Source organism: Gobius niger, assembly GCF_951799975.1.
Source record: "Gobius niger genome assembly, chromosome: 2".
NCBI lineage: Eukaryota > Metazoa > Chordata > Actinopteri > Gobiiformes > Gobiidae > Gobius > Gobius niger.
In genome coordinates, this window is record NC_136853.1 from 47652035 (window position 1) to 47724123 (window position 72089).

The window sequence follows — 72089 nt, forward strand, 5'->3', positions numbered from 1 at the left end:
AAGACACACCTCATCACACAGGTGGCCCCTCAGTGACAAAGACACCTCATCAGACAGGTGGCCCCTCAGTGACAAAGACACACCTCATCACACAGGTGGCCCCTCAGTGACAAAGACACCTCATCAGACAGGTGGCCCCTCAGTGACAAAGACACACCTCATCACACAGGTGGCCCCTCAGTGACAAAGACACCTCATCAGACAGGTGGCCCCTCAGTGACAAAGACACACCTCATCAGACAGGTGGCCCCTCAGTGACAAAGACACACCTCATCAGACAGGTGGCCCCTCAGTGACAAAGACACACCTCATCACACAGGTGGCCCCTCAGTGACAAAGACACACCTCATCACACAGGTGGCCCCTCAGTGACAAAGACACCTCATCAGACAGGTGGCCCCTCAGTGACAAAGACACACCTCATCAGACAGGTGGCCACTCAGTGACAAAGACACACCTCATCAGACATGTGGCCCCTCAGTGACAAAGACACCTCATCAGACATGTGGCCCCTCAGTGACAAAGACACACCTCATCAGACATGTGGCCCCTCAGTGACAAAGACACACCTCATCAGACATGTGGCCCCTCAGTGACAAAGACACACCTCATCACACAGGTGGCCCCTCAGTGACAAAGACACACCTCATCAGACAGGTGGCCCCTCAGTGACAAAGACACACCTCATCAGACATGTGGCCCCTCAGTGACAAAGACACACCTCATCAGACATGTGGCCCCTCAGTGACAAAGACACCTCATCAGACAGGTGGCCCCTCAGTGACAAAGACACACCTCATCAGACATGTGGCCCCTCAGTGACAAAGACACACCTCATCAGACAGGTGGCCCCTCAGTGACAAAGACACCTCATCAGACAGGTGGCCCCTCAGTGACAAAGACACCTCATCAGACATGTGCCCCCTCAGTGACAAAGACACACCTCATCACACAGGTGGCCCCTCAGTGACAAAGACACACCTCATCAGACAGGTGGCCCCTCAGTGACAAAGACACCTCATCACACAGGTGGCCCCTCAGTGACAGAGACACACCTCATCAGACATGTGGCCCCTCAGTGACAAAGACACACCTCATCAGACATGTGGCCCCTCAGTGACAAAGACACACCTCATCAGACATGTGGCCCCTCAGTGACAAAGACACACCTCATCAGACAGGTGGCCCCTCAGTGACAAAGACACACCTCATCACACAGGTGGCCCCTCAGTGACAGAGACACACCTCATCAGACATGTGGCCCCTCAGTGACAAAGACACACCTCATCAGACAGGTGGCCCCTCAGTGACAAAGACACACCTCATCAGACATGTGGCCCCTCAGTGACAAAGACACACCTCATCAGACAGGTGGCCCCTCAGTGACAAAGACACCTCATCAGACAGGTGGCCCCTCAGTGACAAAGACACACCTCATCAGACATGTGGCCCCTCAGTGACAAAGACACACCTCATCAGACATGTGGCCCCTCAGTGACAAAGACACACCTCATCAGACAGGTGGCCCCTCAGTGACAAAGACACCTCATCAGACATGTGGCCCCTCAGTGACAAAGACACCTCATCAGACATGTGGCCCCTCAGTGACAAACACACCTCATCAGACAGGTGGCCCCTCAGTGACAAAGACACACCTCATCACACATGTGGCCCCTCAGTGACAAAGACACACCTCATCACACAGGTGGCCCCTCAGTGACAAAGACACACCTCATCACACAGGTGGCCCCTCAGTGACAAAGACACCTCATCAGACAGGTGGCCCCTCAGTGACAAAGACAAACCTCATCAGACACGTGGCCCCTCAGTGACAAAGACACCTCATCAGACAGGTGGCCCCTCAGTGACAAAGACAAACCTCATCAGACACGTGGCCCCTCAGTGACAAAGACACCTCATCAGACACGTGGCCCCTCAGTGACAAAGACACCTCATCAGACACGTGGCCCCTCAGTGACAAAGACACCTCATCAGACAGGTGGCCCCTCAGTGACAAAGACACACCTCATCAGACATGTGGCCCCTCAGAGACAAAGACACCTCATCAGACAGGTGGCCCCTCAGAGACAAAGACACCTCATCAGACAGGTGGCCCCTCAGAGACAAAGACACGCCTCATCAGACACATGGCCCCTCAGTGACAAAGACACCTCATCAGACACGTGGCCCCTCAGAGACAAAGACACCTCATCAGACACGTGGCCCCTCAGAGACAAAGACACCTCATCAGACAGGTGGCCCCTCAGAGACAAAGACACACCTCATCACACAGGTGGCCCCTCAGAGACAAAGACACACCTCATCACACAGGTGGCCCCTCAGTGACAAAGACACACCTCATCACACAGGTGGCCCCTCAGTGACAAAGACACCTCATCAGACACGTGGCCCCTCAGTGACAAAGACACCTCATCAGACATGTGGCCCCTCAGAGACAAAGACACACCTCATCACACAGGTGGCCCCTCAGAGACAAAGACACACCTCATCAGACACGTGGCCCCTCAGTGACAAAGACACCTCATCAGACACGTGGCCCCTCAGAGACAAAGACACACCTCATCACACAGGTGGCCCCTCAGAGACAAAGACACACCTCATCAGACAGGTGGCCCCTCAGTGACAAAGACACACCTCATCACACAGGTGGCCCCTCAGTGACAAAGACACCTCATCAGACACGTGGCCCCTCAGTGACAAAGACACCTCATCAGACATGTGGCCCCTCAGAGACAAAGACACACCTCATCAGACACGTGGCCCCTCAGTGACAAAGACACCTCATCAGACATGTGGCCCCTCAGAGACAAAGACACACCTCATCACACAGGTGGCCCCTCAGAGACAAAGACACCTCATCAGACATGTGGCCCCTCAGTGACAAAGACACCTCATCAGACAGGTGGCCCCTCAGTGACAAAGACACACCTCATCAGACATGTGGCCCCTCAGTGACAAAGACACACCTCATCACACAGGTGGCCCCTCAGTGACAAACACACACCTCATCACACAGGTGGCCCCTCAGTGACAAAGACACACCTCATCACACAGGTGGCCCCTCAGTGACAAAGACAAACGGGGCCCCTCTTTTGCACTTTGTTTTTGTCAGGTAAGATCGCTGAATTTTAAATGTGGAACGTAAACGACCACTGGCCGGAAGCCTCAATTCTTTTTCCAATATTCTGTACAACATTCTGACGCCCTGTACACATTTGTATCCATATTTTAACACAGCAGCTTGTAATACAGCTTCATTCTGGCCCGTTCACTCTGTCCACAAATCCAACGGGAAGTTCCAATAAAGTTAAACAAAGCGAGCGACCGCACGTTTCAGATTGCCGGCCCTGTGCATCCTCTCATTGTGTCCGGTTCTTTGCGTGTCTAGACGTTTACTCCCCTCGTGCTGTTTCCCTTCTGTCGACCGCCCGGGGCAGCCAGTATTATTTTGATAAGGCCAGGCTGCGCGCTCTATTATAAATAGCCGTGCCTTCAAGTTAAGGCTCCAAAATGCCAAGGAGTCAAGCTGAGGAGAACAAATACACAGGAGTCTTTGAAGCCTATCGTGTAGTTTAGACATGGGTTAGACCTGGATTCATTTGTTTAGTCCAGGTTTGTGTAGGTTAGTCCTGCTTTAGACCTGGTTTAGCCTCTTAACCCCACGCCTTAAAGGAACAGGCCATTCTGAGATATGTTCTTACCCGAGCTTAGACGAGTTGATGTGTCTGGTCTTTGTGCGTGCCCTCAGTCATGATAAATGACCAAAGATGTTGTTCGCATTCGGCCTCTCCCAGTATATTCCTATAGCTCCACGTGACGTTAGAACCCACCAGAGGTCACATTAACCGAAAACTCTCCGTCATTTACAGAGTATTTCTTACTTTGACGGAAAATTTCAAAGGCCGTCCGTCATTTTGAAGGATTGAAAATCAAGCAGTAATGAAAATAAAAACGCAGCTCTGCTGTTTTTCAGAGCGCGGGGCTCTCACATTTTTACTAACAGAAATAATATGCAGCCTATATATATATATACATTTATTAAAAAAATAAAATAAATTAAAAACGCTTATGAGAGATTAATTCATGAAGGATAAAAATTGCTCATGACGTATTTTTTTCAACCCTGTCCTTCAAAATGAAGGAGAGAAATTATCCCGAGCGAAACCACTGGAACCCACCAAGCTCTTCCAGGGCCACGCACACAGACAGGTACACATCAACTCATCTAAGCTCAGGTAAGAGCTAGTGGTGGGACTCGATTAAATTTTTTTTTTAATGTATTTAATTAATTGCAATTAATCATTTTTATCGAAAACCAAAAACATTTTTTTGCACCAAAATTTTTCAATAATTAGATACAAACATGAGTTCAACTACAAATGTATTTATTATTGTTAATCTGTAGTTATTCAAGTAACAGAGGCAAAGTGTATCTATAGCATTGAGCTTTCAGGTGTTTTACTCTGATCACTCGTGTAACTTGTAGACTTCATTAAACAGTAATAACGATGCCACATTTATATAAAAGTGAAGAATAAATAAAGCAAAAGGGCCATAAAACTGCGCCTTCAAGTGTTTAACAATTGCTGTAAACAGAAATCAAAGTGCCGTTTCTTATCCTGACAAGGGTGAGGGTTATTTAGGCTCAGAGTGGGCGGGGCTGGAGTGGTTCAGCTGTTAGCTTAACGCTAACATTAGCATCAAGGACGTCTCTGTGTTTGTCCATGTTTTACATTGAGATGGTGTTTTAGACTTGAGTAACTGTGGTGGAAGGAGAACTCATCCTGCACAGGCTGTACAGCGTCTGTCGTCCCATCAGGATGACTTTTAAAAGTAAACTGAGTCCCCGACGGGCCGAGTGAAGCGTCTCCGTCCACTGTCGTGGGCGGGTGTGCGTCAGATATATGGGCGCACCAGAATAGGAATAAAAAGGTTCCGGCTGGGGGGTTCCGGCTTGAGGGGAAATCGGGGGAAATACGATTAATTGCGTTAAAAAAAATGAACGTGTTAAAATCTTTGTAATTAATGAATCGAAATTAACACGTTCAAGTCCCACCCCTAGTAAGAACGTATCACAGCATGGAAAAAACGGTGGCCTGTACCTTTAAGGCAGAGGTAAACAAAACATCTAAACCTGGCTCTATCCACTGTTCCGTTTTTAGTAGGCGATTTTAGACATTCTTTTGCATAAACGGCCTTTTTTTTTTTACATGAAAGCATGAATTGACAGAAAACTTGCAACACATTTTCCCTCATATCTATGTCAGCACCGATGCCCTACATTTAATCACTGACTCCGTATTGTGGCTCAGCACTGCTGTGTTTGCCGAGTTCTGGCATAGTTTTATCTGCACCTTGTTGGCATAAGCGTCGGAAAGATTGGAAACCACGTCTGGCTCATTTAGTCCCGGTTTAGATCTGCCTGGTGTGAAAAGTCTCCATTGTTTTCAAATGCCTTTCCGTACTCGCTATCTCTCCCCCCCCCCAGAGGCCCCCCCCCGAGGCCGCATTGCACAAGCCTCAGTCACATGTTGCGTCCCTCTGTCCAAAAATGTGTCGATGCTACGGTGTCCAAGGGTTAACCCCGCCTCCCCCGCATCCTTCCCCTCCTCTGATTGGTCCGTAACCGCCTTATCTCGTCTCTCATTGGCTCACAGCGTTCTCCGGGATCCCGCCCACTTCCCCCGCTACATGTGACAGTGTTTATGTTCAGCCTGAAGTGCAAGTTCAGGGTTTCTGCAGGGCATAGCAAAGCCTTGGGCGTTACAATGATTTTCTTCTGTGCAGAACCCGGGTTTCTTTCACAGAAACGCTGAGGTCTTGCTCCCTGATGTGCGTCTCTTCTGCTTTGACTAAATCTATCGCCAATTCGCCGACTTTGAAGCACGGAAAGGCTAATTACAAATGAATAAAGACGCACAGATGCTGATAAATGCCGTGCGAGTGGGGGAGTCATTAGTCAGGCCTACAGACTAAATCAGTAATGGGTCTATGGGGGAAAGCGGGTGTGTTTTTCAGCAGACTGGCCTCGTGGGACTATTCAAGGAAATGGTAGCTCATTTAAAACCTTGTGCAAACTTGGGCCCCAGCAGGATTTTCTGTCAGCCAAGATAGTCGTAGTAGAAGATAGTAGTAGTAGAAGATAGTAGTAGTAGTAGTAATTGTGTAGCTATGATCTTGAAAGCTGTTGTTTTGAGTGTTAGTAAAAGCCGTCACTAAGCAGCGTTTATGCTCATTATGTTGAACAACTTTGTAACCTGGTCAAATTGTAACATAGTGAATTTCTCCATTGTGAGATCAATAAAGGATTTTCTTATCTTATCTTATAAAGCTCAAAAAAGCCGGTTTTGCATAATTTCCGATATGTCGTCGCAGCCTTGGAGCCTTGTTGAGGGATGTCTTCACACTATGGTTTCACACTAGATCATTACACTTAGAGGTCCAATATCATGTTCCCTTCAGACGTCAGAACGGAAAGGAAGTGCTCAACGTCTGTAATGTTAAGCTTTTTCATTATTTCTGTTATACATATATATTATATCTGTTATGTATATGGTTGTAATGAAGAAATAAGAAGGAAGAGCAGGACGTGTCCGTGCACAAACACACCCCTGAGTGTCTGAACAGATGTGAAGAAGGAGCTCTTTCTAACCTGCTCTTTTTTCTTTCCAACGATAATGCGGCAAAAATGCACGTTTGGCTACGAGAGGTACAGGACTTTATTCAATGCACTCGCCAGAAGATGGAATTTCTCTTCAGCGACTCTCTTTGACTCAGCCAGAATAGTGTTTGTTCGTGACAGTCACTTCACTGATGGATGTTTGGTGAACCTTCACCAGAACTAAAGTGGATTAAACTGTTATAACCAGCGATCATGGAGCTGCCACAGGGGCGGAGTCAAAACGTGTGTTAGCCCTTTATGAAGCTGTGTTGAAATAAATACTCCTTATTCACCTTATTCCGCCCACTTTTGACTTTCTGCGTTGTCTCGGCGCCTCGTTGTCCAGACACGTCCGGTCGAGCGCGAAGCCCGTTCATTTAAACGGAGAACGAGGGGAAATATTCTCTGCTCAAATCTGATGTTTAGTCGATTGATTTGTGTAAAATGTCCGATGTTCATTTGCTCCGACATGTCGACACTGCAGCGTTCCCGTCTCACCGCTTTAGGTCATCATTCCGTTTGCGTCCCCCGTGGCCTCTCCTAGAGACGGAGATGATGTCACTGTTGATCACGTGACACAGACGGCGTCAGCCTCTGGTCGCTCACATTGAACCTGCTCCGACTGTGGCCTCTGTAACACGAGGACATCACATCCATCACCGTCTGTGCTCACTCCACACACTGAAACCTGAGTCCAGACTCTGCTTTAAAGACTGGGCCAGCTGAGGTTCAGTCACATGCACCAGACACCGGACACGCAGGACACGCAGGACACGCAGGACACGCAGGACACGCTCCATGTGGGTCATCAACAGTGTTAGGGAGAATAAATGCTTGTTTAGATAGTATATATTATATTGTATATATTAGTCGTAATAATGGCAAGAAAGGGCAATGAACTGTTGGTGTCTCAGCTTGTAGCTCTTCAAGCTCTTCATGAATCTGTCAATCGACAGATCGATTGACAGATTCATGTATTTTTTGCCTCACAAACAGCCGATAGTTAAACATTAAGGCTTTAATTATAGAAATAAAACTTGAAGAGCTGCAAGCTGAGACACCAACAACAGGTTAGTACTGTATATGAGTAGATGCCACACAGCATCATCTTGTATTCTATTTCTACAACTCAAACAAACTTCCTGTCCGAATGTAGCCCCGGACACCATTTTGAATCCCAGCCCATCTTTCCAGGAACAGCGTCCACTTCTCTCCCCTCCTGTTATAGATCAGAATGTTCAGTGCTCACGAATGGCAAGGAATGGTGCCAGAATAGATTAAAAACAGCACTAGATTAGATTTAAACAGGCGTTAACTCTAAATTTCTTGGAAAATAAAGACATTGCTCGACTACTTTACGGCATAAATTTGTGGAAAGCACAAAAATCACGCTTCGAAACACGTTCAGCTGTTTCTGATGAAAACGTGCACATTTCTCTCATTCCTCTGTTTGATGGAATGTTTGCAAATCGTGCACAGATTTGGTCTGTTTGTGGCACTGAAGATACAGTGTTTGGTCTTAACAAAGCACTGAATTTGACTTTCTGCTTCCTGTATGAATCCAGCTGTCAGATGATAATGGCTGTAGATATAAAGATAGATACTTTATAATAACATGTAGTGGAATAACAAGGAACCACATTCCACTTTGTTGTATGCAATAAAGCAGGGTCGGCAAGTTTGTGTCATGGAGGGACGGTTTTCATCATTGCCAAAACATCAAGGGCCGAACCTCCCCATAGTAAAAGCAAATGCCAGTGTTTTACATCTGTGGCTCATGTGGTGCGGCTTCAGGACCCACTATTAACCCAGGAGGACGAGCCACGACCCAAATGAACCTGTCATTTCCCATATATCGTATACAATATTGTTTTTATTGAATAAGTAGTAGATATGCTTTTGAGAGATCAAAACAACCCAATATCATTCATTTTAAAGGGACACTGCGTAACATTTTGGACTATAGTGTTGCCATTAGTGCAAAACACGCTCCTATTGACCAGCTCGACACAGAAAAATACTATTACTGCAGGGAATAATCAAAGAATGGATCTGGATAAGAACCTAGCCTGGTTTAATGTCAAATTCTACTGCCTTTAGTCACATCTCCATGACAACGAGCTGGAGACGGACCCACAAAGTTACAGAAGAGCTGAGCCGCTCACAGCAAAAACACATATGTGTTTGTGTATTTATGAGGTATTTTTCAATGATGAAATGATCTATCATAAAATAAATGCTGTTTCCATTTTATTTATGAGTAAAATTCTACGCGGTGTGACTTTAACAGACTCCCGTGTGTTTCCATGCAGTTTCAGAAGGAAAATTGAAAAATTGAAGAGTTCCTTATAGGCTTGCGACCCACTTTTGGGTTTTCTAAGGGTTGTAAGAGTACTTTATCATGTATTTTATCTCTTATTTACATAATAATATTTCTCAAAATCATCCTGAGGGCCAGAGGTTCTGTGCTGGAGGGCCGGATTTGGCCCCCGGGCCTGACGTTGCCTCCCCCCTGCAATAACGTATCAACAACAGAACGCTAAGAACCCAGTTTCCATGGGGACTTGTTATGTATGGAACCTGCTGCTGTGGTTTAGGCCTGTACAAACATTCTGAAACGCGCATCGCGGCTGAAGCGTCTGGCAACTGAATCAAGAGTCTGTGTGAACTGCCAGTTTCCCACACGGTCGTACCGCGCTGTCAAGACACAACGTGCAGCATCTGAGATACAAACTGTTCTGTGTGATCGAGCGGCATGAAGCTGAAACGCAGCCTCGTGTTTAATCCGAGCTCTGCACATCATTTAAAAGTCTCTGCTCTTAGCGACAGGAAGCCGGTCTCTTTCACACACATCACACTGTAGTGAGTATAGAGTATTGTTAACACACATCTCTGACGTTAGCCGTGTCTGTTGTTGTTTTTCTGACTCAATCCAACCATATTACGCAACACAAGGCTCTAACATTATTGAGTTAAGCGTCTTTCCCTGATTCCTGATAGTCTCCAGGCCTTACACATATTAACCTTCAGCGGCTCAAGGTTAGAGGAGTAGCAGAGCGTTCAGTCACAGAGAAACGAGCTTCATAAATCACCGTGGAGGCGGATAGCGGGCTAATGCTAATGCTAATGCTCGCTATTTATCTCCATGTCCATCGCCCATTCACCTTAATGGAACTAGGCAGGACACGTGCGGCTTGGCTGATGATCTGCTGCCGTGGCTCTTCTTGGGTGCTGTAATAATTCCTACCTTTTTTTCTTCTTCTTTTTTTTTTCTTTTCTGCCTCGTAAGCAGTTTAGGTTTTGTGAATGAGATCACGTCTGTGGCCCGTTCTCTGCCACTCGGGGTGATATGTTTTTCGAAGGAGGCTAATCTGGTGACAGCGCATTGCGTCGTTAAGGACAACCTTGTTGGATACACCCCCCCCTCACGTGCACACCCTCACGTGCACACCCTCACATGCACGCCCTCACATGCACGCTCTGACACTGCGCTCGCTCCGGTGCACTGTTATCCACAGTCTTCAGGAATGACCCCAGTGTTTAAGTCCACGGCGAGACTGTGGTGGTGCAGAGGCAGCGGCACACGTTACATGCATGTGCAGAGGCAGCGGCACACGTTACATGCATGTGTAGACTGTGGTGGTGACACACGTTACATGCATGTGTAGACTGTGGTGGTGACACACGTTACATGCATGTGTAGGCGCAGCAGCAGGTTATTACTCACTGCAGTGCATATGATCCTTTGGCAGGCGTCCAGGTTCACTCTATAGTCTCTGTCGGGCTGAGCGTCCTGGGACAGGGAGCATTGAGAGAAGACTGGAGGAAATGCTAAACATACCAGAGTCACGTTAGGGCAGTTTGCAAACACTGCCATCGTTTAGGTCAACATTTCATTTAGTCTTTGTCCGTCTTTTGACCAAACTATTGTCATATAATATGGCCCAATGAAGACTGAAATTAAGAATGGACTGAGGAGGGAGGCGCCCATCGGGGTCACCTGACGCTCATTCATCTTAGCATTTGGCCATTAATTAGAATAGGGTGAAAAATAAAAATGGTAAAAGAATGAAATTGTGCGGAACGGTAGAGCAATGGTTAGCGCTTGTGTTTCACAGTTCGATTTCCATTTGGATGGGCCTTTCCATGTTCTCCCAGTGTCTGCGTAGGTTTCCTCCGGTTTCCCCTACCACTAAAACATGCACAATAGGTGAATCCTCCAGTCAGGTGATTCTGACCATCAGCCTGGCTGTACATCAGGCCCCACGGTCGCCCACTGCTCCTACAGGTTGCCTCAGCGACGTTGAAGATGGGTCAGATTTCTCTACGGGGAACATTAAAGTATACCTTACCTTACCCTACACTCCCCTACACTACCCAACACTACCCTATCCTACCTTACACTACCCTACACTACGTCACCCAACACTACCCTACCCTACACTCCCCTATCTTACCCTACACTCCCCTATCTTACCCTACACTCCCCTATCTTACCCTACACTCCCCTATCTTACCTTACACTCCACTATCTTACCCTACACTCCCCTATCTTACCTTACACTATCCTACCCAACACTACCCTAACCCAACACTATCTTATCTTACACTACACTACCCTACACTACGTCACCCTACACTACCCTACACTACCCTACTACGCTAATGACTTAAAGGGGGGCAAAAAAGTTGAATGGAAAGTCCATTGGAGGCAGGAACGTCCGGAGCCTCCATCTCCAAAAGTAAACCAATCACCCAGTTATTATTTTGTGTTGATTGGATCATTATTGAGTTGGTGGAAAAAGATAAAAAGATAATCAAACACATGCGCGGGGCACATGTTACAGACTCAGATATTTCAGTCATAAAACGATTCATGAAGAGAGATTTTCTTCCAAAATGCTCGTTTCTAAGAGAAGCAGAAGAGAGATTCGGGTCGCTGCTGCCACGAGAAAAATATGGCGGGTTTGTGAATCCAATCACTTCCAAGTAAGAGTGAAGTTCAACTATTCATTTTCTTCTTGGAGATTCCTTTGATGAACCGTCTCTCCCATAGAGTTGTGTTCGTCCCTGCCCTCCATCTGTGATTCATCATCACATTCTAGAAAGTGAAACCTGTTTGAAACTGCGACGCTACTTTCGTCAGCGCGACTTTCTCATCGCTCAGCAGAGGGCGCTGTGACGGTTTGTGTTTAACAACAGCAGCTTCGCAGCGCCTTGTTTCCGTGTGTCTGCTGGTTGTGTGAAGCAGATGGCGTTTGTACCTCGTGCATGATTAAACGACAGTATAGAGTTTACACATCGGACAGATCGCAGTGACAGATTCAGAGCGGATGGAGGTTCAAAGTGTCGCCTTTGAGCAGAACCTGAAGCTGTGCAGCGTGAAATGTCTCTGTCTTCGTAACTGTATTAACTGATGCGATCTGTTCATATTTGACAATCCCAGTGTGTCCTTGGTCCACTGGCCTTAGATTCATGTCGGCTTCCTCATATTCTGTTCAATATTTATCAGGGAGCTCCACAGTTTATGATCTAATAGAACAAATGTAATAGGTCTGTGCTCTGCATAAAACTAGAGGAGCCCACATCAGTTCAAAGGCTGTTTATAAAATCCCAGCAGAAGTCAGTTCAGTGACTGGTGTGAAACGGTTTCATCTAAAACACAACTTTTACATTTAGCTTAGCTGGATCGCGTTGGATAGTTGGAGACCTTTCCCTTCACATTTCTCGTGCCGTGGCTCAGGCTTTTGCCCGACATAAAAACAAACGGCGCTGTGTGATGATGTCATCAGGCCGCGCTGCTCAGTTTGCTTGCGCAGGTGTGAGGGCTGGTCAGCAGGGGGCAGGTGTGAGGGCTGGTCAGCAGGGGGCAGGTGTGAGGGCAGTTTTGATATGGTGATTAGCGCTGCACAATAAACGGCTATAATAATGGCAGGGAAACACATTTGGAATGACCAGTTATGGAGTTGTTTCGAGCAGTGAGCACATCTTCGAGTAATCTGTGAATCTTCTCTGGTGTCTGTGCTTCCTCATCGCTCCATCTCTTACTAAGCTTAATCCTCTCATGGCAAAGTAAGCTGGAGGCAGTTTGTTCCATAAAGTCACAGCTCTGAATATGACCGACCTACGCACTGGTTCTGTTCTGGGTTTGGGGCTGGTCAAATGACCCTGAGCCGCTTGTCTGGCTGGATAGTTGTGCAGATCTCTCACGTAATGTAAAAGGTTGTGCAAAGGTTTTTGATATATTTATTGAAGCAGCTGCTCAGCGAAGGGGATTGTGTAGGAGGGGCTTATGGACACTCACGTGGAGGATTAGGAAGTGTTTGTTTCAGCTGTTTCAGATTAAAAAAGGTTAGTGCTAGATGTTCTGCTCCGGAGGGACAGTCTGCTGCGAAAACGTGAGATATCATGACACAAATTAAGGTTAGGTATGGTTAACCACTTAACTCCCGCCTGAACCGAGAGGATCTTTTTCCTCACGTCATCAGATTTTTTTTCCAACATTTTTTGGTTGGGTGTTCAACACATTTTTGTAAAAAAAATTGTCACATTTTTATCACTTTTTTTTTATCACATTTTTGTCATTTTTTTAATCAATTTTTTGTAATTTTTTTGTCACATTTTGACATTTTTGTCAATTTTTCGTCAATTTTTCGTCACTTTTTTTCTCACATTTCCACCATTGTTTTCGTCTCAGTTTTGTCGCTATTTTCACACCTTTTTTCCAGAAGCTTTTGGATTGGGGTAAAGCCAAACTGGAGAAAATGTGCTCGGTTCAGGTGGGAGTTAAGGGGTTAACTTTACGAATTAGGGTAAGGATTAGGATTATTTGTATTTTTAGACAAACCAACTCATAGATCTATACAAACTCACAGCAGACCGTCCCTCCGGAGCAGACGATCTAGCACTAACCATTAAAAAAAGCATAATCCTCCATCTTCAAGTGCTGACAATTATTTCCGATTTACAAAGAAGTTCAAGCTGATCACAAATGGAACATTATTCTCAAAGCAAGGCAGTGTTTCATTATAGTTTGCTATAAAATGTATGTGTTTGACAGTATTTTAGCCTTGTCTGCTTCTAAATGCAGCGATCTCGACAAAGGGGATTCATGAAGTGCAATAGAAGCATCTAAGGAGCATAAACAACGGACTCACTTAGAGCGGCAATGATTTATACACTTCTGTATAACGTTTCCCTGGCAATTAGAAACACAACATGGCACCTCACGCACTGCAGAAAGAGAAACGACCTGGAGGAGAGAGCGATCAGGAGGGAGGAGGCAGTGAGACAATGAGAGACAAGTGCAGACACAAGGAGGCGACGGAGATCTCGTGCTGGATGTATAATGCATGACTAACCCATTTTTAAGAGCCACCGGCAAACGATGCACTGGAGGAAGCTTGACCGAGATGGCCTCTTCGGTCACGCCGCACAATAACAGCCGTTTACTGCGGATAAAGAGTTTGGGATTGAATAATAAACTAAAGCATTTTCCTGGCACAAAGCAACGACGTCAATAGATTAGCCTGAACCAGTGCTTCTCCAGTGGCTTCGGGACCCACTGTTACTCGAGGATGACGAGCTGCGGATCAAATGAAATGGCTTCTTATTAGGGCTGTGCAATTAATCGAAATTCGATTACGATTTCGATTACAACAGTAAACGATGACAAAATTAGCATAATCGGAAAAAATCGATTATAATTTTTTTTCTTTTCAATTTTTTGGTATTTTTTTTCTAATTTTTTTTTTCCAATTTTTTTTCTTCTAATTTTTTTTTTTTTTTGTCACTTTTTGCTGGATTTTTGTCATTTTTTTATGGATTTTTGTCATTTTTTTATGGATTTTTGTCATTTTTTTGCTGGATTTTCGTCTTTTTTCTGCTAGATTTTTGTCTTTTTTTGCTGGATTTTTGTCATTTTTTTGCTAGATTTTTGTCACTTTTTGCTGGATTTTTGTCTTTTTTTTTATGGATTTTTGTCACTTTTCTGATGGATTTTTTTAAAGGTAACAAATAATCGTTTGAATAATCGTGATTTCAATTATGACAAAAATAATCGTGATTATTATTTTTTCAATAATCGAGCAGCCCTACTTCTTATCATATTTATCAGGCTGTACAGTCGTGCTATCTCGCCCTCATCCACTGAATGTTCTTGCTCATCAGTATGACGCTCAGCAGAGGGCTGAAAGGTTAGTCCTAACTTTGTGGCGTGTTTGTGTGTGTGGTTGCAGAGTTTGCCGGATGACGAGCAGAGGAGAGCGGGCGAGCTGGACGACAGAGGAGGCGGGGCTGAGGAGGAAGAGCGCGAGAGGACCAGCAGCAGCGACGAGGGCTTCATGGGGATGACGCCGCTGCTTCAGGCCCATCACGCCATGGAGAGGATGGAGGAGTTCGTACACAAGGTGAACAATCGCAGACCACGCTAAACTATGCCTTAGAGCGGGGGACATGTCTTTTATAGGTGCATGAGACCTATTGTGACCCTCACAGCGGCCTCTACAACGCTTCAGGATCAGTCGTTTTGTAGGTTTTCTGGTGAGCAGGTCCCTCAGCAATGAAAACCTTCCAGAAACTCTAAAAACAATTGATCCTGGAACTTCCTGGAGACCTCTGTGATGAAAATAAAGCATGCTAGCCCTTCACACAGCTCCTGTGTTACTGACAAGTCCGATACGCTTTTCTCACACTACTCCATCTTTAATGGCTCGTTCACATTAGTTGGTTCACTGGTTTATCCACATACGATATTGTACAAGATACAAGCCCGATCTCTATTTAATTTGTGACCATGACATTTAAACATATTCAAATAAATACAAAAAATATGATTATTATTGACATCAACATTATAATCTCGATTAGAGGTCGACTGATATATTGGGCCGATATTTGGGGATTGTAAAATATCGGCCGATCTTGCGCCGATAAAAGCCGATATCTCCGGGACTGAAAGTCATAGAGACTTCCCGTTTTTGCGATGGAAAGAGTCAGGGCTTTAAAACAACTTCTTAGGCCTCGGGGAAACAGAGAAACATTGCAATGAAAATTGGTTTGACTAAAGTTATATCATTTTAACCTCTGTAATTGTGTTTTTGTGTTTCGCTGCACAAAATGCCGCAGTTAGCAACAGTGTGCTAATGCTAACTGCAGTATATACTTTATTCATTTATTGACTTATTTAACCAGGATAGTCCCAGGGCAGAAGGGAACCTATATTGTTAGTGGTTGGGGAAACTGGAGTACCCGGAGGAAGCCACCCATAATGCTAACTGCAGCTCGCTAATGCTAACGGCAACTAATCAAAGCTGAGACATAAACTATGATTAAAGTAATACAATTAAAATGTAAAAAAATATATATGTTTTTATTGGATTATAGACCAGAAATGTGGTCAGTCAATAATATCAGCCGAGCCTTAGAAAAACCTCTAGTCTCGATCTTGACCCCATTGACAACCTCCGGGATGTGCTGGACGAAGCTTTGTGGTCACACTCTCCCATCATCAACAAAATGTTAGAGCGCGGGACATCATCTTTTCAAAGGAAACGGCACCAAACTGTCCTCCTCTATCTACAACACAGGCTAATAACTCTGGTCTTTTAGTGCATCACAGTAAATACTAAACCTGCCTCAAAGTGGTGAGTCCATGAAGCCGTTCTGAAAGGCCAACGCTCTGTAAACTAAACTGTTTATCGCCCTTTACTCCACTTTTCCAAAGCAGCTCGGAAACACTGGGCACTTTCCTTATTGCCTTTATCTCGACTGCTTTTTCACACACTTTCACTGCTTTGCCGTATTTAGAGTCACCTAATAATACACGTTTGTGGGAGGGAGCCTTAGACAGCGCAGCCAGGCCCGTTCGAACACGCAGAGTCTGCCGCTAAGAAAAACACGGAGCTACCCACAATCCTTCACTGCCGGTGGGAAGAGAGCCATACAGAGTCAACATGATGGGAACAAAACGACTCTGTGTTGTGACGACTATTGAGAATATTTACACGATGCATTTGCAGAGATGGGACATTTGCATTTCTTTCAACTTTTGAAACATACTTAGCACAGTTCTGCTTTATGCACTAATAACCTCCGAGCAAAAGCTGAGGAACTCATTAAAACCACATCTGAGTGGAAAATGAACCAGGACTGAACCGATAAATAGCAGAGTGTGAATTAATGTTTCGTGCTGTTTATAAGGTGCGTTCTTCCCGTCTTTAACCAGAAAGCTCTTCTTCATTTGCAAGATGAGGAGAGCAGGAACAGGACTAAGGACTAAGCTCCTCCCCCTCCCTCCTGATTGGACACGACAGGCTGGTTCACAGGAAAATCTCGCCTCATTGGTCAATGCAGGAGGATGTTAGACTCTGGCTGTTTCTCAATTGCGAGGATCCGTCCTCCGTTTGGCCACTTCGTTGACGTCCTCGGTGGCGGCTCCTCCAGAGCGTCTCCGCCGCCTTTGAGCTCAGATGGAACGGCCTCCGGAGCGGCTGCGTCAGGTCACGTCTCAATCTATGCTCATTAAAACAACTGTTTTATGAATAACAGAGGCCAGGAAACTGTTTATGTGGAACAAAACTTTTTTAAAGTGAGTTCAAACTAATAAAGTTTTGCGAGAAAAGAAAAAAGAAACTATGTTGCAGTGCATCATGGGTAATTTCAGCTCTCCGAGGCAGCGGAGGATCCACTTCCTTCGTAAATGAGCCAAACGGAGGAGTCGAGCTGCGAGGGGGCGAGTGGTCCAGGTGAAATGGAACCACTTGGCGGCGCCGTGATGACGTGAATGACGTCCGAAGTGGTCGAGACGCCGAGGATCCTGGACATTGGGAAACAGCCACTGTTTAGTTGCTGAGAAGGAGGGACTTATATTAATAATTATATAGGGCTGAAACGACTAATGGATTAATTGTTTTCTGGTTCACACAGACTAAAATGGAGCAAAAATGACATGATGATGAAATCCTACTTTGTTTATATAGTTCGGGCCTGTGTACATTTTGTGTAATGTAAATTTCATGAATAGAGCCTCCAACAAACATTTCCCTTTAGTTTCCTCCATTAACACATCTTCAAGCAGCGCCACTTAAGCTATATGTGATTAAAACAATAGAAAAAATATAATTTTCTTACACCATTCACAGCCAAGCGATTACTCGATTAATCGTAAACATAATCGATGGATTAATCGGTTACAAAATAATCGTTAGTTGCAGTTACTTACTTTACCTCAAAATGCAAGTAATTGATTTTCCACATTTTATAACATTTGTAATACATTTAGACTTCCAGACTAGCACTTTAAGTCCTATTTATTGTGATCTAATTAATGTTTAGTTTTAGCCCCAGAGCTAAAAGCCTGTATTAGCAATGCTTCTCTGAAATTAATAATAACATTATTTTATTCCATACAAAATGAAGGGTTATTTTAATTGTAGATGTGTATCCATTTTGACTGGAGAAATGATTTTATTTCCTCCAGTCAGTCATAATGTAAGTGCAATGAGTCTTTTATTTGTTAATTCACAAAGCCCTTAATGGTAACACTTTACATTACGGGCTGGTAAGTCCGTGGTACTTACAGTGGTCATAACAGTGGTACTTCTTGATACTTATTGTGGTACTAAAAGTGGTAAGTACTAGTCATTAGGTTAGGGAGACACAGAGTTACTACTGTATCTCTCATTACTAACAGACACAGTGGTAATGCTCTAAGTAATGAAGGTTGTATTTCTATTTACTACTTTAAGTGATAGTTTCTAGTAGTTACAGTGATACATCTATGGTACTTATTGGTAATTCAAGGATACTACAGCAGCAATTCATAGGTAGTAAATGTGGTACTTCTACAAACAGACGTAATTTCTAGGATTTTGTGACTATAAAACAACATAAATCAGCAATAGAGAAAACAAGACGTACAACCTTCATTACTAAGACTTACTGCTGTATCTAGTGCAGCTTTGAGAGGCAAGTCTTGTTATTATTACAGTGAGAGATGTATCTGTGTAATGTATCCCATCAAGCTAAGTAATGAAACATTGGAACGTTTCATTTGGGCTTTAACCTCTTAACTCCCACCTGAACGGATCCCATTTTCTCCAGTTTGGCTTTACCCTAATCAAAAAGCTTCTGGGGGAAAAAGCACAAAGAGCTACAAAAAATGAGAAAACAAGGATGTAAACGCAACAAAGTGTGACAAAAATGTGACAAAAACTCAACCCAAGAGTGACAAAAATTCAACAAAAATGTGACAAAAATTCAACAAAAATGTGACAAAAATTCAACAAAAACGCAACAAAAAAATGACAAAAATTCAACAAAAATTCAACAAAAATGTGACAAAAATGGAAAAAAAGAAAAGAAAAAAAAAAACATAAAAAAGGTGAGGAAAAGATCAGTTTTGTGGGTCTTAGCTTTCAAATGAGGCGTTACACAGGCCTATATAACAGCCAAAGAGGACAGAATGCAAGTGTTTTAGACGGGTGGTAAGAGGTTCACTTTAGAGCAGCTCTACTGTGTATCCTGCTCCTGTGTTTAGTGTAGAGTTCCTCAGGAGCAGGTTGTAAATGACTGAAATAAATCACTGGACCCCCTCTCCTCCTCCTCCTCCTCCTCCTCATCCCTCCGTCTGAGCCAGCATCACTCTACACTTTATTTATTTACATCACTTGACCTCCTTCAGAGCACATTTGACACCGGCGCTCCGCTCCGGCTCTGCTGCCCGTGTCCTGTTGCAAAAGGCCGGCACATGATGATAAACAGCCCCCCTGCACATCGCACACTCCGCCGTCCACACAGTCTGTTCTCAGGTCTTTACTATGGTGTTGTTGACGCTGTCGGCCGCTGTTCCCCTGTTAAACCACCAGGTGTGGGAGGGGCGCTGGCGAGTCATACCCCACGACGTGCTGCCCGATTGGCTGAAGGACAACGACTTCCTGCTTCACGGACACCGGCCGCCCATGCCGTCGTTCCGCGCCTGCTTCAAAAGCATCTTCAGAATCCACACAGAGACGGGCAACATCTGGACACATCTGCTCGGTAGGACGTCACACAGTAACCCGTGCACCCCGTCCAATGAACAAAGGCTTTGCACAATAACCTGCCACGATGAGCCGCATGTGACACTTGCAGAGACGTCCAGGGACCTGTGGGGGCGGGGCTTGTTGGCTGTTGTATAGACATAATAATAGAAATAGACTCCTCCTACCGAGCTCCAACCAGGCATGTTCTTGGTTGGGCTTCCCGCCTTTTTGCCCCTTTTAAGGAGCAAGCTTCGTTTCCCAGACGTCTCGGGACCATTACAATACCTGGGGCTGAGTGGAACACACACATCTCGAGTTTGGTCATAACCGCGGCCGCGCTGTTAGCTCTGATGCTAACGGGCTGTCAATCAAAGACAGGCCCTCATTAAAATACAAGAATTGGAAAATGTTCCTTATGAAAACCCGCCTGGTCCCTTTAATTGTACCTAACCTAACCCAGCGTTATCACAGGAGATATATATTTGTAGAAAGTTTAGCATTATTGGAAACCAGGCAAAGTAGTTGCTTAAACGTGTGTAAAGAGCAATGCGTTCTTGTGCAAAACTAGCTTTTTCTGCAGCAATGGCGGCTAATGGCGGCGCCCTGCATGGTGGTCAGAAAACTGCCACCCTTTGGTTTCATGTGATAAGAAACAAGCAACCGATGTTTTTAAAGATTTAAAACTAATTTATCCCTAAAATAAATGCTTTGTATAAGTGTAAATAGAGAGCAGTGCTTTGACAAAAAAAACCTCAGCACTTTGAAATGTTAGTTTTCGGTCCAAAGGTTTCAGTCCAGCTCCATTTTAGCCGTTTATAAAACGTCTCAAATGGAGAGTTTACAACCTATATGTTTGTTAAGTGGTGACGTCACAGCTCGACTTCCGGGTCGCAGATGTGCGAGAAACGACAAAAAACTCTTCAATACAGCAATCAATATTTCTGAAACTCAACAGAGAGTTACTGAACAGACTTATTTATCAGGACCATCAGCCAAACCTGCAGAACCTACTGCTGTAAAAGTCATATTTACCAAAATAGCAGAGATAAATGCTAACGGCGCAGCAGCTACGCTAACCCCGGAAGTAGAGACTTAAGTAAATATGACTTTTTTAGCAGTAGGTTCAGCATTTTTGGCTAATGAGTCTGAGAAATAAGTCGGTTCAGTTGAGTTTCAGAAATATTAATTGTTGTATTAAAGAGTTTTTAATGTTTTTTTTCTCGCACATTTGCCCGTCTGCTTGTAACAAACGTTTAATGCCTCCTGTCAACGCCAAGACCTGCAAAACTCATCTCAGTTTTGTCCGATGTTATCACGTTATAGTTGTTTTTTAATCATGTTTTTATTGCTTTTTAGTCACATTTTTGTTTTGTTTTTTTCTCACGTTTTTTTGGCCGGTGTAATGTAACTGGTTAAGCCTTAAAAATGTGACCCAAACATGTCAAAAAAGAAACAAAAAGGACAAAAACTTCATAACAAGGAAGAAGCTTAGATGAGTTTTGTAGGTCTTAGCTTTCAAATGAGGCCTTGCACCACCATTTGGAAAATACTGTCTATATATCTTTACAATACTTGGCAAAACACGCATTAGATCAGATATAAATAAAACTGACATTTGTAGAAAAAGGTGCTTTACGTTGAGCTACGTTTGTAAGGGTCCTTGATGGAAACCTGCCCCGGCAGTATATATGATATATATATATATATATATAATCCCAAACCGTCCAAAACCTGCTGTGTTGGTGCGAGTGCACACTTAAACATTACAACGCTCCAATGGCACGGGCTCTTCTGAGGACTTCAGTTCTCTGTGCGTCTATAAAAAGTCTCCTCACACTTTCCACGGGGCTATTTTCATCCCAGTCAAATCCGTGAACAAAAAGACTGTTGTGTGAGTGTTATGCAGTTTCTGAGAGATTGTGCAATTCATGAAGCAAGACGGCCTGATGTTCAGTTACAGACGAAGGCGTGTGCTGCCATCTAGTGGTCAAGGAGAACTTTGTCATGAATCAGAGCCACAAACACATAAACTATATTATAAAGAAGTTTTAATTTTAGTACTATCAGCACCTTTATAGTTTCACTAGTGTGTGTATATATATATAACCCTAACCCTTTTTATATATATATATATATATATATATATATATATATATATATATATATATATATATATATTACAGTATATATATATATATATATATATTACAGTATATATATATATATATATATATTACAGTATATATATATATATATATATATATATATATATATATATATATATATATATATATATTACAGTATATATATATATATATATATATATATTACAGTATATATATATATATATATATATTACAGTATATATATATATATATTACAGTCCCAATCAAAAATCACATCCTGCATGGTTGGATCTTATTAAGGTTCCAAGAAGAGCTTCAAGAAGAAAAGTGAGTGAGACAAACATGTTTAGAGTAAAGCATTTAATAGCAAATAAACTAAAATGGCCTTTTTTTTCCTGATCAAAGGTTTAGGGCCAAATCTGTCCAAAAATGTGGATTCAGTGTAATTTTCCGTCAGGTATTGTGGACGACCCAGCACCGAGCTGGAGACGGGACACACGCAAATCTGATTAAAATATAAACTTTACGTTAACCAGGGCTGGGCGATATGGACTGAGTCATATCCCGATATATTTAGGTTGAATTTCGACGTACGATATATTTCCCCATATTTTTTCCACAAAGCGAGAGCTGTGAAATGAAATGTTAAGTCAAAGCTAAACACGAGTCATTTTATTGAAAACTCTCCATAAATGTAAACATAAACACCGTGTAACAAAACTCTGTAAAAATAGCCCAGGAAATAAGTTACAGCGTAAATGTTAACAATATCGATATATGTGATATGGTCTGATCCTATATCTCATTAAAAATATATCTGCCCTAAACTTAACATACTTTTAAGTAAATGTACTTAAGTACATGTACATGTGGACCACTGTTCTCTTTGAGGATGTGACCGCAGTGTGGCCTATATGTGTTAAAAATATATTTAATAATAATAATAATAATAATGATAATAATAATAATGGCTTACACTTGTATTACGCTTTACAAGCCTGTGTTGCCAAGTTTCTCAAAGCGCTGCACTGTCGTCATTATTCATCCACGCCACAGCTGCCCTGGGGTAGACTGACTCTCTAACTCCGCCCCTCTCCTGTTCTCTAACTCCGCCCTCTCCTGTTCTCTAACTCCGCCCTCTCCTGTTCTCTAACTCCGCCCTCTCCTGTTCTCTAACTCCGCCCTCTCCTGTTCTCTAACTCCGCCCTCTCCACAGGCTGTTCTCTAACTCCGCCCTCTCCACAGGCTGTTCTCTAACTCCGCCCTCTCCTGTTCTCTAACTCCGCCCTCTCCTGTTCTCTAACTCCGCCCTCTCCTGTTCTCTAACTCCGCCCTCTCCTGTTCTCTAACTCCGCCCTGTCCTGTTCTCTAACTCCGCCCTCTCCTGTTCTCTAGCTCCGCCCTCTCCTGTTCTCTAACTCCGCCCTCTCCTGTTCTCTAACTCCGCCCTCTCCTGTTCTCTAACTCCGCCCTCTCCTGTTCTCTAACTCCGCCCTGTCCTGTTCTCTAACTCCGCCCTCTCCTGTTCTCTAACTCCGCCCTGTCCTGTTCTCTAACTCCGCCCTCTCCTGTTCTCTAACTCCGCCCTGTCCTGTTCTCTAACTCCGCCCTCTCCTGTTCTCTAACTCCGCCCTGTCCTGTTCTCTAACTCCGCCCTCTCCTGTTCTCTAACTCCGCCCTCTCCACAGGCTGTTCTCTAACTCCGCCCTCTCCACAGGCTGTTCTCTAACTCCGCCCTGTCCTGTTCTCTAACTCCGCCCTCTCCTGTTCTCTAACTCCGCCCTCTCCACAGGCTGTTCTCTAACTCCGCCCTCTCCTGCTCTCTAACTCCGCCCTCTCCTGTTCTCTAACTCCGCCCTCTCCGCAGGCTGTTCTCTAACTCCGCCCTCTCCTGTTCTCTAACTCCGCCCTCTCCTGTTCTCTAACTCCGCCCTCTCCTGTTCTCTAACTCCGCCCTCTCCTGTTCTCTAACTCCGCCCTCTCCACAGGCTGTTCTCTAACTCCGCCCTCTCCACAGGATGGTCTCTAACTCCGCCCTCTCCTGTTCTCTAACTCCGCCCTCTCCTGTTCTCTAACTCCGCCCTCTCCTGTTCTCTAACTCCGCCCTCTCCTGGTCTCTAACTCCGCCCTCTCCTGTTCTCTAACTCCGCCCTCTCCACAGGCTGTTCTCTAACTCCGCCCCTCTCCACAGGCTGCTCTCTAACTCCGCCCTCTCCACAGGCTGTTCTCTAACTCCGCCCTCTCCACAGGCTGTTCTCTAACTCCGCCCTCTCCTGTTCTCTAACTCCGCCCTCTCCTGTTCTCTAACTCCGCCCTCTCCACAGGCTGTTCTCTAACTCCGCCCTCTCCGCAGGCTGTTCTCTAACTCCGCCCTCTCCGCAGGCTGCCTGTTCTTCCTGTGCCTCGGCCTCATGTACATGTTCAGGCCCAACATGTCGTTCGTGGCGCCGCTGCAGGAGAAGGTGGTGATCGGGATGTTCTTCCTCGGGGCCATCTTGTGCCTCTCCTTCTCCTGGCTCTTCCACACCGTGTACTGCCACTCCGAGGGCGTCTCCAGGGTCTTCTCCAAGTGGGTGAACCTCCTGCTGTGGCTCTGGTGCCTCGTCTCTGTGTCTGACCTTGTGTTTGTGCAGGTTGGACTACAGCGGCATCGCCTTCCTGATCATGGGCTCCTTCGTGCCCTGGCTGTATTACTCCTTCTACTGCTCGCCTCAGCCCTGCATCATTTACCTGTTCGTGGTGTGCGTGCTGGGACTGGCCGCCATCTTGGTCTCTCAGTGTGACTTCTTCGCCACGCCGCAGTACAGAGGCGTCCGGGCAGGTAACGCAGGATCATGTGGGAATACTGTGTGGGATTTGTAGAGTCCATGTGAATCAAGCGCGGTGTATTTGAGTTATTTGTCAGTTCATTTGTTAATTAATTCATTGGCTGGTACATTAATTGTCCGATTAAATTTAAATGTAAATTTAAAGGGATATTTCAGGATTTTTGACACAGGGCCTTATTTCCTAGTTGTCCAGAGTGTTGTTGATTTCTGGATATATATATATATATATATATATATATATATATATATATCGTTTTAATTCATGCAGTCCTTATATTTGAAGAGTTTAGTGGTGCTAGGCTAATGCTAGGCTAATGCTAGGCTAGTGTATGTCTATGGTAACTAGTAGCCTGCATTAAAAACAGTCTGAGCCAAATCACTTATAACACCAGACTAACCCATATCAATGTCTGTGTTACTGAATCAGTTTTGAAATATAACCATTTTGCGTTTAAAATAACTTATATTTAACAGGCGACTCGTTACCATAGACACGGCTAAAATAATCGTGATCATTATTTTTCCAATAACAGCCCTTTATTATTACACACTGATCAAACTGGAAAAACGTTTTGCTGCCCGCCTGGACAGCTTTGTGAACAAACATAATTTACTCAGTGATTGTCAGTATGGGTTCAGAAACAACAGGTCAACTACACATTACTTATGGTTGTTATAAGTAATGTAACAACCGAAGAAGAAGAAGTCACCAATAATATTGACAATAATCTGTATTTGTTGGGTATATTCATAGACCTCCAGAAAGCTTTTGACACTATAGATCACGAAATACTATTAAATAAACTACATAACAATGGGATCAGAGGGATCACCAACAATTGGTTGAAGTCATATTTGACTGCAAGAAAGCAGTATGTACAAATTGATGAACATGTATCAGGATGGAGGAACTTAACATGTGGAGTCCCACAGGGGTCAATATTAGGACCCAAACTGTTTTTGCTATACATAAATGATTTGTGTGAAGTTTCAACTAAGTTAAAATTTATATTATTTGCTGATGACACTACTATACTAGGCTCCGGCAAGGATCTGCTCATATCAAAGGTCACAACGGAACGATACAATCTCAAAGAATGGTTTAATAGGAATAAACTATCGCTGAACATATCGAAAACAAAAATGATTTTATTTGGTAAACGGAATAGTGACGTTCAGATTCAAATCAATATCGACAATGTTCGAATAGAACAAGTAAAGGAATATACATTTTTGGGTGTGATCCTCAATCACAAAGTTAGCTGGAGACCACAAATAGATAATATTCGTGGGAAAGTGGTAAAAAATGTGGCCATAATGGGTAAGTGCAGATTTTTCCTGGATCAAAAGGCTCTCTTCACCCTGTACTGTTCATTAATCCTACCGTACATTAACTATTGCTCAGAGGTCTGGGGAAATACCTATAGTAGTCATTTACAGGCCTTATTTAGACTCCAAAAGAAGGCCATTAGAATTGTGCATAATGTTGGGTATAGGAACCATACAAATATATTGTTCTTAAAATCTAACACCATGAAACTTGATGACATCATACAACTAAACTCTTGGTTACAAATATATAAAGCTGTAAATAACCAACTCCCTAACAATATACAACACATGTTTGGTAAAAGAGAGGGAAGTTATGATCTAAGAGGAACCCACAATTTGAAAGTACAATGTATTCATTCTACCTTAAAAAGTCACTGTATCACTCGGAGAGGTGTACATCTGTGGAACAACTTAGATGAACACTTAAAAGGCGCTGACAGTCTACAGCATTTTAAAAAACTGTATAAGAGAAGTGTGTTTGAGAAATATGTTAAAGACCTGTGACCTTGTCTTCCTATCATACTCAGTAAGTAATTGCGTATTATTGTGAATTTGTGAAGTGCCACAGCATTGCTGATATAACTAATGTCACCAACCCTCTAGTCCTTTTGTCTGTATTGCAGGAACTTGAGAACATTTACTTGCCAAAGAAAACCTAATGCTGTTATTGCTCATTGCCACGGACCATCATTTAACAACATATTATTAGGGCAGGCGAGAGATGGACCAGCTGGAGGCCCCCCCCCTTTTCAACAGGTCCATTAACCGTGTCTTTTAAAGCACTAGTACAGGTTACTTATGTTACTAAACCGCTCACATCAACAACCTGGTTAGGGCAGCTGGGTGGGGGCACACTGAGGGGGGGCTACTGCCCTCAACCAACATCACACCCTGGCTTTTTAATGCACCTCACAAAATAAGGCAAACACTCAAAAACCACTAAAACAAGTTAAAATAATAATGATAATAATTATAAAAACAAATAAATAAGTCGATAAACCACTATTGCAATGGCAACGTGGTAATGGGAATGACAGCAAGAAGAAACATGATATTTTTATCATCATCATTGTTGTTAAGGTGATGGTGAAAATAGTAAAATACAAGGCACCAGTGATATATGTATATGTGTGTGTGTATATATGTCTATGTATGTATGCACATATATATGTATATTATAAAAAATATAAGAAATGCAATACTTGAAAGAATGATGTAAATCAATAGAATGGTGACGGGGTTTTATAAGTAATGACTGGTTATGGTATTTCGTGAATGGGAAAGAAACGTGAAAACAATAATAACAATAACAACCATAAGTAATAATGTGTTGTAATGTGTGTTGTAACACTATTATTATCACCCCATTGGGGACTGCAGCTGGAAAGTAAAACTAATCTTGAATTCGGGGTCGGCACCTATAAGCTTTCTTGCTTCGGCCGACTCCCTTTGAGTTTTTCTGTTCTGTGACTAAGTAATGTAAATAATCTCTCTCTGTCTCTCTCCCTCGGTCTCTCTCTCTCTGTCTCTGTCTCTCTCTGTCTCTCTCTCTCTGTCTCTGTCTCTCTCTGTCTCTCTCTCTCTGTCTCTGTCTCTCTCTGTCTCTCTCTCTCTGTCTCTCTCTCGGTCTCTCCCTCGGTCTCTCTCTCCCTGCTCCCTCTGTCTCTCTGTCTCTCCCTCTGTCTCCCTCTCCCTGCTCTCTGTCTCTCTCTCGGTCTCTCCCTCGGTCTCTCTCTCCCTGCTCCCTCTGTCTCTCTGTCTCTCCCTCTGTCTCCCTCTCCCTGCTCTCTGTCTCTCTCTCGGTCTCTCAGGAGTCTTCGTGGGCCTGGGTCTGTCCGGGGTCGTCCCGTCTCTGCACTTTGTGATCAGTGAAGGCCTGATCAAAGCCACCACGATCGGGCAGATGGGCTGGCTCTTCCTCATGGCCACGCTCTACATCACAGGGGCGTGTCTGTACGCGGCTCGCATCCCCGAGAGGTTCTTCCCCGGGAAGTGCGACATCTGGGTACGAGTTACACACACACACACACACACACACACACACACACACACACACACACACACACACACACACACACACACACACACACACACACACACACACACACACACACGTCTGTACGCGGCTCGCATCCCCGAGAGGTTCTTCCCCGGGAAGTGCGACATCTGGGTACGAGTTACACACACACACACACACACACACACACACACACACACACACACACACACACACACACACACACACACACACGTCTGTACGCGGCTCGCATCCCCGAGAGGTTCTTCCCCGGGAAGTGCGACATCTGGGTACGACACACACACACACACACACACACACACACACACACACACACACACACACACACACACACACACACACACACACACACACACACACACACACACACACACACACACACACACACACACACACACACACACACACACACACACACACACACACACACACACACACACACACACACACGTCTGTACGCGGCTCGCATCCCCGAGAGGTTCTTCCCCGGGAAGTGCGACATCTGGGTACGACACACACACACACACACACACACACACACACACACACACACACACACACACACACACACACACACACACACACACACACACACACACACACACACACACACACACACACACACACACACACACACACACACACACACACACACACACACACACATACGACTCGAGTCACGGGGGCGTGTCTGTACGCGGCTCGCATCCCCGAGAGGTTCTTCCCCGGGAAGTGCGACATCTGGGTACGAGTTACACACACACTCACACTCACACACACAAATATACGACTTGAGTTACACACACACACACACATGTACGACTCGAGTAACACACACACGCACACGCACACACACATATACGACTCGAGTTACACACACACACACACACACACACACACACACATATACGACTCGAGTTACACACACACAAACACAGCAAATATATGACTGATGGTGAGTAAGGGTTTGAACAGAGAAAGTTAGTTTTTTTTCTATAATACAACTTAAAATGTGAAACTAATATATGATATAGACTCATGACACGCAAAGTGACTCATGTTAGGCCTTTGTTATAATGTTGATGATGATGATGATGATGATGATGATGATGATGATGATGATGATGATGATGATGATGATGATGATGATGATGATGATGATGATGATGATGATGATGATGATGATGATGATTATGGCTCACAGTCGAGGTTGAGGTCGAGTTGAGGTTTTTACAAGCTGTGAGCCATAATAATAAAAACATATATAACAAATAAAGGCTTGATATATCTCACTTTGCATGATGATTTAGGCTCACAGCTTGTAAAAACTTTAGTAGATTAGAATATTGTGAAAAGGGACTATATTGTAGCTCAGTGTCTCCCTTTCATCAGACAATGAATCCAAAACACCTGCAAAGGATCCCTGAGACTTTCAATGGTCTCAGTGGTTCAGTAGAATCAGCATCATGGTTCAGATGCTGACCTGACAGCTGTGCAGAAAAACATCACAGTGCAGGATTTCAGAGGCTCATTCACACATTGGGACATTGTTAGCAGTGTTCATTTCGTCGACTAAAATATTTAGTCTTAATTTTAGTAAGTGATATTTTTGTGACTAAAATTGGACTAAAACTAAATGAAAAGTTTCTCATGAGACTAAAACTGTGACTAAAATGTCCAGATATTTGAGTCGACTAAAATCAGACTAAATAAAAATGAAAAGGAGAGACTAAAATCATCCAAACTTGTATTGAGCGTCTGAAAGAGCCTCAGATCATGTAAATTCACTAAATGAACAGGTTTGTGCTTTGTTCATGTGGAAGCAGCTCCATGAAGTCGAGAACCTTGATTAAATATGATTATAGTGAATATTATAAATGCAAAGTCGACTAAAATTGACTTGCAATTTTAGTCGACTAAATCTCGACTAAAATTAAATTAAATTTTAGTCAAAAGACTGAGACTAAAACTAAAATGAAACATGTTGTCGAAATTAGCACTGATTGTTGGAACATGTTGGGAGAAGAAAATACAGAATTGTAACATTTTTACACTCTTCATAGTCCCTTTTAATGATTTATTTATTTATTTTTATTTATTTGAGGGATGATTAAAGAGGGGGTGTTCTGCTTTAAAGTGGGGGTGTTCTGCTTTAAAGTGGGGGTGTTCTGCTTTAAAGTGGGGGTGTTCTGCTTTAAAGAGGGGGTGTTCTGCTTTAAAGAGGGGGTGTTCTGCTTTAAAGAGGGGGTGTTCTGCTTTAAAGAGGGGGTGTCCTGCTTTAAAGAGGGGGTGTTCTGCTTTAAAGAGGGGGTGTTCTGCTTTAAAGAGGGGGTGTTCTGCTTTAAAGAGGGGGTGTTCTGCTTTAAAGAGGGCGTGTTCTGCTTTAAAGAGGGGGTGTTCTGCTTTAAAGAGGGGGTGTTCTGCTTTAAAGAGGGGGTGTTCTGCTTTTGTCAGTCCCATAGCACCAGTCTATATCTCACTACAATGATGACAAACCTTCTGTTGGTCTGTAAATGCAGTAAATTAGAATAACTGCCTTGTATAAAATGTCTCTCTCAAAATGGCTGTAGTGAATGTCTTGAAATAGGCCTCTGTCTCTTTAAGAACCTCTGAGCCTTTAGACACGCCCCCTCCACACGCTGTCTGTGGCATCAGTGGGGAGGGGGTTCTGCTGAGGAGCAGTGGTTGGTTACTCGGATGGTTACAAAGCTCGGAGGCGTCTCCAGGAGGTGGGGGCGTTCCTAGGAGGACTCAGGCAAACCTATCCCTAAAATGGCCGCCATCAGAGTTTTTACAGATTACTCAGAAATACGTGAATGTGCCAAGGCAACACTTCAGCCATGTTTTTAATGAGGGAATTGAATTACGCGGTGGCGCAGCGGTTAGCGCTCACGCCTCACAGCTGGAAGGTCCCGGGTTCGATTCCCACCTGGACGAGGCCTTTCTGTGTGGAGTTTGCATGTTCTCCCCGTGTCTGCGTAGGTTTCCTCCGGGTACTCCGGTTTCCCCTACCACTAAAAACATGTACAATAGATTCCCCTCTGGGGCCAGGACTCCCCTGAAAAAGAGATTCTTAATCTCAGTGGGACAATCCTGGTTAAATAAAGGTCAATAATAATAATTAGGGGTGTAACGGTACGCTAAAATTGTATTCGGTTCGGTTCACGGTTTTGGAGGGCTCGGTTCGGTTATTTTTCGGTACAAATAAATAAGAACTAACAAAATTTTTCTTTTGAAAAGCTGCCAATACACAATAGAATTCTTGCATAAAATAAATAAAAGTGACCCATTTGGGTGATATTTTAAATAAATTGCACTCTTATAATGAGAGTTACTGTAACTCATGAGAACCATGTGGATTCAACTCAACAAAAAGGGCACGGACACGGCTTTTTACTCTCGTCTACTCGCCAAACTACTGTCCTGATGCTCCAGACTCACCAGACACAGTAAGAAGAGGGTTTAAATGAGAGTGAGGCCCAGAGTCTGCGCAGAGAAAACCTGAGAGCTGCGCCCAGGACACGGGGACGTGATGCCGCCGCGGAGGAGCCGCCAATGAGGCGAAGCATGAGGCGAAGCATGAGGCGAAGCATGAGGCGAAGCATGAGGCGAAGCATGAGGAGAAGCTCCGGGAGACAGACGCCGAGCGGGACACGAGCGGAGAAGCACTCGCGCTTTGGAAGAGACAGGGGGAAGGCGGTCGGTCTCTCCTGCTCATTCACTTCACCAGACTACTCTGTTTTGGTGTTATATGTGGCGAAGTAGGCGGAGAGTGAGTGCGCGCTGGAAGAGCCTGTAACAACAACGCGTTGATTAATCAGTGAAACAACACTACGTAGTTTGCGTATAGGAAGAACCGGCTCTGAGCGCTGGTGTAACTTTTTGGCTGAAGTGCGGACGTGACGGGATATTGTAGCGAGGCTCAAGACTTTTAATCAAATACTTAAAGCCAGCGCCTGTAGTTTCTCTCGGCTACTCATGCAGCTTCAATGTACGTCACTCAATAGCGTCCGTGCGGAAACTCGCGTAGGAACTTTGTTCCGCGGCGCTTAATATGACGCTAATAATAAATTTACATTATTTAATGAAAATAATACACCGAAACGGTACGCAAGTGGACCGAACCGAACAGGCCGAACCGAACGGTTCAATACATCCCCGTGAACCGTTACACCCCTAATAATAATGAATGACATAATAACATGATGTAAAGCTTGAAAAAGTCCATTTTGCAGAATACCCCCTTTAAAGGATTAATGATTTCCAAAGTAGTTTTTTAAAAAAGCGACAAAAAAGGCCCATAAAAAAGCAATGAACACATGACATAAATATCGGTTTAGCTTCCAGTCAAGCAGCTTTTCGATTGGGGTAAAGCCATCCTGGGGAAGATGCCCTGGGTTAAAGTGGGGGGGTTAACCTCACAGCCTCCTCTCTCGGTTAGGTTGGTTTTGCGCCTCACTCACCTGCGCCTCGTGTCTCCCGCAGTTCCACTCGCACCAGCTGTTCCACATCCTGGTCGTGGCCGGAGCGTTCGTCCACTTCCACGGCGTCTCCAACCTGCAGGAGTTCCGCTACACCATCGGCGGCTGCACGGAGGACGGAAACCTTTAACCCCCCCAACAAATACCACCAAGAAGTGCTGGACAGGGAGAACGCCGCACGGATGCTTTGTCTTTTGTTTTTGATTCTTTCTGAAACAAACGCAGGGACGCCCACTCTGCGATACGAGGAGGACGATGATCCCGCCCAGTTTGACAGAAAGAGACATTACAGGGGGTGCGTTTTGTTGCCGAGTGTGGTTTTTCAAAACAAAAGCAAAATGGCGTGTCTTTTTCTTTGGATTTTCTTCCGTTTTCGCCAAGGTTAACGCAGGAAGAGGCCGGGCAGTTCATATTCATTGTCACTTTTGGGTAAAAAAGGTTTTCATGTAAATAAGATTTCTAAATTTTTTGGGGATTATAGATTTGTATAAAATGAAATAATAATAAAAAAAATAATACAACCACAAAAAAAGGGGAAGATTTCGATAGCGGTGAAGTTGCCCTTTGGCGTGGGAGTTTAAAGAAGAAAAAAAAAGGCACAATTTAAGACGGTTTTAAAAGAGCAGAGACGACGAGACTCGCTGTTTTTAAGTCTCTGCGTTAAAAAAGAAACATCTATTTTATCAAATTTTACGCTTTACAACCAAATAAAGAAACGGCCATGTTTTTCATCTTTCCCTCCTTTGTTTTTATGCAATTATCTCGGATCAAAAATGAATCGGATGCAATTATTAAAGGCACGCTGCGGAACATTTCTTTGTCCCTAAAACGACAAACTACTTTTTTATATTTCCGCGCTGAAATGTTCCGCAGTGTGGCTTTAAACACACATTGTACGATGAACAGGCCCTAGAACAATTACAACACTGAACGTGGAATTAAAAAGAAAAAAAAATCACTTCTGTGGTATTTTATTCATTCATTCATTCATTTAATTATATTTGCTTTGGACATCTTTATCAGCTTTAATTACAAGTATTACTATATATTTTCTCTGGCTTTTCTGTTCGCGAAGGAGTTCAAAGGTCACATTCTGTTTACGGTTTGGTGGTTTGTTCTCCGGAACGAGCGGCGACTCTTTTTTTGCTTTTAAAAAGTATTCCATGATATGTCATTATGATTTGTCTCTGTCGTTTTATTTGACAGAGTTTATATTAATTTATTTCGGGGGGAGTGTGTTCTGACGGGAGTGACTGATCGCAAATAGACCTTTATATCTGCTGTATTGTTATAATAAAAGTTTTTTTCAAAATCAATACGACTGTCTTTTCTTTCCTAAACCATCTTTTGTTTTTTGCTGTGTTTGACATTTTTTACAATAAAGTTAGGGAATGTGTCGCTAAGCATCATGGGATTGTAAACTAATGGAGATTTTAAAAGTTCAAATACTGGAGTTATTTTTCACATTAAAACTCTTGGACACCAGTGAGTTAGATGTTTTTACCTGCAGTAACTCGGCAGCTACGGAGTTTTACGGCTTTTTTCTCCTTTTTATGCTGTTTTTAGCTAATGTTAGTCAATGGAAATGTCTGCTAACAGCTGCAAAAATGGCGGATCTCCATGGTAACTGTAGAATTTCCCGAACTCGGACGTGGCCATAGATACAGACGCATCTCTGGAATCGCCCATATATGGTCATTTTTGAAAACAGTTAAGGGGGAAAACAATTTTGAAAAAATCTAAATTTTCTCTAATTATTCAAAAACTACTTTAACAAACGCAGAATTCTGAATATAGTTTCTACTAAATAAAGATACAAAGACATGGGGAGGAGCAAAGTGGTTCAACAGCCCATAAATACATAAATAACGGAGAATGCTAACTTGATGCTACATGTTAGCATCGGGCTAATGCTAACGGTTAGCTCGCGCTAGCTACAACTGCCGTTTTTTTCACTTCTACTGAACAATCTGCTGTGAGAAAATATCCATATGGGCCTGATTTACTCTTGACTTTATTTACTGTAGTATATAGTGCCGCGCATATATACTGATGTTAAATAGTGCCCGCCTATATGCGGAGTGATTCTGTTGTTGTGGTTGCCTGAAGCCGGTTGCCTGAACGGCCCGTATTAAAAGAGCACGCAACTAACCTGGTGTCATCCTTACACTCACCACGATGCACAACATACAACGGTAGCTAAAGAGACTACTACATTTACGAGATAAATAAGTTCATATTCCACCAGAAAATGGCTAAAAAGAGGGAAAAATTGTGTTTCTCTAAAGATTCTGTTTTCCCCCTCGGCGAAGCCACGCCCCCTTCTATGACGAGATGCGTCTGTATCTATACGTTTGTTAAGTGGTGACGTCACAGCTCTACTTCCGGGTTCGTAGATGTGCGAGAAAATATCACAATCAATATTTCTGAAACTCAACAGTTACTGAACACACTTATTTATCGAGCCCATTAGCCAAACATGCTGAAGATACCGGTACGTCCGGGTTAGCGGAGGAAAATGTCACGCTAAACAAACAGATACGAACGGCATTTCTGGAATTATGGTGCGTTCCAGGCAACTGGTATTTTTCCTACATGAAAGTTTCCAGTTATGACTTCAGAGCGTTCCAGGTGATTAAACTCTTATGTAAACACATTTGCTAATGCTACAACAGTTAGCTCATGATATTAGTCCAGGAGCCAGACCCGCTCCTCAGGCACATTTACCTTTTCCAAACTAGTATCTTTAGAGTATATCTTGGGTCATTACCAGTGGTAATTGTGATTCTCTCCAAAGTAGTGCTGTGGTCACATACAGAGTCACAGATGAATGAAATTTAGAGCAAAGAAAGCTGACCTGATGAGGAACAAAGGAATATGACAGTCTTGGGCTTTAGCTTTTTCTTTTTCAATATATTAAACAATATATCTACAAAAGTAGAAAATAAGTGTCATATAGATCAGAAAAGCGCTTCACAAATGAGTGCATTATTGTCTTTTGTGTTTATCTTTACCTTTTCAAATATAAATAGAAAACTGCCCCAACTCATTAGCTTCACATTAAGCCCAAGATGAGCTCAGTACCTCTAATGGATCAGCAGATATAACAGAACATGTGTTCCACGTTCCCTCTCAGCGACCATTCCATGGTGAAGTTAGAGCTTTTAGGACGACAGTTGCTTCAAACTTGGCACAGTTGATGTTGATATGCTAAATATGCTTATGAGTTTTAAGGGTTTTCAAAGGGGGGTAGGGTCAAAATCAGGCCTTGATACAACTAACTTTCACTAACTTTAGAGACTTTGGACGTTTATGACAAACTGTTGGGATTTTTATTACTTATTTCTACTTTTCAAAATATCTTTGACAATCAGTTCCGAATATGTTGCCAGTGTCATCTCTAAACAAGATACACGATGGTTTAACACAGGGGTCACCAACGAAAAGCCTTTTTTTTACGGTGTAAAAGACTTATTTTTCTTGAATCAAATACAAATACAGTTGTTTCTGTTCATGTGACTTAATACGAGGTTAAAACAAAACTATTTTGCTATAATATGGGGTCAATGTCCTATAAGAAAACAGAACGTCTAAGTCTTTAGGATTCGTTTTTAAACCGGTAACTCTCAAACAACTTAATGCTTTTAAAGTCGCCCTCGGCTGATAAAAGGTTGGTTTGGTTTAACGATATAACAAAAATACATGTGATATCGTTCATATTTGATAACACCTCAGTAACTGTGGACTGTTTTTAAAAATTCATCCCATTTCTACCCTCGACAATAAAGATGGTAAAGCGGAGTCGTGATTGTGAGGTTGCCGGTTAGAATCCAAGCTCCCGCAGGTGCAGACTGCCATCGTGTCCTTGGGCAAGAAACTTAACCCACATTGTCCATGTATGAATGTAGTGTGTGAGTGAGAGGTGCTGGTCGGAGAGGTCTAAACATATACTGGCAGTCTTGCTTCCATAGCCACAGCTCCCAGGGCACCTGTGGCTACAACAGTAGCTTATCACCGGTGAGTACTGGAGACCCAAGTGTTGGTGGGATTGGTATATGGTAATATGTTCCCGTCATTTCAATTTGAGCTCGTCCAATCCACTTTAAATCCAATCAAAGCCCATCTAAACATCATGTCTAAGTGAATGTGAGTTGGTGGCCTAGATGTAAGCAGCCACACTTCTGTCAGTCTGCCCCAGGGGAAACTGGCTGCATATGCAGCTGGTATGACATGAATGAAAATCCCCATTCCTTTTGAGAAGAACTTTCGGGGACTTGTGTCATGAAACACACTATATAAAATAAGATTCCCTTCCCCTGTACCCAGTCTAAAGCTGACCTGAGTCTAGGGTTGCCAGGTCTCAGGAGTCAAACCTGCCCAAGGACCTGGCAACCCTGCCTGAGTCAGTCTAGCTGGAGCTTGAGTTAACCCAGTCTGAGCCTGTGTTTACCGATTCAGAGCCTAAACCAGTTCTTTTAAGGTTAGACTGGGTTTAGATGTGATCCAAAATCCAGTCTAACCGCACATAAACCTGGTCTAAACTGAAGATTAACCACAATAGGTGTAGACAGACTCAGACTCGGTTTGAATTTAAAAACAACACTCAATTGTCCAGAATAGAGATAAGAATACTCTGTATTTCTGAATAATGAATAACCAGCCATTTTACAACATAGTTGTACTGAAATTCTTTTGCCCAATGAAGAAGTGAAATGGATGATTCCTGAAACGTTGGTCTGTGTAATTCATTATTTGAATCCCCAAAACACAAGGGATTCAAAGTTCTATAAATCAGGCTAGAAATTAAATTGAAAAACCCTTCAGACAAATCCTTCAAAACCTTACGAAGGCTTTATAAGTTGAAACGTGTTTCAGTTATATGGTGAATGGTATCAACCTGTAGCACTTGATGGTAAACCAAAGACAAATTTAAACTGAGGTAGACATTAAAGTTGAATCTACTCTAATATAACAGCATCAGGCAGGTCAGGTTTGTGTGAGTGGATGATGTGTTACACACATTTTTAATAATTTTAGGAAAAAATCCAAAGGTGAATGTTCACAAATGGTCATTTTAATGTTAATTTGGTCCAATATTTACTTTGACAATAAAACTGAGATGTTGAGGGAGAAAACATAAACAAAGAACCTAAAATTGATGACTGTATAAAAAAAGTTGTGTCTCTCCTCAATACGTTAATATCCACGCGTGGACTAGTAACACAGCAGGTGCAATAAAAATGAATGGAAGAGATGGTGATAACCCTAACCCTAACCTAACCCTAAACAACAAAGCAATAAATGTCCTTTCAGTAAACACTGAGTAGTTTAAAGTGGGATTAGGCTGATGAACAGGTCCCAAACTGTTCTTAGTTGTTGTTTAGTTAATGTTACACATGTTTGAACCGTCATATACTTAGTGATGACTCTGGCAACAGATTCGATATACATTGTCATTGTCAGGTTTTGATATAATAATATATAATGCATATTAATTTAATAAGTATTAAAATTCAAGAATATATAAGCTTAGGATGAATAAAGTAAGAAAAATAAATTAAAAATAATAATGATGACATGATTTAGTTTCAACTAAATTAACTTAAAACAAATGTATGAAACATATTTGTTGGAATATTGAAATTTATGTGACTAACTTCAGATACAGGATTATTTCTCTTCTGTTTAACACTTGATATTGTTCATTATTAATGTTTGTGTTTTGTTTTTCTCTGGTGAAGTCTGTAAACTGGGTTAGGGCGTAATAAGTTTTCACTTCAGCCTAAACCCTTTCGGTCACGTTGTACACAAAGAATTGGAAATGTATTTACGTTTAAAGGAATGAACTGACCGAATAAACTACTACTACTACTACTACTACTACTACTACTACTACTACTACTACTACTACTACTACTACTAAGTATAAAAATCCCAACAGTTTGTCACAAATGTCCAAAGTCTCTAAAGTTAATGAAACTTGTTTGTTGTGTCAAGGCCTGATTTTAACCCCCTTTGAAATCCCCTAAAACTTATGAATTAAAAAAGATATGCTGCTCAAATATTATTCACAGAATATTTAGTATATCAACATCAACTGTGCCAAGTTTGAAGCAAATCCAAAAAGTTGAAGTTGAATTGTCGTCCTAAAAGCTGTAACTTCACCATGGAATGTTGTTCACAGGCCTATATGGACAAATGCATGAGGATCCACAGCTCTGAGAGGGAACATGGAACATGTTCTGTTAGAGCTGCTGATCCGTCTGAGCTCCTGAGCTCATCTTAATGTGAAGCTAATGAGTTGGGGCAGTTTTCTATTTACATTTGAAAAGGTAAAGATAAACACAAAAGACAATAATGCACTCATTTGTGAAGCGCTTTTCTTATCTATATGACATTTATTTAGCATTTTTGTAGATATATTGTTTAATATATTGAAAAAGAAAAAGCTAAAGCCCAACACTGTCATATTCCTTTGTTCCTCATCATGTCAGGTTTCTTTGTTCTAAATGTCATTCATCTGTGACTCTGTATGTGACCACAGCACCACTTTGGAGAGAATCACAAAGTTCTGTCTGAAGCCTGTCCCGTTAAAGTGGTTTTTGGGGTCCCACAGCCGAACGGGGCAAAGTTGCAATGGTCCAACTGGTAATGACCCAAGATATTCTCTACTGAAAGATACTAGTTTGGAAAAGGTAAATGTGCCTGAGGAGGGGGTCTGGCTCCCGGACTATATATGGTCATGTGTTGAGGGGGAAACAAAGAAAATATAAACTTCTATAATTATTCCAAACCTACTTTAACAATTGCTGAATAATCAATACAGTTTTCTACCCAATAAAGACACAAAGACATGGAGAGTATGGGCTTATGCACAGTGACCCCACGTGATTCCGCCTGGACAGTAAACCAGACGCTGTCCTTCCTGTCCGTTATCTCTTCCCATTAAAAATGAGCAGGTCCCACAGAAATGAAGCAATAGCTCAAGATCTGGTAAAGGACAGCGAGTAAAAGTTCAGATGTGACGGAGCAGGTTAGAAAATATTAGACTTAACGACTTCACAGGAGGAAACTCTGTGTTCATAACGGTGCATGTTTTTGTCTTGAGGCTAACGCGGCTAACACAAAATTAAAAATAAAACTAAAAAACAGAATCGTCCTGTTAGTCCATCCATCCATTTTCTTCCACTTGTCCGTTTCCGGGTCGTGGGGGCAGCTGTTGGAGCCCAACTCACATTGCACCAGCCCCTATGGCGCCCCCTGCAGGTGGTGGGTCCACAGAAGGACGGCCTCATGGTTCTCTCCGGGCCTGTCGGTCTCTCATAAGGAGCTTCTGAACCGCTCTGTGTCTGACCCGTCACCTCGGACCTGTTTGCCCTGGGAGACCCTACAGGGGCACGAACCCCCGACAACAGAGCTCCAGGATCATTCGGGCTCAAACCCTCCACCACGCTAGGGTGGCGGTTCCACCCCCTATATTTGTGTGAGACCTGCTAATTGTGAACGTAAACGATCAGCGACAGGAAGTCCAGGTCTGACTGTCCAGGAAGACGTCACGTGGGGAAACTGTGCATAAGCCTACAAAGGTTCAACAGCCCAAAAAAACATAAATAACGGAGAATGCTAACATGCTAACCCTAGCTATGACTGCCGCTTGTTTGTTTTTTTTGCTTCTACTGAACAATCTGCTCTGAAAAAACATCCATATGGACCCGATCTAGATTTGACTTCATTTGTTTGTCATAAGTAAGGATTATACCACGGTCGGTCAGTGATTCAGTCAGTATTTTCCGTAGTTCAGTCACTGGGATGTCACTCCGCTGCCACAGCTGAATCAGTGACATGAGACAGACAGTAACAAATCATTTTGTTAATTTCAACATTTTTGTCCAAAACAAAACGTTTGATGAATGGGAGGAAGAGGATCAAGGACTAAAATAAATAAATAGGTCATTTGTTAGCCTATGTCTGCCCTATTTGTATTTTTCCATTTGGATTGCTGCTTTTTTTAAAATAATTTATTTAAATATTGACTGTTTTGTTTGGTGTGTTTGTACACTACTGTTCATAAATGATGAGCGTTCCATTTCTCTTGAAAACGATTGAGGCACCATTCATTAAATTCAGACCTAGGCCTACATGAAATGATCCCTGCACTTAAAGGGATATTTGGTAAGATTAGTAAAATCAAACATGAAAGTTTCAGTGGATTCCACAGCAGCTGATTTAAACATTTGAGCTTCAGGTCCGATCCTCACGCCTGGCTCTGCTAGAGGCGGCGTGAAAATGGCGTCATCTGAGAGTTCTGGGAGCAAATTTGAAATTAATGTTCGTCAAGAGATGGAAAACAAGAAGAAACGGAAAATGAAATCTAATGTAGTGATGGCTCGAATATGGATAGAGGCTTCATGGTCGGTATAGTTGCGATCACCCAGGTGGACCGGATTTATAAAGACACTCATGCAGTTAGAAAGATAATTGGAGAAAAGGTGAGAAAAGTAGACTATGTGAAAGTGACAAGTGGAATGGTGATAATCAAGTGTCAAGACAAGAAGCAAATGGACAAAGTGTTGAAGTTTATGGTAAATACAGTGTACTTACTTATGCCTTGCATGTTGTGAATGTCTCTTGTGATAAACTTGTGAATTCATTTTTCTATTGATCACAGCACGTTGTCCAGGCCCTGAGGAAACAAAACAGCCCCACACATGACGCCTCCCGGCCTGGACAACGTGCGGTCATCACTAAATCCAACATGGATCTTTAGATGTGGAGACACAGGGTGCAATTGTTGGCTTCAAATAAAAACAGACGTTTTTGTTCTAGTCATGGAACAAACAATCAGAACAATATGAAAAAGGATTATCTTGTGGAAGTGATGACACTTTCTTTAAGCGGCCACAGTGTGTCAGTGTTGCCCTAAGAATATTCATATGCAATGTGAAAAAGAACATGCAGCAAGGACGAAATGCACTTCAAATGAAGACAAAGTAAACTGCAGGGCTCAAGCACAAAAGATGTATTTGAGAGTATTACTGGTCCACACTATCGGTCAGTCAGTATGCGGGTCTACTGGAGCCAGGCTTGAGTATCTGCAGAGTCACTATGTTTCGAAGGCACTTTCTAAACCAGGAGTAAAGAAATGTATAGATTATAGGATTTAGGCAGGAGTTGAAATAATAAAGAAATCGCACAGCTTCACCACTTGAGCTGCCGAGCTTTGTGTTCTGGACGTTGAGCACTACTCCATAAAATGGACAGGTACAAATTAGAAACACAACAATGACAACCCCTAACGTCCCGGCAGCTTTCAGTTCAGACTTATTCACTGTTGCTGCAGCCGAGGTCTTCGAACGCATGGATCGAACTTGACTTATTACGCCGACAAATACTCTTGAGTACAAAGCAACGATAGCACCGACTGGGAAGAAGAATTAAAGCCGCAAGCGGCATCGAACGGCCCTCGCGGGCCGTGCCTCCTTTAGCGCCTCTATTGCCGCGTCTATGTAACCGTACCAAGGGCGCCACACTGCATTTTATTGCCTAAATGTGCCATTAATCTTTGTCAGTAAACGTCAAAACTGCATTTTTAGCCTCTCCATGTGAATAATGGCTCCAGCCTGCAGAGGGCGCTGGCGCGCCCAGAAACTTTTTAATTTCACAATTAGCATCAGACGGCCCTAACGGGCCGTATTTCCGTGACCACTGTCCACAAGCTCCTGACAGGGGGCGCTAACGCGCTGTAATGTTGTATAATGTGAGATTCATGTGTCAGCCCCATTACAATAATATGGGGAGCCCCGGGCGTCACCATGGCAACACCGTACAAAATACAATATGGGTCTCATTGGCTTTTTGGATCGGGACGCCATCAACTATTTTTGTACCGAATTTCATCCATTTCCGACAAACTAATTTTTTTCCCATAATGCATTTTTTCTTCTGCACCTGGAGGGGGCGCTATTGCGCCCAATGTTACTTTTACACATTTGTTGCGTCCAGGGGTGAAAGGTCAATAAAATGTATATTTCCGATTTTTCATCGGAGTTTGTTTGTGCGAATGGGAGCGATTTTTTGTTTTTGATGAATCGCAAAATACTTCGGAAAGATTGCGGCTTCGCCGCAAACAAACCGTAAAACTTAGCCAAAAAATTTGGATAACTTTTGATGTCCCACATCTCGAGATGAGCTGGAGCGATTTTGAGCTCATTTGGTGAAACGCCCTGGGAGGAGTTCTTTAAAATGCGAAGTCAGCGAAAACGCTGACTCAGCATTCTCCGGTCTTCCTGTCAAAATGGCGGACTTCCGGTTTGTCAGGGGGCGTGGCCACAATAATATTGTTTTTTTATCGTCACATGACGAAGGTCTGTACCGAATTTCGTCGCTCTACGACAAAGTTTACTTCGGCCCCTCCCCCATTGGCGTAATGTATTTTGACTTTTGTAGGTGGCGCTGTCGCGCCATTTTTTTCCCCCCCAATATGAAACACACATTTTCATTAATTTTTCACCAAAACTGAATTTTGGGCACAGTTTGGTGAGTTTTCGACTATGTTCAGGGGGTCAAATTCCTGCTCAAAGAGCAGAAGAAAGAAAGAAGAAGAAAGAAAGAAGAAGAAGAAAGAAGAAGAAAGTAGAAAGAATTAAAGCCGCAAGCGGCATCGAACGGCCCTCGCGGGCCGTGCCTCCTTTAGCGCCTCTATCTATCCGTGCCACAACCCACCCAAGGGCGCCACACTGCATTTGATTTCCCTGATGTGCCATTAATCGTTGTCAGTAAACATCAAAACAACATTTTTAGCCTCTCCATGTGAATAATGGCTCCAGCCTGCAGAGGGCGTAAGCGCGCCCGTAATCTTTTTAATTTCACAATTAGCGCCAGACGGCCCTGACGGGCCGTACTTCCATGACCACTGTCCACAAGCTCCTGACAGGGGGCGCTAACGCGCTGTAATGTTGTATAATGTGAAATTTATGTGTCAGCCCCATTGGATAACATGGGGGGCCCCGGGCGTCACCATGGCAACACCGTACAAAATACGATATGGGTCTCATTGGCTTTTTGGATCGGGACGCCATCAAGTATTTTTGTACCGAATTTCATCCATTTCCGACAAACTAATTTTTTTCCCATAATGCATTTTTTCTTCTGCACCTGGAGGGGGCGCTATCGCGCCCAATGTCACTTTTTCACATTTGCTGCGTCAAGGGGTGAAAGGTCAATAAAATGTATATTTCCGATTTCTAATCAGAGTTTGTTTGTGCGAATGGGAGCGATTTTTAGTTTTTGATGAATCACAAAATACTTCGGAAAGATTGCGGCTTCGCCGCAAACAAACCGTAAAACATAGACAAAAAATTTGGATAACTTTTGATGCCCCACATCTTGAGATGAGCTGGAGCGATTTTGAGCTCATTTGGTCAAACGCCCTTGGAGGAGTTCGTTAAAATGCGACGTCAGCGAAAACGCTGACTCAGCATTGTCCGGTCTTCCTTTCAAAATGGCGGACTTCCGGTTTGTCAGGGGGCGTGGCCACAATAATATTTTTTTTTCGTCGTCACATGACGAATATCTGTACCGAATCCCGTCGCTCTACGACAAAGTTTACTTCGGCCCCTCCCCCATTGGCGTAATGTATTTTCACTTTTGTAGGTGGCGCTGTCGCGCCATTTTTTTTTTCCCCAATATGAAACACACATTTTAATTAATTTTTCACCGAACCTGAATTTTGGGCAAAGTTTGGTGAGTTTTCGACAATGTTCAGGGGGTCAAATTCCTGCTCAAAGAGCAGAAGAAGAAGAAGAAGAAGAAGAAAGAAGAAAGAATTAAAGCCGCAAGCGGCATCGAACGGCCCTCGCGGGCCGTGCCTCCTTTAGCGCCTCTATTGCCTCGTCTATGTAACCGTACCAAGGGCGTCAGTGTTGCCACACTGCATTTTATTGCCCTGATGTGCCATTAATCGTTGTCAGTAAACATCAAAACAACATTTTTAGACTCTCCATGTGAATAATGGCTCCAGCCTGCAGAGGGCGCTAACGCGCCTATAATCTTTTTAATTTCACAATTAGCATCAGACGGCCCTAACGGGCCGTACTTCCATGACCACTGTCCACAAGCTCCTGACAGGGGGCGCTAACGCGCTGTAATGTTGTATAATGTGAGATTCATGTGTCAGCCCCATTAGATTAACATGGGAGGCCCTGGGCGTCACCATGGCAACACCGTACAAAATACGATATGGGTCTCATTGGCTTTTTGGATCGGGACGCCATCAACTATTTTTGTACCGAATTTCATCCATTTCCGACAAACTAATTTTTTCCCCATAATGCATTTTTGCTTCTGCACCTGGAAGGGGCGCTATCGCACCCAATGTCACTTTTTCACATTTGTTGTGTCCAGGGGTGAAAGGTCAACAAAATGTATATTTCCGATTTTTAATCGGAGTTTGTTTGCGCAAATGGGAGCGATTTTTAGTTTTTGATGAATCGCAAAATACTTCGTAAAGATTGCGGCTTCGCCACAAACAAACCGTAAAACATAGGCAAAAAATGTGGATAACTTTTGATGCCCCACATCTGTAGATGAGCTGGAGCGATTTTGAGCTCATTTGGTCAAACGCCCTAGGAGGAGTTCGTTAAAATGTGACGTCAGCGGAAACGCTGACTCAGCATTTTCCAGACTTCCTGTCAAAATGGCGGACTTTCGGTTAGTTGGGGGCGTGGCCACAATAATATTTTTTGTTTGTCGTCACATGACGAATATCTGTACCAAATCTCGTCGCTCTACGACAAAGTTGACGTTGGCCCCGGTTGGTCCCGCCTCCATAGACCCAATGTATTTTGATTCACCATGGCAACATCGTACAAAATACGATATGGGTCTCATTGGCTTTTTGGATCGGGACGCCATCAACTATTTTTGTGCCGAATTTCATCCATTTCCGACAAACTAATTTTTTTCCCATAATGCAATTTTTCTTCTGCACCTGGAGGGGGCGCTATCGCGCCCAATGTCACTTTTTCACATTTGTTGCGTCCAGGGGTGAAAGGTCAACAAAATGTATATTTCCGATTTTTAATCGGAGTTTGTTTGTGCGAATGGGAGCGATTTTTCGTTTTTGATGAATCGCAAAATACTTCGGAAAGATTGCGGCTTCGCCGCAAACAAACCGTAAAACATAGACAAAAAATTTGGATAACTTTTGATGCCCCACATCTCGAGATGAGCTGGAGCGATTTTGAGCTCATTTGGTCAAACGCCCAAGGAGGAGTTCGTTAAAATGCGATGTCAGCGAAAACGCTGACTCAACATTCTCCGGGCTTCCTGTCAAAATGGCGGACTTCCGGTTTGTCAGGGGGCGTGGCCACAATAATATTTTTTTTTTGTCGTCACATGACGAATATCTGTACCGAATCTCAACGCTCTACGACAAAGTTTACTTCGGCCCCTCCCCCATTGGCGTAATGTATTTTGACTTTTGTAGGTGGCGCTGTCGCGCAATTTTTTTTTCCCCCAATATGAAACACACATTTTTATCAATTTTTCACCGAACCTGAATTTTGGGCAAAGTTTGGTGAGTTTTCGACAATGTTCAGGGGGTCAAATTCCTGCTCAAAGAGCAGAAGAAGAAGAAAGAAGAAGAAGAAGAAGAAAGAAAGAAAGAATAATAATATTTCCGAGAAAAACAATATAGTCGCTTTCGCGACAATGTTATATTATACATTTTTGGAAAGCTTTCAACGATCCGCACGCACCCGTGAGGTTCCTGGGTGGATGACGAGCGCTTCGCGCTCGTCATCCACTATATACCCCCATTCACACTATATACCCCCATTCATTTTAATGCAATAATAAGTATAAAGGGCCCACACCTCCGGTGTGGGCTTCACTCTTTTACAGGGTGAGTTTACGGTTGACATGGGGACAGCGCTTCGCGCTGTTTTTGTGCGCTCCGCGCACTTAGGTTCAGTGCGCTGCGCGCACTGCGCTGCGATTGCGATTACAATAGGCCCTTGCGACGGCAGGCCGCTCGGGCCTAATTAAAGCCGCAAGCGGCATCGAACGGCCCTCGCGGGCCGTGCCTCCTTTAGCGCCTCTATGTATCCGCGTCATAACCCACCCAAGGGCGCCACACTGCATTTTATTTCCCTGATGTGCCATTAATCGTCGTCAGTAAACATCAAAACTACATTTTTAGCCTCTCCATGTGAATAATGGCTCCAGCCTGCAGAGGGCGCTAGCGCGCCTATAATCTTTTTAATTTCACAATTAGCATCAGACGGCCCAAACGGGCCGTACTTCCATGACCACTGTCCAAAAGCTCCTGACAGGGGGCGCTAACGCGCTGTAATGTTGCATAATGTGAGATTCATGTGTCAGCCCCATTAGAATTACATGGGGGGCCCCGGGCGTCACCATGGCAACACCGTACAAAATACGATATGGGTCTCATTGGCTTTTTTGATCGCGACGCCATCACCTATTTTTTTGCCAAATTTCATCCATTTCCGAGAAACTAATTTGTTTCCCATAATGCAATTTTTCTTCTGCACCTGGAGGGGGCGCTGTCGCGCCCAATGTCACTTTGTCACATGTGTTGTGTCCAGGGGTGAAAGGTCAAAAAAATGTATATTTCCGATTTTTAATGGGCGTTTCTTTGTGCGAATGGGAGCAATTTTTAGTTTATGATGAATGGCAAAATACTTCGGAAAGATTGCGGCTTCGCCGCAAACAAACCGTAAAACATAGCCAAAAAATTTGGATAACTTTTGATGCCCCGCATCTCGAGATGAGCTGGAGCGATTTTGAGCTCATTTGGTGAAACGCCCTAGGAGGAGTTCGTTAAAATGCGATGTCAGCGAAAACGCTGACTCAGCATTCTCCGGACTTCCTGTCAAAATGGCGGACTTCCGGTTTGTCAGGGGGCGTGGCCACAATAATATTTTTTTTTTGTCGTCACATGACGAATATCTGTACCGAATCTCGTCGCTCTACGACAAAGTTTACTTCGGCCCCTCCCCCATTGGCGTAATGTATTTGCACTTTTGTAGGTGGCGCTGTCGCGCCATTTTTTTTACCCCCAATATGAAACACACATTTTAATTAATTTTTCACCGGACCTGAATTTTGGGCAAAGTTTGGTGAGTTTTCGACTATGTTCAGGGGGTCAAATTCCTGCTCAAAGAGCAGAAGAAGAAAGAAGAAGAAGAAGAAGAAGAAAGAATAATTAAAGCCGCAAGCGGCATCGAACGGCCCTCGCGGGCCGTGCCTCCTTTAGCGCCTCTATGTATCCGCGTCATAACCCACCCAAGGGCGCCACACTGCATTTTATTTCCCTGATGTGCCATTAATCGTCGTCAGTAAACATCAAAACTACATTTTTAGCCTCTCCATGTGAATAATGGCTCCAGCCTGCAGAGGGCGCTAGCGCGCCTATAATCTTTTTAATTTCACAATTAGCATCAGACGGCCCAAACGGGCCGTACTTCCATGACCACTGTCCAAAAGCTCCTGACAGGGGGCGCTAACGCGCTGTAATGTTGCATAATGTGAGATTCATGTGTCAGCCCCATTAGAATTACATGGGGGGCCCCGGGCGTCACCATGGCAACACCGTACAAAATACGATATGGGTCTCATTGGCTTTTTTGATCGCGACGCCATCACCTATTTTTTTGCCAAATTTCATCCATTTCCGAGAAACTAATTTGTTTCCCATAATGCAATTTTTCTTCTGCACCTGGAGGGGGCGCTGTCGCGCCCAATGTCACTTTGTCACATGTGTTGTGTCCAGGGGTGAAAGGTCAAAAAAATGTATATTTCCGATTTTTAATGGGCGTTTCTTTGTGCGAATGGGAGCAATTTTTAGTTTATGATGAATGGCAAAATACTTCGGAAAGATTGCGGCTTCGCCGCAAACAAACCGTAAAACATAGCCAAAAAATTTGGATAACTTTTGATGCCCCGCATCTCGAGATGAGCTGGAGCGATTTTGAGCTCATTTGGTGAAACGCCCTAGGAGGAGTTCGTTAAAATGCGATGTCAGCGAAAACGCTGACTCAGCATTCTCCGGACTTCCTGTCAAAATGGCGGACTTCCGGTTTGTCAGGGGGCGTGGCCACAATAATATTTTTTTTTTGTCGTCACATGACGAATATCTGTACCGAATCTCGTCGCTCTACGACAAAGTTTACTTCGGCCCCTCCCCCATTGGCGTAATGTATTTGCACTTTTGTAGGTGGCGCTGTCGCGCCATTTTTTTTACCCCCAATATGAAACACACATTTTAATTAATTTTTCACCGGACCTGAATTTTGGGCAAAGTTTGGTGAGTTTTCGACTATGTTCAGGGGGTCAAATTCCTGCTCAAAGAGCAGAAGAAGAAAGAAGAAGAAGAAGAAGAAGAAAGAATAATAATATTTCCGAGAAAAACAATATCGTCGCTTTCGCGACGATATCATATTATACATTTTTGGAAAGCTTTCAACGATCCGCACGCATCCGTGGGGTTCCTGGGTGGATGACGAGCGCTTCGCGCTCGTCATCCACTATATACCCCCATTCACACTATATACCCCCATTCATTTTAATGCAATAATAAGTATAAAGGGCCCACACCTTCGGTGTGGGCTTCACTGTTTTACATGGTGAGTTTACGGTTGACATGGGGACAGCGCTTCGCGCTGTTTTTGTGCGCTCCGCGCACTCAGGTTCAGTGCGCTGCGCGCACTGCGCTGTGATTGCGATTACAATAGGCCCTTGCGACGGCAGGCCGCTCGGGCCTAATTAAAGCCGCAAGCGGCATCGAACGGCCCTCGCGGGCCGTGCCTCCTTTAGCGCCTCTATATAACCGTACCTAAGGCGCCAGCGTGAACGAACTGCATTTTATTGTCCTGATGAGCCATTAATGTTTGTGCGCAAACATCTCAGCTACATTTTTAGCCTCTCCGTGTGAACAATGGCTCCAGCCTGCAGAGGGCGCTAGCGCGCCCGTAATCTTTTTAATTTCACAGGTAGCATCAGACGCCCCTGACGGGCCGTACTTCCACGTCCACTGTCCACAAGCTCCTGACAGGGGGCGCTAACGCGCTGTAATGTTATATAATGTGACATTTATGTGTCAGCCCCATTACAATAACATGGGGGGCCCTGGACGTCACCATGGCAACACCGTACCAAGTACGATAGGCGTCTCATTGGCTTTTTGGATCGGGATGCCGTCAACTATTTTTGTACCGAATTTCATCCATTTCCGACAAACTAATTTTTTTCCCATAATGCAATTTTTCTTCTGCACCTGGAGGGGGCGCTATCGCGCACAGTGTCACTTTTTCACATTTGTTGTGTCCAGGGGTGAAAGGTCAAAAAAATGTATATTTCCGATTTTTAATCGGAGTTTGTTTGCGCAAATGGGAGCAATTTTTAGTTTCTGATGAATTGCAAAATACTTCGTAAAGATTGCGGCTTCGCCGCAAACAAACCGTAAAACTTAGCCAAAAAATTTAGATAACTTTTGATGCCCCACATCTCGAGATGAGCTGGAGCGATTTTGAGCTCATTTGGTGAAACGCCCTGGGAGGAGTTCGTTAAAATGCGATGTCAGCGAAAACGCTGACTCAGCATTCTCCGGACTTCCTGTCAAAATGGCGGACATCCGGTTTTTCAGGGGGCGTGGCCACAATAATATTTTTTGTTTCTCGTCACATGACGAATGTCTGTACCGAATCTCGTCGCTCTGCGACAAAGTTGACGTTGGCCCCGCCTCCATCGACGCAATGTATTTTGATTCACCATGGCAACACCGTACAAAATACGATACGGGTCTCATTGGCTTTTTGGATCGGGATGCCGTCAACTATTTTTGTACCGAATTTGATCCATTTCCGACAAACTAATTTTTTTCCCATAATGCATTTTTTCTTCTACACCTGGAGGGGGCGCTATCGCGCCCAATGTTACTAATTCACATTTGTTGTGTCCAGGGGTGAAAGGTCAATAAAATGTATATTTCCGATTTATAATCGGAGTTTGTTTGTGCGAATGGGAGCGATTTTTAGTTTTTGATGAATCGCAAAATTCTTCGTAAAGATTGCGGCTTCGCCGCAAACAAACCGTAAAACATAGGCACAAAATTTGGATAACTTTTGATGCCCCACATCTCGAGATGAGCTGGAGCGATTTTGAGCTCATTTGGTGAAACGCCCTAGGAGGAGTTCGTTAAAATGCGATGTCAGCGAAAACGCTGACTCAGCATTCTCAGGACTTCCTGTCAAAATGGCGGACTTCCGGTTTGTCAGGGGGCGTGGCCACAATAATATTTTTTTTTTGTCGTCACATGACGAATGTCTGTACCGAATCTCGTCGCTCTACGACAAAGTTTACTTCGGCCCCTCCCCCATTGGCGTAATGTATTTTGACTTTTGTAGGTGGCGCTGTCGCGCCATTTTTTTTTCCCCCAATATGAAACACACATTTTAATTAATTTTTCACCGGACCTGAATTTTGGGAAAAGTTTGGTGAGTTTTCGACTATGTTCAGGGGGTCAAATTCCTGCTCAAAGAGCAGAAGAAAGAAAGAAGAAGAAAGAAAGAAAGAATAATTAAAGCCGCAAGCGGCATCGAACGGCCCTCGCGGGCCGTGCCTCCTTTAGCGCCTCTATATAACCGTACCTAAGGCGCCAGCGTGAACGAACTACATTTTATTGCCCTGATGTGCCATTAATCTTTGTGCGTAAACGTCTCAGCTACATTTTTAGCCTCTCCATGTGAACAATGGCTCCAGCCTGCAGAGGGCGCTAGCGCGCCCGTAATCTTTTTCATTTCACAAGTAGCATCAGACGCCCCTGACGGGCCGTACTTCCATGACCACTGTCCACAAGCTCCTGACAGGTGGCGCTAACGCGCTGTAATGTTGCATAAGGTGATATTTATGTGTCAGCCCATTACAATAACATGGGGGGCCCCGGACGTCACCATGGCAACACCGTACAAAGTACGATAGGCGTCTCATTGGCTTTTTGGATCGGGATGCCATCAACTATTTTTGTACCGAATTTCATCCATTTCCGACAAACTAATTTTTTTCCCATAATGCAATATTTCTTCTGCACCTGGAGGGGGCGCTATCGCGCCCAGTGTAACTTTTTCACATTTGTTGTGTCCAGGGGTGAAAGGTCAACAAAATGTATATTTCCGATTTTTAATCGGAGTTTGTTTGCGCGAATGGGAGCGATTTTCAGTTTCTGATGAATCGCAAAATACTTCGTAAAGATTGCGGCTTCGCCGCAAACAAACCGTAAAAGTTAGCCAAAAAATTTGGATAACTTTTGATGCCCCACATCTCGAGATGAGCTGGAGCGATTTTGAGCTCATTTGGTCAAACGCCCTAGGAGGAGTTCGTTAAAATGAGACGTCAGCAAAAACGCTGACTCAGCATTCTCCAGACTTCCTGTCAAAATGGCGGACTTCCGGTTTGTCAGGGTGCGTGGCCACAATAATATTTTTTGTTTGTCGTCACATGACGAATGTCTGTACCGAATTTCGTTGCTCTACGACAAAGTTGACGTTGGCCCCGGTTGGTCCCGCCTCCAGAGACGCAATTTTTTTTTTTTTCACCATGGCAACACCGTACAAAATACGATATGGGTCTCATTGGCTTTTTGGATCGGGATGCCATCAACTATTTTTGTGCCGAATTTCATCCATTTCCGACAAACTAATTTTTTTCCCATAATGCATTTTTTCGTTTGCACCTGGAGGGGGCGCTATCGCGCCCAATTTCACTTTTTCACATTTGTTGTGTCCAGGGGTGAAAGGTCAACAAAATGTATATTTCCGATTTTTAATCGGAGTTTGTTTGCGCAAATGGGAGCAATTTTTCGTTTTTGATGAATCGCAAAATACTTCGGAAAGATTGCGGCTTCGCCGCAAACAAACCGTAAAACTTAGCTGAAAAATTTGGATAACTTTTGATGCCCCACATCTCGAGATGAGCTGGAGCGATTTTGAGCTCATTTGGTCAAACACCCTAGGAGGAGTTCGTTAAAATGCGAAGTCAGCGAAAACGCTGACTCAGCATTCTCCGGTCTTCCTTTCAAAATGGTGGACTTCCGGTTTGTCAGGGGGCGTGGCCACAATAATATTTTTTTTTTGGCGTCACATGACGAATGTCTGTACCGAATCTCGTCGCTCTACGACAAAGTTTACTTCGGCCCCTCCCCCATTGGCGTAATGTATTTTGACTTTTGTAGGTGGCGCTGTCGCGCCATTTTTTTTCCCCCCAAAATAAAACACATATTTAAATTAATTTTTCACCAAAATTGAATTTTGGGCAAAGTTTGGTGAGTTTTCGACAATGTTCAGGGGGTCAAATTCCTGCTCAAAGAGCAGAAGAAAGAAAGAAGAAGAAGAAGAAGAAGAAAGAAGAAAGAATAATAATATTTCCGAGAAAAACAATATCGTCGCTTTCGCGACGATATCATATTATACATTTTTGGAAAGCTTTCAACGATCCGCACGCACCCGTGGGGTTCCTGGGTGGATGACGAGCGCTTCGCGCTCGTCATCCACTATATACCCCCATTCACACTATATACCCCCATTCATTTTAATGCAATAATAAGTATAAAGGGCCCACACCTTCGGTGTGGGTTGTCACTGTTTTACATGGTGAGTTTACGGTTGACATGGGGACAGCGCTTCGCGCTGTTTTTGTGCGCTCCGCGCACTTAGGTTCAGTGCGCTGCGCGCACTGCGCTGTGATTGCGATTACAATAGGCCCTTGCGACGGCAGGCCGCTCGGGCCTAATAATATTTTTTACAAAAACAATATCGTCGCTTTCGCGACGATATCATATTATACATTTTTGGAAAGCTTTCAACGATCCGCACGCATCTGTGGGGGTCCTGGGTGGATGACGAGCGCTTCGCGCTCGTCATCCACTATATACCCCCATTCACACTATATACCCCCATTCATTTTAAAGCAATAATAAGTATAAAGGGCCCACACCTCCGGTGTGGGCTTCACTGTTTTACATGGTGAGTTTACGGTTGACATGGGGACAGCGCTTCGCGCTGTTTTTGTGCGCTCCGCGCACTTAGGTTCAGTGCGCTGCGCGCACTGCGCTGTGATTGCGATTACAATAGGCCCTTGCGACGGCAGGCCGCTCGGGCCTAATAATAATATTTCCGAGAAAAACAATATAGTCGCTTTCGCGACGATATCATATTATACATTTTTGGAAAGCTTTCAACGATCCGCACGCACCCGTGGGGTTCCTGGGTGGATGACGAGCGCTTCGCGCTCGTCATCCACTATATACCCCCATTCACACTATATACCCCCGTTCATTGTAATGCAATAATAAGTATAAAGGCCCCACACCTCCGGTGTGGGCTTCACTGTTTTACATGGTGAGTTTACGGTTGACATGGGGACAGCGCTTCGCGCTGTTTTTGTGCGCTCCGCGCACTTAGGTTCAGTGCGCTGCGCGCACTGCGCTGTGATTGCGATTACAATAGGCCCTTGCGACGGCAGGCCGCTCGGGCCTAAAAAGACAAGGACATCCACTATTCCCTCGTAGTAATTCAGAGCCAATCCACATTCCCCAGAGCAACTGCGGACACTGTCCGGATGTTTCATAACCTCTTTGAACAGCAATGTGACATAGAGCACAGTACAAAGCCAGCAGAGGCTTATGCAAACTCTGACCCTATGGACAGTGACTCTGGTGCAGTAGAGCAAAGGCTGGCAGATGGCAATGTAACGATCCACAGATATAAGCACAACGCTTTCCACTGAAACCGAGGTAACAACACATGACACGTACTGGTACACAAGGCACATGGCGTCACCATAGGGCCCACAGAAAGGTCCGACACGCCCAGGGAGAGGAGGAGGAGGTTGGTGGGAGTGTGGAGCTGCCTACGGGGAGACCATACACACAGTTAGAGCAACAACAAGAGGTACATCGTCAAATGCAGCGTTACGAAAGAGTCATTACTTGTAGTGTGAGATTGAAATGATGACGAACAGGTTAAGAGTCACAGTGAACAATGAGATCAAATACAGCACAGTGTTAACAAGCAGAGTAGACAAATAAGGCCTTTTGACTTTTATACAAGAGGCATTAAACAAATGTGGGAAACAGAGCTCATTTTCTTCCACTGTCTCCATGTCGGCATCTTTGCACCGCACAGAGACGAGTCCTCGGTCTGTCCTTTCATACATGTCTCCCCCTCCCACCTGGTCTGTCCTGAGGAGGAGGAGGAGACAGAGTTCATCAGGACTGACTATGGTTGCATCAGAAAAAAGATCAATAGAATTAACCTCTTACCACCCGCCTAAACCAAATGTATTCTGTCCTCTTTTGGCTGTGTAACACCTCATTTGAAAGCTAAGACCCACAAAACTGGTCTTTTTCCTCACGCTGTTGCTGTGTTGTGTCACCTTTTGCATGTTTTTTTTTCTTTTTCATTTTTGTTGAATTTTTGTCACATTTTTGTTGAATTTTTGTCACATTTTTGTTGAATTTTTGTCACATTTTTGTTGAGTTTTTGTCACATTTTTGCTACGTTTACATCCTTGTTTTCTTCTCATTTTTTGTGGCTATATATTTTGGTGCTTTTTTTCCCCCCAAGAAGCTTTTCGATTGGGGTAAAGCCAAACTGGAGAAAATGGGGTCCGTTCAGGTGGGAGTTAAGAGGTTAATGTGTGAAAATAAAATAGAAGATTGTGTATAAGATGTGCACCTGTGCTACAAACGTACTTAAGCAGCAATAATAATATTTGATTGATTGACAGGTTGCCTTTATTGTCCACTGTGGGGAAATGTTCTTGGGCTCATTGCTCACAGCTGCTACACATTGCATAACGCCGGGATTCCACATCATCCGCCTGTGCGCTCCACTCCGCTCCGCCCCGACTCCGAACGGCTGCGACATCAACGCCCCCTGTCTCCGCTTCAGTCCGCCCTGGTCCTCTCCGCCAGTGCTCCAGCTCCACGAGGAGCACGCGCACAAAGCAACGACTTTGAGAAATAAAACTCCTAATAAAATAATAAACAACTATTTATGAGCATGCGAGCTATACCGCGTTGAAGCATGAAGCCTGTGCCCCCCTCATGCGCGAGGGAGAGAGAGGCAGGAAAAAAAGTTACGTGAACGAAAGCAACAGAAGCTGAATCGGGTCGTGTGATTGTTTTTGTGATAACAAATTCCCCAGAGGGAATTATCGAGGTCACTTTGAGTGAAATAGTGACATTTTCGTTAAAATAAAGTCCGCTCGGAGGGAATTTACCTTGAAAATACGGATATTGTTGTCGTTCTCTTTCCCGTTTGGTGCGGTCTGAACTGTGGAGCTTGATCCGGCCGGAGCTGACGCGGCGCAGACGGACCTGAAAATAGGGTTGATCCGTATTTTTATCGTGGCGAGGCGGAGTGGCGGAGAGGCGACGTAGGCCCCTCGGAGCGGAGTGGACGATGTGGAATGTTTCTGAACGTTCAACATAGCAACGCATTTGCTGCGGAGGTCGGGGCGGAGTGGAACGGAGCGGAGCGGGGCGAGCACGGAGAATGTGGAATCTGGGGGTAAGTGTCGGCTCCCCTTTAACCTTTCGACATGTTGCCAAACTATGGACCTTATACATGAATGTATTAAATTATATCTAAAAGACACACAGTAAGTGACACATCGGGAAATGAAATGAAATTAATACATGGTTTTGAATTTTTTTATAAATAAAAAACTGAAAAGTGGGATGTCGGCCCCTCTTTCCTTTTAGTGCATCCAATTGCCTTCAGAAGTTGAATGATCTAATCTAGTCTCACTTCAAATACAGAGGTTTGTTAAGACAGAACAACTCTTTGCTGTGTCCACACCGCACGTGTCAAAAACGCGCCTAAAGCCCATAGTTGGACGCTTGTCACAAATGTTGCCGGAGCTAATTGTAGATGATGTGAGCAGTAAACTAGCCCAGCTCAGTGTGTGATCATTTTTAAACGGTTCTTTATGTAGCTGGTGGTTTTATTGACTTTGTGCATATTTCTCGCTTTCACGTGAGGACCGGATTAGCTTGTAGCATTAGCTTTCCCCAGTGGCTCAGCTACAACGTACGTCACTGCTTGATTGGTCGTCACTTGCGAATTTCTCAAAAAAAGTTCAACATTTCCCAACTCTAACGTGGGCCGCGCTGGACGCCCTGGAGCCGCGTCAAAAGCTTCAAAACGCGCCGCACAGGAGCGTGTGACGCGCTGCGGGATATTTTGACGCCCCCCGAGGCGCGTCCTCTATGTATTTTAATGTAAACCTGACGGCCGCGCTTGGTGTGGACGCAGCATTAGTCGCACACTGCTTCCCCACTGCTGTTCTGCATAGGTCTGAACCCCCTCAGCCAAAAAATCAACAGGACTGGCTATGGATCCCGACTCAGGAACGGGGCCACCATCAGTCACCTCCTCTACATGGATGACATCAAGCTGTAGCTAAGAATGAGCGAGACATCGACTCACTGATTCAGACCACCCGGATATAGAGGGAAGGTAAGAGAGGGAAGGTCGTCCACACAGAAGGTCTCACTCCCAGAAGAAACAATAGCAAGTACCTCGGAATCCCACAAGCAAATGGCAACCTCGAAGAGGTGACAAGGAAAGCGGCTACGGCCAAATACCTCCAACGAGTAAGGCAGGTCCTAAGAAGCAGCTCAATGGCAAGAACAAGTCCCTACGCCCTGCCAGTAATCAGATCCCCTGCAGGAATAATAAGCTGCCAAAGGAGGAGATACAGACCACAGATGTTAAGACGCGAAAGCTCCTAACCATGCACGGAGGGTTCCACCCCAAATCCATCACTCTGAGACTGTACGCTCGCCGTAAGGAAGGAGGGTCCACCCCAAATCCAGCACCCTGAGACTGTACGCTCGCCGTAAGGAAGGAGGGTCCACCCCAAATCCAGCACCCTGAGACTGTACGTTCGCCGCAAGGAAGGAGGGTCCACCCCAAATCCAGCACCCTGAGACTGTACGTTCGCCGCAAGGAAGGAGGGTCCACCCCAAATCCAGCACCCTGAGACTGTACGCTCGCCGTAAGGAAGGAGGGTCCACCCCAAATCCAGCACCCTGAGACTGTACGCTCGCCGCAAGGAAGGAGGGTCCACCCCCAGCACCCTGAGACTGTACGTTCGCCGCAAGGAAGGAGGGTCCACCCCAAATCCAGCACCCTGAGACTGTACGTTCGCCGCAAGGAAGGAGGGTCCACCCCAAATCCAGCACCCTGAGACTGTACGCTCGCCGTAAGGAAGGAGGGTCCACCCCAAATCCAGCACCCTGAGACTGTACGTTCGCCGCAAGGAAGGAGGGTCCACCCCAAATCCAGCACCCTGAGACTGTACGTTCGCCGTAAGAAAGGAGGGTCCACCCCAAATCCAGCACCCTGAGACTGTACGCTCGCCGTAAGAAAGGAGGGTCCACCCCAAATCCAGCACCCTGAGACTGTACGTTCGCCGCAAGGAAGGAGGGTCCACCCCAAATCCAGCACCCTGAGACTGTACGTTCGCCGCAAGGAAGGAGGGTCCACCCCAAATCCAGCACTCTGAGACTGTACGCTCGCCGTAAGAAAGGAGGGTCCACCCCAAATCCAGCACCCTTAGACTGTACGCTCGCCGTAAGGAAGGAGGGTCCACCCCAAATCCAGCACTCTGAGACTGTACGCTCGCCGTAAGGAAGGAGGGTCCACCCCAAATCCAGCCCTCTGAGACTGTACGCTCGCCGTAAGGAAGGAGGGTCCACCCCAAATCCAGCACCCTGAGACTGTACGCTCGCCGTAAGGAAGGAGGGTCCACCCCAAATCCAGCCCTCTGAGACTGTACGCTCGCCGTAAGGAAGGAGGGTCCACCCCAAATCCAGCACTCTGAGACTGTACGCTCGCCGTAAGGAAGGAGGGTCCACCCCAAATCCAGCCCTCTGAGACTGTACGCTCGCCGTAAGGAAGGAGGGTCCACCCCAAATCCAGCCCTCTGAGACTGTACGCTCGCCGTAAGGAAGGAGGGTCCACCCCAAATCCAGCACCCTGAGACTGTACGCTCGCCGCAAGGAAGGAGGGTCCACCCCAAATCCAGCCCTCTGAGACTGTACGCTCGCCGTAAGGAAGGAGGGTCCACCCCAAATCCAGCCCTCTGAGACTGTACGCTCGCCGTAAGGAAGGAGGGTTCACCCCAAATCCAGCACCCTGAGACTGTACGCTCGCCGTAAGGAAGGAGGGTCCACCCCAAATCCAGCACCCTGAGGCTGTACGCTCGCCGTAAGGAAGGAGGGTCCACCCCAAATCCAGCACCCTGAGACTGTACGCTCGCCGTAAGGAAGGAGGCCGAGGACTAGTGAGTGTGAGAGCCACTATCCAGGATGAAACATCTAAGATCCATAAGTACATCAAGGACAAGGCTCCGACAGATGACGTGCTGGAGGGTGAAGCATCAGTGGTGCCCGTGGTCGTTGGGGCACTCGGGGCAGTGACCCCCAAACTGGAGGAGTGGCTCCAGCAGATCCCAGGAAATACATCAGACATCTCGGTCCAGAAAAGTGCAGTTCGAGGAACAGCAAAGATACTGCGCAGAACCCTCAAGCTCCCAGGCCGACGGTAGAGGACCCGAGCTTGGAGGAAAAAGTGACCGCCCATGGAGGGTGAGGAAGAGTTTTTTTTGTTTGTTTCTTATATATCTATAGGGGAAGTGATATTGTTCAACCGTGTGGTGTAAGACGACGTGCACTGACACTCTATTGCTGTTTCCATGTTTTTAATAAAACATAATATGAAACATAATGGAGCGACAGTGGCGCAGATGGTAGAGCGGGTCGTCTCATGATCGGAAGGTCGGGGGTTCGAATCCCACCTCCAGAAGGTGCACACTGTTGTTGTGTCCTTGGGCAAGATACTTCACCCACATTGCCCCCAGTGTCTGCGTACACTGGTGTATGAATGAGAGTATGAATGGGTGAGTGGATCCTTGCTGTAAAGCGCTTTGAGGGCCTAATGTAGGTGGAAAAGTGTTATATAAGTTGAGAACATTTACCATTTTACTTTAATGATGCATCGTGGCTTTGTTTTATTTCTGTGATCAATAAAACTGGGATAAAGCTGACAGCCTGAGTTCATACTGTTTCCTGTATGCTGCTGCAGGATTTTGTGCTCTCTGTATAAGACCTGTTTTTACCCTTTTTTATCCAACAATTGCTTTAATATTTTTAGTAAAGTATTGGCTACTCTCATCTGGCTTAGACAAGTAAAAATTGCAGATGGATTGCTTGTGCTGGTGCTGATACTGAAGGGATTCCTTTTATCCTGGGCTCCCTTCCTGCTTGAGTGGACAGGCCTCAGGCCTGTGTTTCTGGATATCTGTGTATAATCACACGAAAAATGGCTAAAAATAAGAACAAGTCTTCTGGACTAGCCATCGGGCATGAGGGAGCTTTAACCACTCATCCTGACAAGATAGAGGAAGACAGTGACTTTGTTTCCCTCAGTGTAGTTAAAGATATGATAAAAGAGGCGTTACGTCAACAAAAAGCCTACTACAATGAGATGGACAAACAATCGGACAATTTCACCAAGATTGTCAAGATGTTTATGGAGTTTACTAATGAGCGTCTGGACAGTATGAACAGACATACTCAGGAACTAAAGGACAGTATCCAATACACCCAACGAGATGTGGATGAAATTAAATCCAATACCTCAAAGACCTCCTTGGAGACTGGGATGCGAACAATCTGTGATGGCCTCGTCTCTCTGGAATCTAAAGCTGAGCATCTGGAGAATCAGTCTAGAAGAAACAATCTCATTTTTGATGGGATTTGTGAAGCTTCTCCTGAGAAATGGGAGGACACAGAGATTCAAATCAAAAAACTTATATCAGATAAACTAAAACTGGATGCTGGATCTATCAGCATTGAACGCGCTCATCGTCTGGGAAAGATGAATGATGGGGAAGGCAGGAGTCGCCCCCGTCCCATCATTGCCAAGTTCTCTAAATACAAGGAGAGAGAGCTGGTTTGGAGAAATCGAAAGGAGCTCAGAAAATCTGCACCTGGAGTGTATATTCAGGAGGATTTCTCTGAGGTGGTTCGGCAAAAAAGGAGGGAGTTGTGGCCTAAAATGAAAGAAGCCCGGGAAAAAGGAAGCGATGCAGAGTGGAATACTGTGCCTACATCATCCACTCCCAAAAGCAGCACCAGTGATAAAAATTCATTTGTGACATTTTTGTTTTTAATCAGGACTTTTATTGGATGAACATAAACCTACCTCACAAAGGGTTTAAATTTGCCCACTTAAACATATGTAGCTTAAGAAACAAAACTCATGAATTGACCTCCCTAATGCAAGAAAATAAAATCAATGTTAAAGCATTTGGATGAGTCGGTTGAGGATTCTGCGATCCACATACAGGGAGTTAATGTCTACAGGATGGATCGGAGCAGATATGGCGGAGGAGTAGCCTTGTATATCCGGGACCATATTACTGCTAAAGTGAGGAAAGACCTATGTGTGACTGGTTTAGAAGCTCTTTGGCTTCAACTGCACGTACCTTATGTTAAGCCCATATTGGTGTGTTGCTGCTATAGACCACCAAATGGTAACAGCCAGTATTTGAATAATATCTGCTTAATGTTACAGCAAGCAACAGACACTAATAATGAGGTCTTTGTTTTTGGAGACATGAATGTAGATTGGTTTTCATATAGCAGTGACTGGATAGCCAAACTGAGTGATGCTGCTGCTGAATGTGACCTAAAGCAGGTAGTTTATGTTCCAACAAGAGTCCGAGTGAACCCTGATGGATCTGTCACATCTACATGTACTGACCACCTTTATACGAATTGTGTTGAGAAATGCAAGTGGTTTCTGTTCCTGTGGGATTCAGTGACCACAATATTATCGCAGTGGTTTTGAAAAGAAATAATCCTAAACAAGGGAATACAATCACATTAAAAAGAATGTATAAATCATTGTGTGAAAATAACTTTACATCAGACTTGGGTAATATAAACTGGAAAGACATTTTTGAAGAAGCTCATATGGAGAAAGCTTTGGACACTTTTATGAACCTGTTTATTTCTGTATGTGACAAGCCCCTGTTCGTAAGATCTCTGTGAGAGCTCTTAAAGCTCCTTGGATAGATAAGGAACTTCGAAATCACATGAAGCAGAGGGATGAGCTGAAAAAAGTTGCCATTGTTTCAGGGAACCCAAAAGATTGGCAAGCCTACAAGTCATTAAGAAATACAGTGACTAAATCTAACAGACAAAAGAAAAGGCGGCATTGTCAAAAATAAATTTGAAGAGTACCAATATGGCAGCAAAAGAGAACTATGTGGAGAACTATTAATGATTCTGGGTAAGAAAAGGACAGTTTCAGCTCCTGCATTCAATTCAATTATATTATTTTTTATATTAACAAAAATGGGAATATAAGAAAACAAATGCCTTTAACTAAGAATGATCTCCATCATCACAGACAACATAATGTCTAATAAGAACTGCTGGTTTGAGTTTAAGCCCATTACTGTGAAGGAAATGGAGGAGCTCCTCCTGTCTGTTAAATCTGATGCCTCTGTTGGATTAGATGGTTTGGACTCAAGGCTTCTCCTACTTTCAGCGAAGTGTATTGCAAGGCCTTTATGTCACATATTCAATCTGTGTCTGGAAATCAGACTTTTCCAAATATGTGGAAGATTGCTAAAGTAGTGCCACTGCTAAAAAACTCAGGCCTAAACAGTAGGCCCATCAGCATCCTGCCTGTTGTAAGGAAATCATTAGAGAAGATCATGTTCAAGTAAATACGGGACTATTTCACCAGCAACGGCCTTAACTCAGATCTCCAACATGCTTATAAGCCTGGGTATTCCACTGCTACTGCAGTAACATGTCTCTCTGATGAGTGGCTCAAACAGATGGGTCAAAAAAGTCTAGTTGGTGTCGTATTTATTGATTTCAGTGCTGCTTTTGATGTGATTGACCACAAGCTATTGCTCAGTAAATTGAGTGCTTATGCTTTTGGAAACTCAGCAGTAACTTTAATGAAGAGTTATCTAACCGGTAGGAAACAATGTGTGCACTTTGATGGATCTCTCTCTGATGTGAAACTGCTGTCATGTGGCATTCCTCAAGGAAGTTGCCTTGGGCCCCTTATTTATAGTATATTTGTAAATGAAATTTCTTATGCGCTAAAAAAAGCACAGTTGATTTCCTATGCTGATGACGTGACTCTTTATGTATCTGCTAATACAAGTAGTCAGTTAAATTGTCTTCTTCAACAAGAAATGAATTTAATTTCAAACTGGGCTGCTGAAAATAAGCTAAAAATCAATGCTTTAAAAACTAAATGTGTGGTGATGGGCTCAATGAGATCGATCAAACAAGTGCACAACTTAAATCTGACCATGCTTGGCACTGATATTCAGCAGGTCACTGATATTCAGCAGGTCACTGATATTCAGCAGGTCACTGATATTCAGCAGGTCACTGATATTCAGCAGGTAACTGATATTCAGCAGGTCACTGATATTCAGCAGGGCACTGATATTCAGCTGGTCACTGAAGCCCAATTATTGGGAGACACTATTGATTCAACCTTATCTTGGTCTCCACAAATTAAAAACACTGTTGTAAAAATGAGTAGGACCATCTCTAATATAAGAAGTGTATGTGCGTATTTTTTAACTATTCCAGTTACCAAGTTGGTTCTTCAGTCACTTGCACTCTCACATCTTGACTACTGCTCCATTATCTGGCCAAGTGCTTCTAAAAAGGAACAGAGCAGCTGGTCTCGCACTGCGATGCCCATTCAGGACCAGTGTCAGTGTCCTGCACGAGAGGCTGTCCTGGTTTAAAGTAGAAGAAAGAGTGGCCTGCAGTCTTATAGTGTTCTGCAAACATGTTTATACTCTTCAAAAACCCTGAGGTCTGTTCTCCCAACTACGGCCGACCAGTGAAACGCACAGTTTAAATACTCGTCAGGCTTCACGGTGCCATTTTACACGTCCACAGCCGAGGACCAATGCTCTGAAGAGAACTGTTCTGTGCAGAGCGATGCTTCTGTGGAACAAGCTCCCTCATGCTTTAACAGCCTTAATGTTCAAAAGCTGTTTTAAAAGAAAAAACACGTCCTAAATTATGGGACATAATGTAGTGAACAACGATATCCCAGATTAGGTGTATTGTAATATTGTACTAGCATGTTCTGGTAGTGTTCAGGAACGGGATTTTTAAAGATTTTTAACGATGTATTTGTACATGTAATGATGTTTTGTACATTTTAAATGTAGCATGTTCATGGGTCCCAGGAAGAGTAGTCTTTACTATTATATGGTGAAGACTAATGGGGATCCATTAATAAACAATAAACAACAATACTGTCTGATCTCCGTTGTCCTGGATCCTCCACACCTTTAATGAGGCTCTGGCTCAGCAGCTCGGGGAGCGGAGCTGCTGAGGCTCAAAGAGGCTTCAGAGCAATCAGAGGTGTGGAAAAGCAACAGGCAATAAAAACCCACAGGGATTTTCAACATGTCGACACAACAACAGGGAAAAACAGTCAAAGACTAGAGGAAAGGTTCTGAAGAATTACTATACAATAATACAATAATAATAAACACGCCGCTCACTTACTAAAAAGAAGCAAGTTTGACCCTTTTAACCCCCGCCTGAACCGAGAGCATTTTCTCCAGTTCAGCTTTACACAAATCTAAAAACGTCAAACAGAGCATGAAAAAAACAACATAAATGTGGATAAAAAGCAACGAGAAATAAGACAAAAATGAGGCAACAACCCGAGGAAAAATCTTCAGTTTTGTTGGTCTTAGCTTTCAAATGAGGTGTTACTCTGGCCTACAGGCTGTGAACTCCAGTCAAGAAGCTTTTAGGTTTGGGTAAAGCCGAACTGAAGAAAAAGCGCTTGGTTAAGGTGGGGGTTAAGTACATACCATTAAGTCTATTAAGCACATTTTACACATTAGTTGATATATATTGATCACGTATAGGCTCATGTAGACTAAAGATATTCAGTGGCTTAACAGTGATTAAACTTAAACTTGAAAATACTATTGAATATATTATTTTCTAAGCTGTACAAGAAAGGTGCTCAAAAATGTATTGTGACAATTCTGGTTTTCTGGGTTGCCCTTCAGTTAATGTCTGCAAAATGCAGAAATAGTTTATCTGCTTCTTTTTGTGTGTCACGTGGAGTAAGACAGGGAAGCGTTTTGTCTGTTTTTATTTAAAGTATGGATGAGTTGTCAAGGCTTTTAACTGACTGGAACAGGCTGTAGGATTTGGCAACAGTACCATTAAAACCACTTAATGTATGCTGATAACCTTGTTTTTTTTGACGGAAGTGAGCGGGGAAGTCTTTAGGAGTTACTGCGCGGACGTTTTACTCCTCGTATCATTACGCCTCACAATATAGTCCCCCTTTTTATTTGCTTATAAAATCCACATGTTACATTTCTGGGTAAATATACTTCGCATGAAAACACTTCACGTAACTTTATTTAAATAGGGAACACGTGGAAGAGCTTGGTAGCTTCTATCGTGAGCTTTTTTGGAGCTATGTGACATGTGGGAGAGGCTGCGTATGTGTGAGCGCACGGACAAAGACCAGACGGGGATATATTAACTCGACTAAAGTGAGGTAAGAACATATCTCAGTATGTAAAAACGGTGGCCTGTTCCTTTAAGCCTTCAGTAAAACACACGCAACAACTAAATTTGACATCTGAGAAGGGTCGGGACGAGTATAGCCTAAAGAGGAACAAGTTTTCCTTTTAATGAAATGTACTTTTTTTTTAAAGTGTATATAAATGTAAATACTGTCTGTAAATATTATGAGCTGTATTTTTTTATGGCAAGGCAAGGCAAGGCAAGGCAACTTGCCTTGCCTTGCCTATTTTTTTATGCTTTTTGTAGTGTTTTGTAATTGTCTGTCTCGGGGACTGCAGATGGAAATTAGCTCCAAGAGCTAAAGTCTGGTACAAAGCATCTTTTCATCTGCTGATTAATGCTCCTTGTACATGTCCCTGTCAAATAAATAAATAAACAAATAAACAAACGCACTCTGTACACGCCCACAGTAGGTGACACGCGCTCAAGCCACGGTGGACGGTGCACTGCACACGCGGACCTCGACCCCGTCCCGGTTATCAGGCTGGGAAATGTGGTCACTACATGTGGTCTACTTATTAAAGAGACTATAATCAGGTTAACATGGCACATTTAGCTTTTGGCCAAATATATTGTGTTATTTAACTGTCAGACAGTTTTTTACGTTGCAGTGCATAAAAAATGTATTGCCCAAGTTTTGTTTTCATTGCCAATCAACAAACACATTTAATAACGAATGGGATTTTAGATCAGCCTCTCTGTGTAAAACTATATTACACTGTAAAGACTAATAGTCTTGCTTACTTGAGAAAAAACAGACTTAGTGGAGTTACTCTCTATATCCAAAACCATGAATGAAAACAAGTTAATAATAAAATCGTTTTTTTTCTTAATTTTTAAAATAATGTATTAGGTATTATCGGATCGGGACCCGGTATCGGGCAATTCTCAAAATCAAATGACTCGGACTCGGATCGGGGGCCAACAATCCTGATCGGGACATCCCTAGTCTTAAATATAGTGTTATATGAAGCAAAATCTCAACCGAACAACTTGACTCTATAGTCATCGCTGAATTCATTCTTGTGTGAACAAAAACACCTTTAACTTCTTTTGAAAACATCTTTTACTGTTTCCTAACAACAGAAATCCTGGTAGAGGCAACCATGGCTCTGTAACAAACAGTTCACTGCATCTAATTAGTTTTACAACAGGGTAGAGCACACTTTGTTGCACTGGTCTGACGTGTTCCATAACTATGATTATCTGAGAAAAATGACAATTTATTATGTACGACTTTAGCTATTTTTGTCAAAATGTTTCTAATAAATGTTATTAGGAAGTACTTTACATTTACTTTATATTTGACCGTTAACCATGCCAAACTCACTCATTGTCCTCACATTGGTTCTGTATGGGCAACTTAAAACAATCCATGCCGCTTTATTTTGAGCTACTTGTAACTTGTGTAGATTATTTTCACTTGTGTTTGACCAAACAGTATCGCTGTATCGGTCTGTCGTGGTGAAGAGGGAGCTGAGTCGACCCCGCCCTCACCTACGGTCATGTGATCCTCACCTATGGTCATGTGATCCTCACCTATGGTCATGTGATCCTCACCTGTGGTCATGTGATCCTCACCTATGGTCATGTGACCCTCACCTATGGTCATGTGATCCTCACCTATGGTCATGTGACCCTCACCTATGGTCATGTGACCCTCACCTATGGTCATGTGATCCTCACCTATGGTCATGTGACCCTCACCTATGGTCATGTGATCCTCACCTATGGTCATGTGATCCTCACCTATGGTCATGTGATCCTCACCTATGGTCATGTGATCCTCACCTGTGGTCATGTGATCCTCACCTATGGTCATGTGATCCTCACCTGTGGTCATGTGATCCTCACCTATGGTCATGTGATCCTCACCTGTGGTCATGTGATCCTCACCTGTGGTCATGTGATCCTCACCTATGGTCATGTGATCCTCACCTGTGGTCATGTGACCCTCACCTATGGTCATGTGATCCTCACCTATGGTCATGTGATCCTCACCTATGGTCATGTGACCCTCACCTATGGTCATGTGATCCTCACCTATGGTCATGTGATCCTCACCTATGGTCATGTGATCCTCACCTGTGGTCATGTGATCCTCACCTATGGTCATGTGATCCTCACCTGTGGTCATGTGATCCTCACCTATGGTCATGTGATCCTCACTTGTGGTCATGTGATCCTCACCTGTGGTCATGTGATCCTCACCTGTGGTCATGTGATCCTCACCTGTGGTCATGTGATCCTCACCTGTGGTCATGTGATCCTCACCTATGGTCATGTGATCCTCACCTATGGTCATGTGATTTGGGTCATGACCGAAAGGACGAGATCGCGAATACAAGCGGCCGAAATGAGTTTCCTTCGCAGGGTGGCTGGAGGAGCTCAGTTACCCGGGAGGAGCTCGGAGTAGAGTCGCTGCTCCTTCACAGCTGAGGTGGCTCGGGCATCTGTTCCGGATACCTCCTGGTCGCCTCCCGCGGGAGGTGTTCCAGGCATGTCCTAGTGGGACAAGGCCTCGTGGACCCAGGACACGGTGGTGGGACTATGTCTCCGAGCTGGCCTGGTGTCGCCTCGGGGTCAGAACAGCTGGAGGAGGTGTGGCCTCGGGGTCAGAACAGCTGGAGGAGGTGTGGCCTCGGGGTCAGAACAGCTGGAGGAGGTGTGGCCTCGGGGTCAGAACAGCTGGAGGAGGTGTGTGTGGATCGGGAAGTTTGGGCATCTCTGCTGAGACTGCTGCCCCCGCGACCCGGCCCCGGATAAAGCGGAAGAAAATGGATGGATGGATGGATGGGTTTAATTATGCCCATACTCCTCCCCCTTTTCTGCAATACATAATTAATTTGACTGGTCCACGACAGTCTAGAATCTACTGTTACTCCCAACAATTTCGCTTGATCTACTTGTTCAATTATCATATTTCCTGAGGTCAGGTGTAACATCGGTGTTGTTTTGTACCAACTACCAGGCATTTACTTTTTTCGACATTAATTACTACTTTGTTAGCTCTGATCCATTAGTTACTAAGGCTAATTCCTTGTGTAGAATGTTATTAGTTAAGCGTCAGAAGTCACATCTAAACGGACTTTCCTGGAGGTAGCATGACGATGGTCAAACTATAAACGTTCGAGCATACGGAAACTTAACGTGGCATACAACGACTGTCTAAGAATTTTGCTGAAAAGACCTCGATGGGAGAGTGCCGGCCACTTATTTGTTTCTGCTGGCATCCGAACTTTTCATGCTGTTTTGAGAAATTTAATGTACAGATTTATATGTCGGCTCAACAGCTGTGCCAATATGATTATTATGAGCTTGACAAACATCAAAGTCAGTGCCACGCGCTGCCAGTCTGAACTGTGGCGACACTGGTACAGGTGTCTGCTCTAAATGTTGTTGTGTGTTTGTTTTTTCGTTTTAACTGGACCTCGAGTCTGCAATAAAGGTTGATGATGATGATGCTAACTAGCTCGTCTGCTTTAGCTACTGCTTGTTTATCTCACACTTTGGGACAAACCCTCGCTGACTTGGACAGTTCTGTCCCAGGACGTGGACATTTGATGGAGACAAGATTCAGGACCGTGAGGAGGAGCTACGACAGGAGAGGGGAACGTCATTCATTCACTGAGGGAAACAGAGGAGGAGCTCCAGGTGCTATAGGAGGAGCTCCAGGTGCTAAAGGAGGAGCTCCAGGTGCTAAAGGAGGAGCTCCAGGTGCTACAGGAGGAGCTCCAGGTGCTACAGGAGGAGCTCCAGGTGCTACAGGAGGAGCTCCAGGTGCTACAGGAGGAGCTCCAGGTGCTACAGGAGGAGGAGCTCCAGGTGCTACAGGAGGAGCTCCAGGTGCTACAGGAGGAGGAGCTCCAGGTGCTACAGGAGGAGCTCCAGGTGCTACAGGAGGAGCTCCAGGTGCTACAGGAGGAGGAGCTCCAGGTGCTACAGGAGGAGCTCCAGGTGCTACAGGAGGAGCTCCAGGTGTTACAGGAGGAGGAGCTCCAGGTGCTGCAGGTGGAGCTCCAGGTGCTACAGGAGGAGGAGCTCCAGGTGTTACAGGAGGAGGAGCTCCAGGTGTTACAGGAGGAGGAGCTCCAGGTGTTACAGGAGGAGGAGCTCCAGGTGTTACAGGAGGAGGAGCTCCAGGTGTTACAGGAGGAGGAGCTCCAGGTGCTCCAGGTGGAGCTCCAGGTGCTACAGGAGGAGGAGCTCCAGGTGTTACAGGAGGAGGAGCTCCAGGTGTTACAGGAGGAGGAGCTCCAGGTGTTACAGGAGGAGGAGCTCCAGGTGTTACAGGAGGAGAAGCTCCAGGTGCTCCAGGTGGAGCTCCAGGTGCTACAGGAGGAGCTCCAGGTGCTACAGGAGGAGGGGGACTCTCTTCATAGCGTAAGCGGCACATTATTTCTGAGCGGATCATTTGTCTGACGGTTTATACAGGTTTAAACCTGTGGCTCTGAGGCTCATAATGAAACCAAAGCAGGTCTGGGACTAAAACTGTGCTTGAAATCAAAGAGGAAACACCTCCTGCCTTTGTTCTGGTTCTGTTGGTGCAAAACACAAACATGTATAGTGACGATCTTTACACTTTTATTTCATTTAGTCAGAAAAAATATTTTCCAAAAGCATAAATTCATTCCATGCTTCTTGTATTTTTTAGTTGAATAAAACTAAACAATAAGTTTAGTTTGATTATATTCTGCATATGTTTTTGAAGTTAAAAACAATGTTTATAAGTAAAACATAATTGAAGGTAGGTAGAGGCAACCGTAGAAATCATATATCTATGGAGGCAACAGCCCCCCCTGGTTTTCACATCACCAGCCACCACTGATATTGCTACATGTTGTACTACTGCATAATACTACTTCGGATTTCAAAATGGCCGCCAGAACTATGCGTGATGTCATTGGAAACACATGTATATCAGGCATTTACTTAATAAGAGACAGCGTCAAAGAAAATACAACAATTAACCAGAAACACCCAGAATGCTCTTGATTAGGAGAATAGTGCTGATAAAACTTTAGATCTGAGACTCTTGGCTAAAAGATAAATAACAAATACTATTGACCAGCGATCAGCATCTGGCTTTTGGTCTGTTCTCGTTCACAAAAATACTTCCATCTGACGAACTGTTTACACACAGTTATTCCGTAATTGAGACCCTCTCCTCCTCTCCAGCAAAGAGAGATTTTCACTTTGAAACACAAATGACTGATTAACAGTTGTGGCACGGGAAACGCCTGTGCAACATCAGACTTTGTACGGACTGTAAAAGGAGCATTCGCATTTATAAGAGATGTAAATAAAATGAGAACTCTATTATTGTAGTGAAAAATGACTTTATGTGCTGAACTATTTGGTTAAAATCATGAATAAACTTCTTACATCCATAATCCACACGATGAGGGGTCGGTTACATTAAACCAGTGCTGCCTTTTTGTGCAGGGTAAACAATGACTAATTCCTTCTGGGTTAATACCATAGAATGTAAAAAATAATCTTCTGCTCACTCCTCCCCGTTTACCATAATGACCACAGTCGTGGGGGAGTCAGGGCAGATTTACAGACTCCTCCTCCCCAGCTCTGACGAAGCATGTTCCTAAAAAGGACATAAGGGCGGGATCTTCACCGTAGACTCCGCCCTTGTGTGACGTGTAGCTCGCGCTGCTCCAATGCTAACAGTCCGACCCTCATTGAGGACCAGATTTCTAAAATTCTTCTTACGAAAACCAGCCTGGTTTCTTAAATTCTGACAAACCCAGCGTTATCACAGGAGGAAGATCAGCCTAGTCCAGTGTTTAAAAAATTAACCTGGCGTTAATGTTGTTTTTAACGTGTCTAAACTCCAATGCTTTTCAATGGGGGCCTAGTGGTGATATGGAGGTACTACAGCAATGGCGGCCTCCAGTGTTGTGGCCATGAAGCAGAGCAGCCATCGCCCATTGGTTAATACCTATTCAGTCAAAGTCCATAACAAATCAGCCAATCCATGATAGAAAAAGCAGCCACACACTCAGGTTGATGCTGAGAACAAACGTTTTAATCATCAGACAGAAACCAGAGCGACACCAGTGGGTCTGATGCAGCCGGGTCGATTCCACAAATGAGTCGATGTGTTCACTGCATGTCGGGGGTACATTTGTACTGGAATCAGTGACACGGTTCGTGTTTGGCACAGATGTACGGCAGAGACAAGGACTCGATGTAATCATTCCAGAGCGTGACTGGATTGGGTGAAGGCAGAAAGAGAGAAAGGAAATCAGAAACGTTTGAGTCTTGTGAAGAACTTCATTGGAGGATACTTTTTGTTCTATTTTTATTTTGAACTGATTTATGTGAACCGTTACCTCCCCAGTTGATCACAGCAAAGTGCTCTTTCCTGCTATGGTTGTCCGGCTGGCCTGCATGCCAGTTTGAATAGTCCCAAACAGATCCATCGCTCCACATCCACAGGTTTTCCTGATGACGGTTTCACAAAAGACATTTCAACTCATCAACTCAGCTTGATTAACAGGATTTAAGTGATGTTTGAAACAACCAGTCTCACCTCAACTTTGTCATGTCCACCAATCCAGGTCACCTGATATCCTCTGGTGGTCTCACTGATCAGATCTACGATGAATTGGTTCTCCTCAGCGCTGTGGATGGAGGCCAGGTTTGCGCCGTGAGATTGGCAGCTTTGCTGAAGCGAAAAAGCCAAATGAGACGCTGTGGGTTAGTGGTCATTGTAGTCATGTTTGTCGGAGCTGCTCTTTATGGTTTAAACATGAATGAAACGGCTGTTTTACTGAAGATGCCTGATTTGAAAGCTAAGAACCTCAAGAGTTCAGTCACTGAGCTTCAGCTGCTGGAGCGATAGCACTAAGGACC

The 72089-nt window shown here is 44.1% G+C and overlaps 2 protein-coding genes across 2 annotated transcripts; one reads left to right on the forward strand and one right to left on the reverse strand.

Annotated features, from left to right (window-relative positions):
- Positions 1 to 14094: 14094 nt before the first annotated feature.
- adipor2 (adiponectin receptor 2) lies at positions 14095 to 32662 on the forward strand (the record flags this gene model as incomplete). Its single annotated transcript, XM_079551459.1, has 7 exons — positions 14095 to 14106; positions 14920 to 15090; positions 19549 to 19720; positions 24213 to 24399; positions 24464 to 24651; positions 27802 to 27995; positions 32514 to 32662. 7 exons carry the CDS (start codon positions 14095 to 14097, stop codon positions 32637 to 32639), a joined length of 1050 nt encoding a protein of 349 aa, XP_079407585.1. The 3' UTR covers positions 32640 to 32662.
- An 8903-nt stretch (positions 32663 to 41565) lies between these two features.
- Positions 41566 to 54688, reverse strand: LOC306959372 (trace amine-associated receptor 13c-like; the record flags this gene model as incomplete). The annotated part of the gene is made up of 3 exons (XM_079551460.1): positions 41566 to 41945; positions 54342 to 54436; positions 54516 to 54688. The coding sequence occupies 3 exons, from the start codon at positions 54686 to 54688 to the stop codon at positions 41566 to 41568; spliced, it is 648 nt and encodes a 215-aa protein (XP_079407586.1).
- Positions 54689 to 72089: the final 17401 nt, after the last annotated feature.